This window comes from Loxodonta africana, chromosome 4 (assembly GCF_030014295.1).
Source record: "Loxodonta africana isolate mLoxAfr1 chromosome 4, mLoxAfr1.hap2, whole genome shotgun sequence".
Lineage (NCBI taxonomy): Eukaryota > Metazoa > Chordata > Mammalia > Proboscidea > Elephantidae > Loxodonta > Loxodonta africana.
Window position 1 is genome coordinate 134281419 of NC_087345.1, and position 71765 is coordinate 134353183.

Below are 71765 nucleotides of genomic sequence, written 5' to 3' on the forward strand. Positions count from 1 at the left end.
GTGGTGAAAGGCATTTGTACCTGGACAGGAGTCACTTCTGCCCTGAGTTCCTAGCTTAGGGGAGTTGGCAGGTTATCTTTTCCCCCAATTGTTAATTTGTTCCTTCCCCAAGGCCAGAAAATGGCCTTGTCGAAGGTGTTCCTCTTTTCCACTGACCCTGTCCTCTGCCAAGCATGATGTCCTTCTCCAGGGACTGATCCCTCCTGACAACATATCCAAAGTATGTAAGACGCATTCTTACCATCCTTGCCTCTAAGGAGCATTCTGGTTGCACTTCTTCCAAGGCAGATTTGTTCGTCCTTTTGGCAGTCCATGGTATATTCAACATTCTTCGCCAACACCACAATTCAAAGGCATCAACTCTTCTTCGGTCTTCCTTGTTCATTGCCCAGCTTTCACATGCATATAATGCAATTGAAACTATCATGGCTTGGGTCAGGTGCGCCTTAGTCTTCAGGGTGACATCTTTGCTCTTCAACACATTGAAGAGGTCCTTTGCAGCAGATTTATGCAATGCAATGCAACTTTTGGTTTCTCGACTGCTGCTTCCATGACTGTTGATTGTGGATCCAAGTAAAATGAAATCATTGACAACTTCAACCTTTTCTCCGTTTATCATGTTGTTGCTCATTGGGCTGGGGGCACGGTAAATTAGACACAAGTACTTAGCTTTTGCCAAGAGCACTGTTCTCTGATTCCAGAGGCATGATCAGACTGTGCTCCTTGTTTTCTCTCCCTGAGGAAACGGTGTCCTGGACACTAATGCCAGCCCTGCTGCGGCTGCTCCAGGGGCTGGTCCCAGAGGGGCTCCGGTTTCTGTCAAGTCAGGTCCGGGAACTCCTCGCCACTTCTAAGCCATCTCCCCCTCCCCCTGCTGCTCGGTCTGATAACCTAACTTTGCCTTTGATGTTCAGAGCTCCTAACTTGTCATATGTACAATCGATTCACTTGCTTTTTCAGGTTTTTGTTGTAAGAGGGGTGACTGGGAGTGTCTGACTACTCCGCCATCTTGGCCCCATCTCCTGCTGTAAGTGTTTGATAAAAGTGTCCTAGAATACCATTGTAAGCCCCCTGGAGTGTAAAAATTATGGTGTGGGGCTCATCTAGGGTGGCAGACCCAGACAGGCCTTGAGCCAGGCACTCTACCCAGGGAAGGCGTCCTAGGAAGTTCTTTCTAATTGTCCATGCTTAGAACACCATGGAGCATCCTGAAAGCTAACAGTGCTCCGTTGGCCACAGTGATTGGACCAGGGATTGGTGTCCTGCCAAGAGATGCCAATACGGCTTCTTCTTATTGGGTGGTACTAAACATTCTGTTTACTTCCTTTCTGCTAGGGGAGCTTGAATGTGAGTTGCACAGAGAGAAGCAGAGACACTGGGGGGAGGTGCTGTGTGCACAGCTGGGATGAGACATGGTCTGGGTTTCTGCTAAGCCTGTTGTACAACCCAGGCTAGGAAGTGCAGAAACTTAGAAGTCAAGGTGTGGCTGCTGAAGTGCTAAATATTCTTAAAAGAAATGCCATTATTTAAGGGTTTGTGTGCTGTCTTCCTACCATCTTGAAGAGCCTAACGATAGTGTGGAGTGAGAAAAATGCAAAAATTTCAGAGATATAACATTATTTTGAAGAAGTTTTGGCTTTCCCATAAAAATATTCACTATTCCTATTACTTTAACCTTTACCACCAGTTTTCCTCCCCCTTACCTGCCTCCTGTACCCCCCTCCACCCTGGGTCACTGTGAGTCAGAATCAACTTGACAGCCATGGGTTTTGGCCTCCCATAATGAATACAGACAGGGACAGAGCTGATTTCTTGGGTATTTGCTTAGAGACCTACATTTTATAAGATCTTAGGGTTGGAAGGGATGTAGGGATTCCTCAAGTCCCCAAGAGGGCAAGGATCGGCACTACGTCATCTCCAGCCTCTCCTGCAACCTCCTTCATATCCTGGGGTCCACTATTTCTGGGGAGCCCCTGGATGGCACAAACAGTTAAGTGCTCGGTTTTGAGCTGAAAGATTGGTGGTTGGAACTCACTCAGAGGCCTTGGAAGACAGGCCCAGTGATCTGCTTCTGAAAGGTTATAGCCTTGAAAACCCTGTAGAGCACAGGTCTACTGTGCACACATGGTGTCTCCACGAGTTCCAATTGACTTGATGGCAACTAACAACAACTCTTGGGAGCCTCACTTCTGTTGGACGGCCCTGGTTTTAAGATGTTTTCCTTGTATTTAGGCAAAATCTGTTCTCTGTAAGTTTCATTCATAGATTCTTTTTCTGGCCTCTGGGACAGCGTATACTCCTGGTCCACCGTACAGTTCCTTGGATATTTGAAAACGGAGATTTTGATTTCTCCCTTCAGGGTTAGAATTCTGTTCCTTCACTCTCCTCAAGGATGACATGGTTTTTAGGCCTCTCCCTGGTAAGATTTGCCCCTCTGCTCTCTTCAGTTTGTCCCATTCCTTCTTGAGGGGTGGTCCCAGAACAGAGCACCATGCTCACCTGGGGTCTGACCACCACAGCTGTGGTTATATTGTCTACATCTGGACACCCACCACTCTTTTAAGGTTGTGGTAAGCTAAATTTCCAGGTCCTCTTTTTCAAATAAGATAGTTTCTCCAGCCTGTGTTTATGTAATGGGTTCTTTCAATCAAAAGCTGTTCTAGTATGTTCCTGTTAAATTTCTTCCTAGGTTAATCCTGGAAGGCAGCACTGTGTGAAACATACAATAAGGTTTTAGAGAAAGGCAGACCTGGATTCAGATCTGTGTCCATCATATTAGCTGTGTGATCTTGGGGCAAATATTTAACTTCTCCGAACCTCGACTTCTCTAACTGTAGAACGAAATAAAACACTCGTAACCCACTTGTCTTTTTCCTATCTTCACTACAGATTGAAAAAACTAAATTCTCAAGTTCTCAGTCTCCCTTAAAGCTTAAGTGACCATGTGTCAGCTTCGCCTGGTCAATGATGCATAAATGAAGTGTGCTGGAGATTTCTGGAGAAGCTTCTTCATTTAGATGAAAGGGGTAGTTGTGGCTAGCACTTGCCCTTCTCCCCTGTCTCATGCTGTGAATGCAGATGAAATGGCTGGAGCTGCAGCATCTATCTAGTGATCACGGTGGACAAGCCAAGAGTACTACAGAGATATCATCCTTGACAGTGCAGAGCTGCTGAATCAACACCTGTGGCAGCATCCAGACATTATTATTGCTGTTGTTGGGTGACGTTGAGTTAATTTTTGACTCATATTGACCCTATGTGACGGAGAGTAGTGACCCATAGGGTTTTCTAGCTTGTAATCTTTACAGGAAGGAGCTCTGGTGGTGCAATGGTTAAAGCACTTGGCTGCTAACCAAAAGGTCGGTGGTTCGAACCACCAACTGCTCCATGGGAGAAAGATGCGGCAGTCTGCTTCCGTAAAGATTTACAGCCTTGAAAACCCTATGGGGCACTTCTACTCTGTCCTATAGTGTTGCTGTGAGTTGAAATGGACTAGACGGCAATGGATTTCGTTTTTGGTTTTGGAATCTTTACGAGAACAGATAGCCAAGTATTTCTCCTTTGAAGCTGCTGGGAGAGTTCAAACAGCCAACCTTTCAATTAACAGCTGAGTACTTTATCTGTTACACCACCAGGGCTCCTTATTATTACATGAGGGGAAATGCCCTATTGTTTAACCAGCCAAATATATGCTTAACTGATTCAACTGACTTGAAGTGTTGTGGTAAGGATCAGGGACTGTGCTAAATGTATATGGATTGGCTGGTTTAGTTACTTATTATTCATTCCTGTTACAATACATCCTTTGGTTATCACAGCTCATTACTCCAGTCCCTGAGATTTCTTTGAATTATAATCTCTGACTCAAATTACTGGAAGTTCTTTAGAGCTCTGTGAAACCTGTAATATTTAATAATATTCCTCATTATTTAAAACATTGGTGGACATGGCAAAGTAGGGCCCCATAGCCCACCAATAGAGACCTTTCTGTTAGTGTGGGGATGTTCACCCAGCTATGGATATACCTGGTTGAGCTGTAATTCCACCCATACATCTCTATCTTGTGCCCAAGAAGCTCATGAGATGTCCCACCCTTTCAGTGAAATAAAAATTTACTGTACCCTGATTAAAAAAACAGAAAACAACAAATGTTGACGAGGATGTGGGGAGAGTGGGACTCTTATTCATTGCTGGTGGGACTGTAAAATGGTACAACCACTACGGAAAATGGTTTGGTGCTTCCTCAAAAAACTAGAACTAGAGCTACCTTAGAACCCAGCAACCCCACTCCTAGGAATATACCCCAGAGAACTAAAACAACTGACAAGACCAGATTTATGCACTTAGTGGTTAAGAGCAGCAGCTGCTAACCAAAAGGATGGCAGTTCAAATCCACCAGGCACTCCTTGGAAACCCTATGGGGCAGTTCTACTCTGTCCAACAGGGTCGCTATGATTCAGAATGGACTTGATGGCAATGGGTTTTTTTTTTTGGTTTTTCATATGTTCATTGCAGCTTTATTCATAATAGCAAAACAATGGAAACAGTTGAAGTGTCCATCAACAGATGAATGGATATGCAAATTGTGGTACATACGCACAATGGAATACTGCACAAACATAAAGAACAATGATGAGTCCTCTAATCATATTATAATATGTATAGACCTGGAAGGCATACTGCTAAGCGAAATAAATGAAGCATACAAGGAAAAATATTGTATGATCCCTCTTTTATAAGACAAGAACAGAGAAATATAGAGAGACCAATATTCATTGGTGGTTACCAGGGAGGAGAAAGGGGGAGGGGTAATTACACTTTAGAACGTAGAGACTTGTTGCTTTTGGTGATGGGAAATGTGGCTCCCACTGTGGAAGTAGTGAGCACAGCACAACCATAATAAAGACAAGCATTTGAGCACAAATAGGAGGGTATAGACACAATTAAAGAGGATGCTGACAGAGTGTGATAAATTTAACTAGTGTCAATGAAAAATTTATTTGGAAATTTGTAAAAAAAAATTCACTGGGGGATATACAATTTTGCAACAATGGTAATAACAACTGAAAATATGTGTTTGGTTACATAGATACATAATAAGTATGCATAAATATGTACAGGAAGGCATATATGAATAACTGTAGGTATATGTATATATTTGTTTATGTGTGCTGCATATATTTTCAAGTATAAAACAAAGCACATGGGGGTACAGTAATGAATACTTCCTAGACAAACCAAACACCTTAGGGGATTGGTCTACTGGATTTGAGGGCTTAGAACTATAGTCTCATGGGGCAACTCAGTCAATGGGCATAATATAGTCCATGAAGACAATGTTCTATATCCTAGTTTGGTGAGTAGAGTCTGGGATCTTAAAAGCTTTCAAGCAGCCATCTAAGATACAACTATTGGTCTCTATTCATCCGGAGCTAGAGAAAGATGGAAAACAAAGACTCAAAGAAGAAACCAGTCTGCAGAACCAATAGTCTACCCAAACAATGACATCACCTACCTTGAGACTAGAAGAACTAGATGGTGCCTGGCTACCACCACTGACTGTTCTGACCAGGGCACAATAGATGGTCTTGAATAGAATGGGAGAAAAATGTTGAATAAAACTCAAATTCCTGAAAAAAGGTGTCATTGATTGAATTATGTCCTCCCCCAAAATATGTGTATTAACTTGCTTAGGCCATGATTCCCAGTGCTCTGTGGTTGTCCTCTCTTTTGTGATTGTAATTTTATGTTGAGAGGATTAGGGTGGGATTGTAACACCACCCTTACTCAGATCCAAAGTAAAGGGAATTTCCCTGGGGTGTGGCCTGCAGCAACATTTATCTCTCAAGAGATAAAGGAAAGAGAAGCCAGCAGAGAGTTGGGGACCTCATACAATCAAGAAAGCACCATCAGGTGCAGAGTGCATCCTTTGGACCTGGAGTCCCTGCGCCTGAGAAGCTCCTCGACCATGGGAAGATTGAAGACAAGGACCTTCTAGAGCCGACAGAGAGAGAAAGCCTTCCCCTGCAGCTGACACCTTAAATTTGGACTTTTAGCCTACTTTAACATGAGGAAATAAATTTCTCTTTGTTAAAGCCATCCACTTGTGGTATTTCTGTTATGGCAGCACTAGACGACTAACACAAAAGGCTAGACTTAGTGGACCGGTAGAGACTAGATGAACCCCCGAGACTATCACCCTGAGATACTCTTTAAACTTGGAATTCAAATCACTCCCAGAGGTTACCTTTCAGCCAAATGACAGATTGGTCCATAAAATAAATGTCACCCGTGAGTACCATGCTCCTCAAAATAATTTTCTAGATGAAACCAAATGGTTAACATTTACCCTAGACCACAGATGAGAGGGTTAGGGGGTACAGGGAAGCTAGATTAATAGAAACAACACAACCAAAATGAAAGTAATGAGAATACTGATATATTATGAAGAATGTAACCAATGCCACTGAACAACATGTAGAAATTGTTAAATGAGAACCTAATTTCCTGTGTAAACATTCACCAAAAACACAATAAAATATTTTTTAAAAATGTAAAAAAAAAAAGAAAATTCACTGTACCCATGGAGTGTCTTTATGCACTAGTGTAACCCTCTCCCTGCCCCAGCCCAACCACCAAAGGAAATGCCAGCATCATGGAGTAAGCACTGGGGTAGATGTGGAATCTTGGCTCAACCCTTGTGTCACGCACTCTGTTCTAGAGGACAAGGGATATGATGAGATAGGTGCTTGTGAGGAAGGTCTGGGCAGTTGATGGATTTTAAAGAGCACTTGCAGTCCTTGAAGGGTGCTGGGTGAAGTAATAACCTTTTACTGCACATCTAACCCGCTTACATACAAACGGAAGAAATGATGAAGTAAATGAGCTGAGCAGAAGATTCCAAAGGGCACGTCGAGAAGACAAAGTACAGTATTATAATGAACTGTGCAAAGGCCTGGACTTAGAAAACCAAAAGGGAAGAGCACGCTCGGCATTTCTCAAACTGAAAAAATTCAAGTTGCAATATTGAAGGATTTTTTGGGGAAAATATTAAATGATGCAGGAAGCATCAAAAGAAGATGGAAGGAATACACAGAGTCACTATACCAAAAAGAATTGGCCGACGTGTAACCATTTCACAGGTAGCATATGATCAGGAACCGATAGTACCAAAGGAAGAAGTCTAAGCTGCACCGAAGGCACTGGCGAAAAACAAGCCTCCAGAAACTGACAGAACACCAGTTGAGATGTTTCAACAAACTGATGCAACCCTGGAAGTGCTCACTCATCTACGCCAAGAAATTTGGAAGACAGCTATGTGGCTAATTGAGTGGAAGAGATCCATATTTATGCCTATTCAAAAAAAGCTGATCCAACTGAATACGGAAATTATCGAACAATGTCATTAATAGCAAGCACAAGTAAAGTTTTGCTGATAATCATTCAAAAGTGGCTGCAGCAGTACATCAATACGGAACTGCCAGAAATTCAAGTCAGGTTCAGAAGAGGACGGGGAACGAGGGATATCTTTATGCTGATGTCAGGTGGATCCTGGCTGAAAGCAGAGAATACCAGAAAGATGTTTACCTGTGTTTTACTGACTATGCAAAGGCATTCGATTGTGTGGATCATAAGAAATTACGGATAACATTGCAAAGAGTGGGAATTCTAGGACACTTAATTGTGCTCATGAGGAAACTGTACGTAGATCAAGAGGCAGTCAGTTCTTTGAACAGAACAAGGGGATTCTGTGTGGTTTCAAGTCAGGAAATGTGTGTGTCAGGGTTGTATACTCTCACTATACTTATTCTATATGTATGCTGAGCAAATAATCCAAGAAGCCGGACTATGTGAACAACAACATGGTATCCAGATTGGAGGAAGACTCGTTAACAACCTGCGTTATGCAGATGACACAACCTTGCTTGCTGAAAGTGAAGAGGACTTGAAGTACTTACTGATGAAGATCAAAGATCACAGCCTTCGGTATGGATTATACCTCAACATAAAGAAAACAAAAATCCTCACAACTGAACCAATAAGCAACATCATGATAAATGGAGAAAAGATTGAAGGTGTTAAGGATTTCATTTTACTTGGATCCACAATCAACACCCATGGAAGCGGCAGTCAAGAAACAAAACTATGCATTGCATTGGGCAAATCTGCTGCAAAAGACCTCTTTAAAGTGTTAAAAAACAAAGGTATCACCTTGAAGACTAAGGTGGGCCTGACCCGAACCATGGTGTTTTCAATTTGCCTCATATGCATTTGAAAGCTGGACGATGAATAAGGAAGACCAACAACTAACACCTTGAAATTACGATGTTGGTGAAGAATATTGAATATGCCTTGGACTGCCAAAAAAATGAACAAATCTGCCTTGGAAGAAGTACAACCGGAATGATCATTAGAAGCAAGGATGGCGAGACTACGCCTCACGTACTTTGGACATGCTATCCGGAGGGATTAGTGCCTGGAGAAGGACATCATGCTTGGTAAAGTAGAGGGTGAGTGAAAAAGAGGAAGACCCTCCACGAGACGGATTGACACAGTGGCTGCAACACTGTGCTCAAACATAGCAACGATTGTGAGCATGGCACGGGACCAAGCAATGTTTTGTTCTGTTGTACACAGGGTTGCTATGAGTGGGAACCGAGTTGACGGTGCTAACACAGCTAACCTGTTGCCGTCGAGCTGATTCTGACTCCTAGTGACCCTATAGGACAGAGAACTGCCCCATAGGGTTTCCAAGGACTGGCTAGTGGATTTGAACTACTGACCTTTTGGTTAGCATTCTAGCTCTTAACCACTATGCCACCACACAGCTATTCCTATTCAGATTGGATGCCTGGAGCTGCTTTTCACAGTTGAGCTAAGAGGCCAACATGCCTAGATGCTTGTTCTTTTCATGCTCAAGGAGACTTTTCCTGGACCCACAGCTATTATTGCTATTGGCAGAGTCTGTTGCTTTTCTGTGACCCAAAATTTTCTAAAGGTCTTGGTTCCGAAAGACCTTCAGGTCCTGCGAACTGCAGGCTGTACTGGTGTCCGCTTAGCTGCAGAGCTACCCTGAGACCTACCCTCCACATTAGGGAAGCTGGTTCAGCCTGGCTGAGGGCAGTGTGGATGAGTTGGCTTCTTTTGGAGAGTCTGCTAGCTCTCAATGACCTTTTCTGGTATGGGGCCCAATGCACAGGCCACAGAGGGTGGCTGAGTCCTTATTACATGTGCCTCCCCCTCCCCGTTACCTGCCAGCTGATTGGACAGGGGTAGATATTTGACTGAAACTGGGTCAGATTATTTCTCCTAAAACTTCTAAAAGGGCCAACAGAGGTTTTCTCTCTGAGAATTTAGGAGTTAAGGGGCAACCCTTTTCCCACCCTGTATGCAGACTGAGCAGCAGAGAAAATTGGCCTCTTTGGAAAGCAAAATACAGCATGTAGGAGTAAAGAGTTTCAGGGTTTCTAATCTATGGTTGCAGAAGCTTCCTAAGGCTCTGCTGTGTTTCTGCTCTTGGGTTTCACAAGATACTGTGATGGTTAAGGTTGTGTGTCAACTTGACTGGGCCACGATTCTCAGTGGTTTGGCAATTATGATGTAGTTTTGCAGCTATGCCATGACGTAATTGCCTCCATAATGACATCTGATACAATGTAATCACCTCTATGAAGAGATCTGCTATGAGAAGCCAATCAGTTGGAAGGGAGTTTCCTTGCAGGTGTGGTCTGCATCCAATATATATGGACTTTCTAGTTTTTTTTTAGTAAAGCTCACTGGCTTTTGCTCCCTCTGGATCCTCATCTGATCTGACCTCTGGTTCTTGGGGTTTGAGCTAGCAGCTTACCTGCCAGCCCTGGGATTTGTCAGCCTTCACAGCCTGTGAACCAGAGGCCTGCTGTCTGACCTGCTGATCTTGGGTTCCCCAGTCCCTACAGGAATGTTTGAGTCAGAAGCCTCAATCCTGACCCACAGATTTAGGACTTTCCATCCTCTACAACCCCATGAGCCATTTCCTTGATATAAATCTGTCTCACTCTATACGCATGCTTCACTGGATTTGTTTCTCTAGAGAACCCAGCCTAAGACATATACCACCTGTGTTCTTAATAGATTCCGCACTTTTGTAGCCTAAGTTGGTCTGTTATTTACGACAAACAGGAAGACAGGGTATAATGATGAGGTGTTGGTGGACTCTGAAGTAGTGGCTATCTGCTTCTTTTGCAACTAACTCCACCCACTCTTTGGCAAAGAAGCAGAGTGGAAAGAGCGTACATGGGCTGGCTTTTCCCACAGGTAGCTGCACTCACAAACAGGGTGGGCATTAGAAGTCACCAGGAATTGTGTCTTAGCTAAGACAGTCCATCCACTCTTAGCCTTCATTTTATAATGAATGGTTGACCTGTTATTTCCACAACTGGAAAAGCAGTTTGTCCTCAAATGTTCAAATTAAAAAAGGAACTTGGGGCCACAGAGTAGCCATGACACTCAAGGGTGCTAACCTACCCTGCCTGATTTTTTAATGTATTGGCATTCAGGGCCATTTTGATTTTTTTTCTTTTTTGATGTTATGCAAGAACCCAAATTGAATCAAGAGGTGGAAAATGAAAATAGGTTTCTTACGGCACTATGCTTCTCCTCACAGTGTTTACCTCAGGTCATAACTGCCTGCTTCACTCTGAATGGCCCACTAGATTACAGACGTTGGAAGCAGGAACTTGTCTCCGACACTGTGGTGACTTTGGAACCTATCTACTTGGTTCAGCTGAACTGTACTTCCCAGAATTCTCTTCTCTGTGTTTTCCAGTTAGGGGTGAGCACAAGAAGATTCTTGTGGGAGGCCTGGAGGGTAAAAACGAAGCCACATTTTGTAGCTCACACAAATTGTCCCTAATCTACCTCAGCTTCTCCATCTTAGCTATGTGTGTTTAGCTCCATTATGAAGGCCCCAGCCTCTGCATGACCCACACACCAAGGTCAAAGGTAACAAGAACAGACATGGGCTTGTCTATCCTCACTGGCCCCAGCTTGTTCTTGCTTCCCCCAGCTTTATATTCATCTTTCCTTCCTGACTGCCTGCCCTGTGGGCTTCAAGCCCGACCATCAGGCACAAAGATGATAGTCCTATAAACCTATAAAGACTGCTTTTTATAAGGTGCCAATGATTTTTAAGGTTAAATCCCTTTAGATATATCTGTCTCTCAGTAGTTCTGCTTCTCTGACTAAACCCTGACGGATACATATTTATTCATTCAACCAACAAATATTAATTGAGCATCTACTATGTACCAGGCAGTAGGTTCTAAGTACTGGGGATATCAAACAACTCGCTGTCGTCAAGTTGATTCTGACTCAGCAACTCTATAGGACTGAGTAGAACTGCCCCGTAGGGTTTCCAAGGAGTGGCTGGTGGATTCAAACTACTGATCTTTTGTTTTGCTGCTGAGATCTTAATCACTGTACCACCAGGGCTCTGCTGGGATTATAGCAGTGAGTAAAACAAAATCCTGCCCTCAAGGAACTCCGCTATACTGTTGTATCCCCAAGAAACAACTCATTGCTGAATGAAAGAGTCCAGAGACTGGGCTCCAGTTTTGTCTCTTCATTAACAAAGTGTGTCCTTGAATCAAAATCCCTGAATCTCTCCATGTCTCAATTTCATTAGTAAATTAGGGAGACCAGCCTCCTAAACTCTCTCGCATATAAAGGAAGTGTTAGAGCAAATAGCAATTGAAAGACAGCTGAAAACTAAATAGCTCTAAACAAAAATAGAGTATCATTCCTTGAGATGACCCTGACTTCTCCATTCTCTCACGTCAGCTTCCTGAGAGCAAACAGTGGAAGGAAAGTTAATATGGAATTACACATTCTGTACGGGTCATCCACATGTGTGTAAAAAGATTTAAGTCAGCAAGAAAAGCGGAAGGTTTTCCTTTTACTATGTAAGACCAAGGTCATTTCAAAAAATAAACAACAGTCTAGGATATTGTCGTAATCTTTTATTATGTATCAAATTGTCTTCAACATAAGTTACAACCTGATCAAACAAGATAGACATTTTTATCTATTTAATGCCAAAAAAATTCTCTTTATGTACAATATCTTTTGTCTAGAGTCTAGCATATATAGTACCTTTCATTGCAGGATTTCTGCTTAACATAACAAGCAAAAACAGACAGTAAAAAAACAAAACAAAAACAAATTGAAGCAAATCAAATCCCCAAATTCCTCAACTACAAATGCCAATATCAAATAAAGCATTACAAAGACAAACATGGAATAACTTTTTGTTTAGAAATGCGGAATGAATACTAAAGTTAGTGGCAAAAGATAAGCCTGCGCGGGCAAATGTTCCTGCTCAGGGGTAAGGGCGACCCTAGACCATGTCGCGGCTCCTGCGGATGGCACAGCACAGGATCATGCTGAAGATCATGCCGAAAATCTGCAAGACAGAAGGGACGTGGCAGACAGGGTGGCTTTGTTTGTCTGAAGGAAGGCGAGGGGGACGGGAAGCCCACGTCACTGAGCCCAAGACAAAAGACCACAAGGAGAATGGTGTCCACGAGGCCAAACAACATAGAGACTGCTAAAGCAGGAGAGATGCAGGCTAGATAATGGGAAGGACTGCTGGACTTGGGGGATTCTGAGTCAGCAGTCAGTTGCTCTTGGAAGCTGCATAAACACTGTCCCTGGAGAACTTTCAGGGTAAGACAAATAAGCCCAAAGCTAAATTTAATGCTCTAATTTCAGATACACCAATAGTCTATATTTCTGCCTCTTTTTTTTTGGGGGGGGGGAGGTGTTTTACATTCTACTTTAACAGGCATTGTTATGTCTTTTACTGAAAGTTGCTTCAAGCTATTTCTTGGATGTAGATATGGGAGTATAAATAACCAATAAAAAAAGGAGGCATTTCTTTCTTTTGAGGCAGTCTCACTAGGGACAGAGGAGAACTGGTGAAGATTCTAGGGTTTTTGGTGAGCCTGGCTGCCCCACCTGAGGGCTGTGTCCCCTATGGGTTTCTCATCACTCCATCATGGGGGGTTAAGGGGTGACACTGGGGAAACTGACTGGCCCTGGTTGGTTCCCAGAAGCTGATTAGCAAGACAGTGGGTTATTTAAAGCTTTCTGTCTACTCTTCTTTCTGACTGGCCACCTGTGGATGCCTTTCAGACTATAGGGGGAGAAGAAACAATGCCAAGTCGTGAAGCTTCTAGTCAACTGTTTTCTTGGAGAAAAGTAAAGCAGATGTAGGATGATAACATGTTCTGAAGATTTCCCCAGACTAGTTAACAGGTCTGGGCGATCTACCTCCTTGCTACTCAAAGTGTGGTCCATGGACCAGCATCTCTGGCATCACTTTACCTTAATGGATTCTGGAGACACACTGGAGTTCAAATCCCGGACTCCTCACTAATATGCTGAGAGACTTTGATCAACTTACTAACCCTCCCTGTCTCTCAGTTCCTGGTTTGTACAATGCAAATACTAATTGTACCTACATTGTAGGGACTGCAAGGATTCAGTTACTTGATGGGCATACTGCACTTACAACAGTCCCAGGCACAGAGCACGTGCTTAGTAAATGGTAACCACCAAGAGCACCATTCCCTCCTTGAAGGCTCCCTGCACTCACCATCACCACAGCGATCCCGATGCCCACCGCGCCAATGATGTGGAACTTGTTGGTGAAGACCTCCTGGATGGCATCGGGGCAGGACTAGGGAGGCAAAGCAAGAGTTGGTCACACACCATCCCAGCTCCAAGTGCACTCTCCCTCCCATAGTACCCTCTTCACACAGGGAGCACTGGTGGTCCCAGGGAATGGGTGGGGACAGGAGGCAGGGAGAAGATATGTCCTGGCTGCTGGATGGAAAGGGAAACCAAGAGAGATATGAGAGGTGGGTCCCTAAAACTTGAGCAAGAAACCAGGGAAGGAAGAGGGTTAAGCCTCTGCTTTAGGGTTTATTTCTGATCTGGTCGTAGGGTCACTTATTTCAGAGCCTGGACTTAGATCTAGCTATATAATCATGAGCCATTTACAAAGGCAAAGCAGTGTTAGGCCATCGCAGGAGCCAGGTCTCAGGAACAAAACTGTCCTCAACAGCTTGAGGGTTGGGGGACAAGAAGGTGGGGTAGCAGTAGGAAATCCTAGGTGTCAAAGCCCACTTGGAGCTAGAACGCTTTGCTCTTTCCCTGGTCTGGCCTTTGTTTTGCTGCCTAGGTTAGGGGAGAAATGAAATGGCTGCCCTGGGGGTCACAGGAGGAAGAGGTCTCTATGAAGTACCTGGACACCTCTTCTCCTAGAAGGAGATGGCCGATTTCCACCCTCATAGGATTTGCCCAGAGCAACTGGGCAGGAGTCTTATTCTTAAGTTTACCTGTATTGTGATGGTTGCGATTAGCTCCTTTTTGGGGCAAATGTCTACAATAAATTGTTCCGCACCGCCGTACAAACCACAGCAGTTCAACTGCAGAAAGAGAGGCAGGGATAAGGATGAGAAGAACAAATAAAAAGATGATTAAGAAATGGTCTGGCACAGCAGGTACCCCGTGTGCGGGTGTGTTCTGAAGAAAGGTCAGAAGAATGGTTGGAATCTTTGCAGACGAGACGACATACCGCATAGTGGATGGCTTTTAGCGTCTCCCGCTGGGGCTCTTCCTTTGCTTTCAGCTTTTCGTAGGTGTCCTTGTAAAATTTCTGGACTTCCTTAATCACCTACAATGAACCAGAGACAGCTTTTTCATATACTTCTTAATGAACAGATGCCATCTGCTCCATCTTGTTCATTCTCTTCAAGTGCTATCAACAATGTCTGGGCTCAGAGAAGATTTCAGTCACTGAGAAGACTGAAGCCACTAGTTCTTCCTCAGTGCCTCTGTGGCACCTCCCATCTCCTCTCACACCCTCCAGGAACTTGCTTCAGCAGGTTTCCTTTTTCTCTTGTACCTTTGGTTGGTCCCTCCAGTTCCACTTGGTTCCTTCCCTTCTACCTTCTACCTAACAACAAGATTGAATCTCTTCAATCTAAAGAAATTGCTCCTGACCTGGCTATTTCCTTAGCCTTCCTTTTTTTTTTTTAATAATATTTATTGTGTTTCCGGTGAAAGTTTACACAGCAAATTAGGTTCCCATGTAACAATTTCTACAGAAATTATTCAGCAACATTGGTCACAATGTGTTAACATTCTCATTAATTCCCTTTTGGATGTTTCGCTTCCAGTAATCTGGTTTCCCTGTCCTATTACCCCTTCATCTTTGCTTTAGAATAACTGTTGACCATTTGGTCTCATACAGATAAATTTTTAAAGGTGCACTGTACTCACTGGTAGTATTCTTTATTTTATGAGCCAATCTGTTATTTAGCTAGAAGGTGACCTCAGGGAGTAGTTTTGGTTCAGGGTTTATGGAGTATCTCATGGCAATATTCTTGGGGACTCCTCTAGTCTCTACCAGTCCAATAAGTCTGGACTTTTAAAGAATGAATTCCATTCCACATTTTTCTCCATTCTATCAGGATCCATCTCTTGTGGCCCTGATCAGAACAGTTGTTAGTGGTAGCCGGGTGCAATCTAGTTCTCCTGGTTTCAAGGTTGATGAGGCTGTGGTTTGTGTAGACTGTTAGTCCTGTAGACTAGTTTCTTCACTGAGTCTTTCATTTCCTTCTCTTTCTTTTGCTCTGAGAAGCTGTGTGATGTTTGGCAAATTACAAAACCTTTTTGGAGATCAGTTTCTGCATATATAGGTAGAGGGTATAACAATCTCTACCTCATCAATTATTGTGAGGATTAAATTAGATACTGCATGGTAAGTCTTTAGCATCTTACTCTACGCTTACTACAGAGTAAATTTGGAATAAAAGTGAACTATTAACTGCAATTATTACCCTCTTATACTTAGGTGCATTCCAGTTGAATGCACACCTGTTCCCATGACCTCCACATCCTATTAACTGACCAACATCCAGCAACTTCCATTTAGCATCTTTTGTAATTATCCCCTCCTGTTTCCACGGTAGCTGCAGCTTTTTTTTTTTTTCCTAAATTTTATTTATTTTGTTGTTGTCGTTGAGAATATACACAGTTCAACAGTTTCTACACGTACAATTCAGTGACATTGATTACATTCTTCAAGTTGTACGACCATTCTCACCCTCCTTTTCTGAGTTGAGTTGTTCCTCCCTCAGTAACATAAACTCACTGCTCCCTAAAGTTTCTATCTAATCTTTTGAGTTCCTGTTGTCAGTTTGATTCCATATAGATAGTTCTTAAAAGAGCATAATGATCAAGGCAGGCATTTTTATAGTTAAGCTAAACCATTGCTCGGTTTTAAGATGACTTCAGGGGATATTTTTGGTTTAAGGTTTAAAGGTTATCTCAGGACAAGAGTTTTAGGGGTTCATCCACCCTCCATGGCTCCAGAAAGTCTAGAGCCCATGAGATAGCTGCAGCTTTTAATGCTTAGATTATTAAATCTTTTTTTTTTTTTTAAACAGGGTTCCTGCATCCAGCATCTTTCCTCCTTTCTTTCCCTTCCTGCTAAACACTGTAAAATGGCCCTTTCTAAAACAATGCTCTCACGGCTCACACCTTGCCTCGAATCTCCTCAGTGGCTCCCCATAGAAGCCCAAACTCAGCTGTACTCAGATCCTTCCTTTGTCTTGAAGTTCCACCTCCTACCAGCTCTCCTCCTAAAATCCTATCTCTTATTCAACCTTTAGACCAACGCCCACTTCTCCATGAAGCCAGAAGAGATCTTCCTGTCCAGGCCTTTTCAAATTCCATGGTACTTTTGGATACAAATCACTTGTATGACACTTTTTAGATGCATGTCTTTCTACCACACTAGAAGAATGCACGTGCACACACATGCGCGCGCACACACACACAGGCCCAACAAATATTTCCTGAACATCTACTATGTGCCAGGCACCATTCAGGGGACTAGATATGCAGTGGTTGGCATAATACCCACAGAGTGGTAATTGCTCACGTTCCCTGCTCCCAGGAAGCATGTGTTCCGACGGCACATGGGAATGTGGCAAACAAGAGGCATGTTCGAGGGTTGAAAGCTGACCAAAGTGACTAGCCTGACCACCCTTCCACCCTCATCATCCCCCCACACCAAATCATTGCAGACCCAAGAGACCTATGGGAAAAACCTACCTCATCTTTGTGGGAATATCCCCAGATGGCCGCAGCTATTTCAATGCCAAATATCACCAAAAGGAAGCAAAAGAACTAGAAGGCAAAGAGAAGATAAGAGTGAGGAAAAATCTCAGCCAACCAACTGGAAAGTCGGATCCAGGATTTCAAAGGGGGCTGTTCAGCCAGATGGTATTTTGGAACAGGGAAGAATGGCAAATCTCTGGGGTACAAAGGAACAACCTAGAAGGGGCAAGGAAAGTTTACAGAATAGAAAGGGTTAAGCCAAGGCAAGGAAAGTGAAAGTTATAAGAGGAAAGGGTACCCATTCAGGAGGAAAGAACTGGGTGCAGCCAACCCCCCAAAATGGTATTTATAAGGTGTTAGTTAAGAGTAATAAAATACCATTGTTCACTCACAAAAACTGTAAGGATTTGGGGGAAAGAAAGGAAGTGAACACACCCTGTGGAGTGTGGGGAAAAGTGGAACAAATTTTGAAATAAGAGAGAAGGCAAAGGTACCTGTGGATTCAGGGTAAAAAAGCATACGTGGTCCTCAACAAAGGGAAAAACAAAGTCCTGGCATATAGTTGCCTAAGGGAAGCGATAAGAGAGGCTCCAGAAAGGCAGAGGAGTAATGCATTGCCACAGGGGAGGGGAACCAGGGTGGAGGACAAGATGGCTGCCTGGCTAAGGGACTGGGCAGAGCCTAGAGTGGAGAACACTGGGGAGACTGAGGATAGCCCATGTCCTTTACATACCCTCTTCACTCTATCCTGTCCCCTTCCACTCTCTCCCATCTATTCTATGTATCTGGGTCCGCTGAGATTGCGTTGGGGGAGGTGGGAGTCAGAGTGGCTGTCCAGATATCAAAAGAGATACTCACCAATCCCAGCATGCACTGGGATTCTTGGATGGCTCCACAGCAGCCCAAGAAACCCACCAGCATCATGAGGGCCCCAGCTCCAATCAGAATATAAACTCCTGAGGGAAGAGGGCAGAGGAAAAGGAAACGCACATGGAGACATTAGTTTGGGGACCCAGACATTTCCTGCAATTGCTCTTTCCCTCTAAGTGACTCTGTGCCTCCTCCCATTCTTGTTGCCGGGGTCTCAGGGAAGTGTCCTTCCTTAAAAAAATGGCCTCCTTCACCTCTGCTTTTAGTCCCCTTCCCACCAGTCTCTCCTTGGGGCCCCTGCCCCATCAAGCCTTTGCTCCTACCCCTCCCTCAGCTTTTCTGGAAGATCGCCATTACCACCCACTCTAGGACACAGAATATCCATGGAAACACCCAGATTCTACTCAGGACACAAACTGGTCCAGTCCAACAGCTGTTTCCAGCAAGATGAACCCAACTCATGCCAGTTACAATAGACCCTCCACACTTGGGCTCACTTCTTGGACTCTGCCAAGTTTTCCGCTGGCTTCTGCCTCACAGGAGAGGCTGCCAGGCAAGCTTTCCAGGAAGGGGCTGCACACTCAGACGTCAGGCTCTCGGGTGCGTGGGCTGGGTCTGCCTGGTTCCCAGAAGGGATGCCTCCTCACCCCACTACACACAGTTAGGTACGTGCAGCGACGCCCAAGGGCACTAACTGCTATGTGATCTTAGGTAAGATGCCTTATTGGTAAAATTAAAGAGGTCGGTTGCTAGAAAATTTCAGAAGATGCCTTACAGCATACCAAGTAAATCTTACAGTTGCAATTCAGCTCCTCTACCCTGGTGGCATAGTGTTTAAGTGCTACGGCTGCTAACCAAAGGGTTCGCAGTTCGAATTCACCAGGCACTCCTTGAAAACTCTACGGGGCAGTTCTACTCTGTCCTATAGGGTTGCCATGAGTCGGAATCAACTCAATGGCAGTGGGTTTGGTTTTCTTTCTTTCTTTTTTTTTTTTAGGTTAAGGGTGAAAAGGATCCTTCCTGCTAAAGGGAAGGTGAATGACACCATTACTAAGTCCTCAAACTTAATGACTGATTGGGGAGGAGGCAGTGAGAAGGGCAGTGACTTCCATACCCCTGCCTTTGGCCCAACACCATGCAAGGACCTGGGACAGGGGACCATGGCCAGCAGCCCTGGTCCTGTTCATTCCACCGTCCCTCCAAGGGAAGCCCAGAAGGGCCCACCTTGAGGGACCAATCCTTTGCCCTCATATCCTCCTCCCCAGCAAGTTCTGTGGGAAAATTGGCAGAGAAGTCCCAGGGCCTCCCTGTCTTGTAGTATGTTTTATCTGGCTTTGGGAGAGGCAACTGTCATGTTGAGAACACCAGCTCTGAAGGTTTGAAGGCCAGCTCTGTGACTCTGGGCAACAGTTTTCTCTTTGCAAAATGGGGATGGTAATAATGCCTAACTCACTCGAGGGGCATTGTGAGGATTAAATGGTATGATCCCCAAGTGCTAGCTATTGTTAATCTTGGCTAGTCCCTGGGTGGCACAAAGGCTAAATGCTCAACTACTAGCCGAAAGGTTTGAGGTTTGAGCCCACCCAGAGGTACCTCGGGAGACAGGCCTGGTGGTCTGCTTCCGAAAGGTCACAGCCTGAAAAACCCCATGGAGCACAGTTCTACTCTGCACACATGGAGTTGCCATAAGTCAGGATTCACTTGACAGCACCTAACAATAATTGTTAACCTTAGTAATACAAAGGAGAGGTGACAATTACTAACAGACACAGGGATGAATGTTTATATACTGGCTGTTCCCTCCCTACTGTCCTCAAACCACAGAGGCTTCCCTGAAGTAGGGACTGAAAATCAGAGCGTCCGTGATGTTGCCCCACAATGCAAAACAGGATACTGCAATGAGAACCTCTGCAGTGACACAGTGACCTCACTGTCTCCCATCTGTACCCTCGGTGTGGGGCCATGGCTCTGCCAGCTATCAGCCACGCAATCTGCTCGTAGCTGAGGGTCCTGGGCGACACAGAGCAGAACACACACAAGGGAGCATTTGTGCCTTGTCCCTCTTCCCCCACATCTGTTGTGATGTCAGGTCACGTGGGCTTCCTGGCAAACCCCTGTGTGGTATGTGAATATGGGCACTGTTCCCATGCACGCCTGGCCTAGACTAGGCAAGGTGACAAATACAGTCCAATCCCATCCCCCTTTGCAGTCACAGCCTGCGGGGCCAGGCTGGGCTTGGGAAGGCAGTGCAGCCCCTTGCACCGTGCGTGAGGAAGAAGGGGTGGCTGTCCTCACATCTTGGCTCTAACATGGGGACACTAGTGAGTGGAGGCAGGCAAAGGGGCCCAGTCTACCCCCAACTCATCAGGGCAAGACAATGCAGGATGAGGCCACTCCTCTGAGCCCTGTAGCAGGGCTGAATACACAGGAAGCACTGGGAGATCAAAGGGATTTATAAGCACATGAAATACAGTTGAGTGGGAATTGAGCAGACGTGTTTTCTCCAAACCCAGGTCCTGTTCATAAGTCTGGGTGGTCCTGGCAAAAGCCAGGGGAGCTGGGCCAGCAGCAATGGTGGGCTACTAAAGGAAAAGGCATTTTCCATGCAGAGAGAGAGAACATTCTCCTAATGGGTCTCTCAGCTAGTATTAAACACTTATTCTATGGCTCAGCAGAGTAAGATTTTAAGACAAAAGGTTTTGTTGCCTTTAACTATTGTGCAGACAGCTGCAGATCTGGAGGGCCCAGCGCCGCCCTCTCCGGCCGGTGCAAGACAAGCTCTCCCACAGCTGTTTATGGGGTTTTAGCAGCAGGCGTCCAGCTAAGGGTGGTTCACCTGAAAGCAGCCCCCCGGAAGTCATGGTGCTACTGCAGGGCTTGGGCTCTTTCTTAAAAGGGCTGTCCAGGGCCTCCTCTTGGAAAGGCCACTTGGGTTTTGCACCCCAACCTTGTTAGAAAGGCTGGTGGTGACAAATGATGAAGTGTTCCCTTTATAAACAAGTGAATGTTCACTTTCTGTCTGACTCATGGAAAAAGTTCTTCGTCATGGAGCCTTCTTGCGGATTACTGTATTAATTTGCTTAAGGGCTGTTTCTTCTGCTTTTTTCAGACTGACAATATAGGCCTGGTTAAAAACAACACAGACCGTGGTGTAGCAGTAGCATCTGCCAGGGTGTCCTTTACACAGACGTGGAATATTCGCCCTCACCTATCAAGCAGGGCTCTTGGTTCAGGGAGGGAGTAGATGCATTAGTCTCCTGTCACGCCCCCTCCTCGCCCCAGCTGCAAACAGCACCACCCGTTTACATGGAGGAAAACAAAACCTAGCAGAGCCCCTGGGCTCCACTTGCTCAGAACAATTTATAAAAACTCAGCCAGGGATTCCAAAGAGGCCTAACTCCGACTCCCAAGGGCTCTCCCTTGGTTCTTCTCCCTCCCATGGATGGCTGTTGTCATGAATAAGCACTGCAGTGGATCGTCATCTGCCAAGCAGGGTAATTCTCAGCCTCAGAGAGGTGTGGGTGTGGAAGCTATGCCAGTGTCAGGATGGGGAAAATGAGGCACAGAGCAACCAAACAAACTCGCCCAGCACCAGCGTGCTGAGGGCAAGTACTCTGTATTCTAGAAGTCACCTGGCACTTGTCATCGAAGGCGGATTGGTTGGAGCCTCCAGATGCCTTTGTTCAGTGGCCATGGTCTTCTGGAAGGACACCAAGGAGTTAAGAAGGGCTGTTGGCCAGGCACCAAGAAAATGCAGTTCGCCAACATGTTTGCAGCCTGGGATTAAGGATCCTGCTGACCGGCTGAATCTCCCAGGGCCTGAATCGGAGAGAAGGCCCATATAAGGCTGTCATCTGTTCTGGACTTACTATAAACTGTTCTAAACATTGGAAAAGTTTCTGTTTTCATTTGCTTCTCTGCCTGGTTATACAATCTTTCCCTACTTTGCAAGTTGTGGACCTGCTGGAGAAAAGATGCCGCTGGATTTTTCAGGTTTTCAGCTGCATGGCCAGGCCAGCCTGGAGGATGCCTGCAGACAGTTAATGCCCAGTGCGAGGGCAGTAACCCCATGATGTGGGGACAGTGCTGAGGTGTAGCTGGTTCATCTGGTCTCACAGCCCCAGGGGGAAGGGGACACAGAGGGAAGCCTCCTTGGCCCTTTGGCCACAGGCTACAAGGATTCCATTTCCTGAAACACTGGGTGAGGCGCAGGGCCCAGTCAGAACCAAACAGCTGCTCAGCTTGCTGATGTTCTAGTGTCGCCCTCTGTTTGTGGGCTCCCAGCCTCAAGGGACCCTATTCCTCTGGCAGAGCTAAGGAAGCTGCGGCCACTAACCCCTATCTAAGGATTGCTGTGTCTCTTTGGGATTGTGCCTTCAAGTCATCCTCCTGGTCACTTTAGCCAGGAACACTGGCCATCGGGGAACCTGCAATGACCTGGGGGACCCGAATTCCATGAGGTTCCCAGAGGCAGGCCCGGGCTCCTCCACCTGTATGCTCACTTACTCTCCTACCCTCTGTGAGCCTTTCCCACCTGTCCCCTGCTTGCTAGGGCCTCCGGGGCTGGGGGCTTCTCTCTGAAGACTGGTTTGGGTGAAGTCACAATGCCAAGAGAGTCTCTACCCACCCCAGCAAACGGGGAACGATCAGCTCGGTCAGTGGAGATATTTTCTTTTCCTACATAGGGAGTCCCCCTACAACCTAGCACAGATAATCTGAGAAGAGACTCGCACAGGCCTGGGTTCAAATCCTAGCCCTGTCTCTTGATGGGCATAAGCTCAGGCAAGTTATTTAATTTCTTGAGCCTTAGTTTCTTTCCCTATGAGACGGGCATCATTCCACCCACCTTGCAGAATTGCAAGGTCTAAACTCTACAACAGTGTGCGTAACACGAGCTTGACACACCAAGAAGGGGTTCAAGAATGTCAGTTGTGTCTTCCTAATTCCATTTTTTACCAATAAGATCCTTACCTCCCACAGCTAAAAATACAAAGAAGTAGCCAAAGAGTCCTAGATAAACAAAAAATAAAAACCTGGCTGTTAGGAACCATCAGAGTGTGTCGAGCCACACACCCCGCAGTGAACAATGGCCCCACAGAGCACCCCCTCTGGTAAACATGCAGAGAGGCTTGTGGGGTGCTTGTTTAGAAACTCTCTGGAAATGCACTCCATTTGCTTCCATATTGCTGCAGGCAGGTTTGCTCTCTTCCCAGAGGAAGTTCACAGCTTCCTCGTGATGTGGAGCGTGATGTGGAGCGTGACATACGGACATGGGTTGTTAAAGGTCTCCCCTCAGGACCCTGCGCCCCATACTTCTTATGCTAAACAGCTCTCCCTGCCCCCACTGCTCCAGCTCTACAGGGCGGCATTCCAACCCTGCCACAGACACACTCACACAGAAAAAGCTCTGTTGCTAAAACAAGTCAGAGCACTGTGGAAACCTGCTCCTGAAAAACAGCGCATGTAGTTCTTTTTTTTTTTTTTTAAAAACACACATTGTGCTTTTCTTACTGACAATAGGGAGGTTTACCCTGAAAAAAGCCCAGCTAGCAACAACAACAACAAAAGCAATAAAATCAGGAAAATGAACCACAAGACTCATGTGCTATGCAACCAAATGGCCTGTTGTTAAAGAGTCCCCCAGCCACGTTCAAGCCTGGCCTTAGGAAGGCATGAGATGGAAGATGGCACGGTTGGCCAGCCTTGTCTTCCTGCGGGCATGGGAGATAACCCTTTTCAGACTGTTTTTTCTGTCTTTTGTAAAAATAACTTCTTTAGTGGGTGGGAAGGAAATGACCAAACTTACACTTTGAGGCTGATGACATGCCAGCGTTACCCTAAAAATAGGGGGCTTCTTTTGTTTCTCGCAAATGAAATGTTTCCTACCCCCAGACAAGGCAGACGGTAAAGCCACGAATACTGTTAGTTTACTCGGAAACTGGGAAATTGCGTTTGACAGGCATCAGAACTCCGAGTCCTCTTAGGGAGGCTACGTATGTGGGTATGATGGAAAAAAGATGTCAAGGTACCTGTGTGTAGAAAGAAACCTGCTAAGTCTAAGCAAGTTCAGAGGATCCCCCCCCAAAGCAAACCAAACCCAAAAAAACCCACTGCCATTGAGTCAGTTCTGGCTCATAGCGACCCTACAGGACAGAGCAGAACTGCCCCATAGGGTTTCCAGGGTTGTAAATCTTTACAGAAGCAGACAGCTACATCTTTCTCCCAAGGAGCAGCTGGTGGATTTGAACCACCAACCTTCCAGTTAGCAGTCAAGTGCTTTAACTACTTTAACTACCAGGGCTCCAAAACCAAACCAAATGGTGTCAAGTTGGTTCCAACTCATGGTGACCCTATGTGCTGCAGAGAAGAACTATGCTCTATAGAGTTTTCATAGCTGTGACCTTTTGGAAGCAAATCGGTAGGTCTTTCTTCTGAGGTGCCTCTGAGTGGGCTCAAACCCCCAACTGTTTGGTTCGTAGCCAAGTGCTTAACCGTTTGTACCACTCAGAGGATTCCAGGTATGTTTAAACCGTAAGCCTTTCCCCTAAAGCAAAAGCAAGCAGTATAGAAAACAAAACTAAATACCCATGGCACCACTAGGATAGAAAGGGCTGGGTCTCTTCAAGTCTCTCCCATGGATGTGATTGTATTTTCCAGGAGGTGGGTCTTACTCTGGTCTCAGAGTTCCTTTCTGAACAGTGGGGAGAATAGTGACCTACCTTCTTCCTTGACATGGTGGACCCTTAGGACAAAGTCTTTTGAATTAGGGGAATAAGAAAGCCTTAGAAGACATGTAATGAGGAGACAGGATCAATGACAAGAACACAGGTTCTTAAACTCAATCAAGGGTGGCAGCAACTTGGGCAGAGCCAACCTCATGTCAGAGAATGGTCAACACGCCAGACTTAGCCAGCCTGAAAAGAAACCACATCACTCAAATGCAAATTTATGGGCATAACTACACAAAGGCATGGCTTGAAAGGCATGGGACTGGCCAACATGGCAAGAGCAACAGTCTTTCTCAAGCCCAAGTCCCTGCATCGACACTGAATCTCCACAGTTGCAGGAAGCACCAAGTCTTCCTCCCTCACCTGTGTAGAAGCTGGAATTATTACTTTCTTGCTCGAAGATGCTCTTGGTCTGAGAATCGAATCGGAGCCATAGTCCAATGGCAAGGACTGCGATCCCAGCAAGCTGCAAGACATATAGGACGTTGGCATTAATTCTGGCTGCCAGGGATAACAGACCCTGAGTGCTGAACGTCCAATTGACAAAAGAACCTGGGATCACCTTCGGTCTGAACCCGTTACCAACCACATGGTGGTAGAAGCAGCCAACGGGAGGAAAAAAATCACTCCATATGCTGAAAAAATCATCAAGTTGAGAATAAACAATTACCTACCACCAGTAGAATGGATACTTTAGGGACAAGAAAATAAAATACGGCAATGCAAATGAACCAATGATAGCTACATGTATCTTGCAATGCTAAAAAGCAAGCTCCACCAGAACATATATGATATGATTCCATATAGTTAATATGATTACTATACCATTTAGGGATACACATATTTGTGTACCTTTATAGGTACATAAAACCACAAAAAAACAAAACAAAACAAAATCTGTTGTTGTCAAGGTGATTCTGACTCATAGGGACCCTATAGGACAGAATGGAACTGCCCCATAGGATTTCTAAGGAGTGGCTGGTGGATTCGAACTGCCCACCTTTTGGTTAGCAGCCGTAGCTCTTAACCATGGGCAAAAGGGGCTCCTTTATAGGTACATAACCCCCCCCCAAAAACCAAAACCCACTGCTGTCAAGTCAATTCCGACTCATAGAGACCCTCTAGGACAGAGTAGAACTACCTCATAAGGTATCCAAGGAGCGCCTGGTAGATTCAAACTGCTGACCTTTTGGTTAGCAGCCATAGCTCTTAACCACTACACCACCAGGGTTTTATAGGTACATAGAAATGATAAATGAAAAACAAGAAAATGATGATCATGTCACGTGAATGGTGACCTCTGAGGGAGGAGGGACTGATGACCAGGGATGACTATGGGGGTAGGGAAGGTTCTAGGTGCTGGCAGTATTCTAGGTTTGACTTGGGTAGCGGTTACAATGGATATTCACTTCCCAATTATTCTTTAAACTCTTCATGTTTTATACACTGCTCTGCGTATAAAATCACACAGTAAAAAAAGAAACCCTCACACAAAGGACACATACATGTGCCGACGGAGGCAGCTGAGAGCTGAGATGTACTTCTCAAACCACGCTGATGGGTAGATGACGTATCAGAGCCTCCCCTGGCTTGCCTGCATTTGGCCCCTTCCCTCTTTACACAATGCGGCTTTACAAGCTGACCAACCCAACCCCTGGGAACATGCTTCCTCGTGAGTGATCCTTATAAACATCAGACAAGAAACCTCTAAAAGTAATCTTCTGATCTTAAAATTTCATGAACATTTCATTTCATAGGTGGGAAAGCTGAGATACTGAACCAAAACAGGCAGACTTTTCTCAATAAGTAGCAGACCCAAGGTGACGGAATCCTGGCCTGACCCTCTTGAACTGGATGCTTGGGAAGGACAGCCTCCAGCCAGGGCCCCACCCCACCTCCCCCACCCCGTCCCCAGAGCCAGCTGAGCTCCTTTGGTGCTCGTACCAGGGCTTGCCAGGGGAGTGAGTCACAGGCCTGCAGTGTAGTGGCTGGCTGGACTCGTGAGTGGGTGGGCTCCAGGCCAACGCCCAGGCCCCAGGTTTCTGAGGCCTACCCCCCTCAACAGAGGCGCCCTTATGCCAGAGACCAGTTCTTCGGGCAGCTTGGTTCTTTGCCCGAGGAGCTGGCGACAGCCTGTGGCTCTGGACAGGCCTCTCTTTCTTTCCTTCTTTTCTCCTCTCCTTTTCCCCATGACTTGGCAGTGGGTCTGGATGTTTTGGGTGGAGAGGGGAGCGGGGGACAATGGAAAGGGCAACCCGAGGCTTGCTGTGGAATCAAAACCTTGCTTATACACCCAGGTGGTCTATGCTGGTTGGGTTGTATCACATAGGCGTGTTTCCACAAGTAAGGAAGCAATGAGGGTCTGGAATTCCTGGCTTTGAGGCCTAGTGCTTCAGTTTTCTCAACTATAAAACAAGGGCAAGATTTGGCCCTTCCTTGTCTTTTGTTGGAAGCCCTGGTGGCATAGTGTTCGGCTGCCACTAGGTTTGTTTGGCTGCTAACCAAAAGGTCGGCAGTTCAAATGCACTAGGCGCTCCTTGGAAGCTCTACGGGGCAGTTCTATCCTGTCCTACAGGGTTGCTATGAGTCAGAATCGACTCGATGGCAATGGGTTTTTTGGTTTTGTCTTTTGTTGTTGTTATTGTTAATTGCCCTCGAGTTGGTCTTAACAGCAATTCCATGTACAACAGGACTGGACCATTGTGATCCATAGTGTTCTCCTTGGCTGACTTTTAGAAAGTAGATTGCCAGGCATTTCCTCCTAGTCTGTCTTAGCCCAGAAGCTAAGTTCAGGCACTGGCCTGGAATTGAACGTGGGTCTCTGACATGGAAGGTGAGAATTCTACCACTAAGTCACCACTGCCCCCTACTCCTTGCCTTTTAAGTATGGCTAAAGAATAAAAATGATTGTATTAGAAGACGTACTTCTGAAGACGGCTTTGTGAGAGTTTAACTTCATCAGCACTAAGGTCAACCAGTGTTCCGCTCCCACCCTCTGTGGGCAGCTTCCTACACCTTTCAGTCCTCATGTTAGGTGAGGTAACACCAAACATCAGTAAGACCCACACAATGTGAAGTGCCCCATGACTGGACAATCGAGAAACGATAAACTCATGGATGCCAGGAATGTGAAGGCATAGGAACGTGGGAGTTAATATGAACCTAAGAGCTTTGGGTTCAGGCACATGGGTCAGGTTTTCCTTCTCATTAATTAAAAGGCATGCAGGTAAGTGAGGGTCCCCTGGCCAATCCAAAAATAGTCTAGCAGCACCTCAGGGAGAAGAAGCATGAGTCCCTCCCACCCTGTGCCCGGCCAGGTTTGCTTGTTTCTTGTTCAGACTGTACGTTCCCCTGCTCTCCTACAGGGGATGGTGGGGCCCAGCTGGGGACATTGCAGGCTAGAAAACATGTGTGGCTTTGGCCCACATACACTGGGTACTGGACAAGCACTGGACTAAGTGGGTCCTGACTCCACTGGTGTGCAGGGCCTGGCCAGGCCTAGCTCACCTGGGGTCCTAGAGAATTAAAAGAAAAGAGGTGATACTTTCCCTCCCCTGCAACATACAGAGGCCCAATGAGAACCCTGGGATTTGGAAGACTGAGGCTACCTGGCCCCCTTTTGGACATGAATAGTTGACCTGAAAACTCTGTAGGATGGTGTTTCCAACACATGTGGAGGTAGACTGGTAGTTTTAAGTTTGGTTAGAAATTAGCTACAAATTTTCTCTTGGTCTGGTCCTCCTTCTTGCCAGCGTCTTGGTGATGCTGCTGTTGAAAAGCATGTATGGCCAGAGAGGCCAGCTTTCTTTCCTCTCTGTTCTAGGCTTGTGCTTAGAAAAGACTCATCCTTGAGTCATTTCATTTCTCATGTTGGGTAAAGTTACTCACAGACCCTTTACTCTGCCAGTGAAACTCCTAAACAAGCCACTATTAAAAGAATAAAAACAAACCCATCCATAATAACTATGCTACAATTAATGATGTAAAGCTTCCCTCTGTACAGAAACTTCTTCTGGGAAGGAACTGGGTTGCTCTGGAAATAATTCCATGCAAACGGTTAATGCACTCAGCTGCCAACCGAAAAATTGGAAGTTTAAGTCCACCCAGAGGTGCCTTGGAAGAAAGGTCTGGTGATAAAAAAAAAAAAGTCTTCTTTAAAGGTAAGGTCCCATTCCATTTAAGAGAAAGGCTTACTTTTAAGGATCCTGAGCCAATCTGTAGAAGTCTATCTGGTCTACAAGCACGAGTGACAAGAAAGATATTGGGCTGGAAAACTGGAACTAGAAGGTGAAAGGAAGGACTTCAGGTCTTACTCCAGCCAAGGACACAGCAACATTCAGGAGCCTAGAGCCCCAAATCTAATGTCATGTTGCTTGGTCGCCAAAGCCAGAACATATTGCTAAAATGAGGCAGGAAAAGCAGGCAGCTCTGGAGAAACAAACAAAAACAAAACAAAAAAGCTGCAATAGATTTCAGTCTCTTATGCTCACAATTCACCATAAGAGAGGAGGAAGGTTCAAGAAACCCAAACGGAAGGAAGGTCCAGAGGCAGGATTGGGAGCATTTGGTTTGCAAAATCTCAGAGGAATGAATGAAACCCTGCTGCCTTTTCTGACTGCATTACAAAGTTAATTGGCCTGAGGGGATGCTAAGTAAGCCATTATTTGTCCCGTTTTTTTGTAACACTATTGGAGAAATTGCTTTAGATGGCTGGGTCTCAAAGGCTTGGGGTCATGCGGCCATGAAACCAGTGCCATCTAGTAATGGCTTTCATGGTCGTTCAGGCAGCACTATCTAAGGAGCTGTTGAGTACCTCCTGGGACAACTTCTTACTGTTTGGTGAGGCACGGAGGGACCCTCCCTCCAACACCTCCCCCCTTCTAATAACAGGTTACAGAAATGCGGAGGGACCAGCAGCAAGCAACAAAGAGAGCTTTAACCTTTAAAGAAGGGTGCCAAGTCAATTACAAAGGGACTTCATAAAATAAAATAGGGCTTTGGGAGGCTGTCTTAGTTATCTAGTGCTGCTATAACAGGAATGCCACAAGTGGATGGCTTTAACAAACAGAAAATTTTCTCTCACAGCCTAGGAGGCTATAAGTCTGAATTCAGGGTGCCAGATCTAGGGGAAAGCTTTCTCTCTGTTGGTTCTGGGGGAAGGTCCTTGTCATCAATCTTCCCCTGGTCTAGGAGCTTCTCCATGCATTAGAACCCTGGGTCCAAAGGATGTGCTCTGCTCCCGGTGCTGCTTTCTTGGTGGCATGAGGTTCCCATGGTTCTCTGCTCACTTCTTTTATATCTCAAAAGAGATTGTCTTAAGACAAAACCTAATCTTGTAAATTGAATCCTGCACCATTAACATAACTGCCCCTAATCCCACCTCATTAACACCATAGAGATAGGATTTACAACACATAGGAAAATCACATCAGATGACAAAACAGTGGACAATCACACAATACTGGGAATCATGGCCTAGCCAAGTTGACAGACATTTTTGGGGGATACAATTCAATCTGTGACAGAGGCCAAGAAATTAACGGTTTGCTCCCAGGTTAATTAACTGACATGTGGCAATAACGTTGGCTGCACAAGTGTTTCACAGCTGCCTCACTCTTTTCAAGATCGGGTGGATGCAGTTGGGTGCTTAGATAATACCTTGCTCACCAACCCAAACCCAACCTGCTGCTGGAGAGTTGATTTCAATTCATGGTGACCCCACGTGTGCAGAGTAGACCTGCACTCCATAGAGTTTTCAAGGCTGTGACTTTTTGGAAGCAAATCATCAGGCCTTTCTTCCGAGGTGCCCCTGGTTGGGTTGGAACTGCCAAATCTTTTGGTTAGCAGTTGAGTGCTTAACTGTTTGTGCCACCCAGGGATTCAGCCTCGCTAAAGGAAGACAGCAACCTGCCCCAAATCACCAACCGTCCTGGTAGAAAGGCCAGAACCTCTACTCCCAGCCTGAGGTCCTGCCACCAGTTGACCCGGTTCCTCTTTTGTTTCCAACTAATGTTAATTGGAAACATTCTGGCTTTGCTGGGAAATGGTTTCATCCACTTGATAGTACAGGAAGAAAAAGGATCTCCCTGCCCCCCTTCCATTTTGTTGGAAATTTCTCCACCTCTTCACTCATGTTCATTTTCTTCTTAGAAGATAGGCCATGAGAAAACCATCAGACAAACCAAACTGAGGACATTCTACTTCTCAAAACTGTCAAAGTCATGAAAAAAAAAAAAAAGACAGATACTGTCACGGCCCAGAGGAGACTAAGAAGATATGACAACTAGCTGTCATGTGGTGTCCTGGGCAGGATCCTGGAACAGAAAGAGGATATTAGTGGAAAAACTGGCGAAATCCAAATAAAGCCTGGAATTTAGTTAACAGTGAGGCACCAGTGTGAGTTTCTTATTTGTGAAAAATGTAACATGACACGATGTTAACAACAGGGGAAACTGGGAGAGGGGTATATGGAAAGTATACTATCTCTGCAACTTTTCTGTAAATCTAAAACTATTCTAAAATAAAAACTGTATATATATAGGAAACCCTGGTGGTATAGTGGTTAAGAGCTATGGATGCTAACCAAAAGGTCGGCAGTTCGAATCTACCCTATAGGGTCGCTGTGAGTCCAAATCAACTTGAGGGCAATGGGTTTGTTTTTATATATGCATATAAAAGGAAAAAGAAGACAGGGACTTCTCTTTCTTCCAAAGCTTCCTGTCTCCCTCAAGAACTTGCTCTATTAATTAAGCTCTTTCCTGGCTCTGCATCTGTCTCTGCCACCTTTTCACTTTTGCCAACAAACCTTGCTGGGCAGCTCTCCCTATCCTAAAAAACCGAACAAAACAAACATAGAAACAAAACCCTCTCTCTCTTCAACCTTTTGGTTGCTCTGCATTTTCCCTTGCTCCCGGAGTTTGTAGTTCACCACCTAAGTCCTCACTAACCAGGACTGCTCAACTCTCTCCGATTCAGGGTGGCAGCTCTTCTCTGAAAGGCGGCAGACAGCCTGGGTCACTGGACAAGCTCTATAGCTTTTTTTTTCAGTCCTCACATTCTTTGATCTCTCAGCAACATTATACCATTGTACCCTGCCTCCCCTTGTCTGCTCCCCAAAGTGTCCCCAAAAAGCCATATACCTTCCTGCCTCTGCTCATGCCAAGTCTTTCCTGGAATGCCGCCCCCAACACCTAGACCTCTGCTTCCTTCCCAAGATTTTCCCAGTGTCCTCCCAAGGGAATGCAATCTCCCTTTCCCAGACTCCCAGACTTTTTGCTCTTCTCTCCAACATTCTCCCATTCTGCCCTTCCTCTGATCTGTGCACATAAACTCTTTGAGGTCAGGCCTATCTTTCAGTCATCTGTGTAACTCCCCTGCCCCATCCAGACTTTTAACAGTAACAGTCATCAGTAAATAATCCACTAAATGAATGAATCCTTCAATGGAAGAGAACTTCTGGAATCCACCCGAATTTCATCTCCCCCTGGACAAGACTCCTTTTCCACCCAGCTTTCCACCCAGGTCCCCCTACTAATACATCATACCCAGAGTCACAAAGTACAAGTATAATTACTTGCCCAGAGAAAATATGAGAAGAACCATGAGGGCTGGTTAGGGAGTATTTAGTGTATGCAAAAAATTCCCTTTCCGTATTTGATGAAAGTCACAATGAGATTTAGGGGCAAATCCACTTAGTCTTTTGGAAATGAAAGTTTATGAAAATCCTGAGCATTGTTCTCTTCATTCTTTAGTGGCAACTCTACCAGCACTTCCACCCCCCAAAAGTCCACCTAGACCCTCCACATTTTGATGAACACACAGGTAACCTAGTCCCTTGGGGCTGACACCAGAGGTTCAGGAGGCACAGAAACCCAGCACTGCCCCAAACTCAGACCCACACGGAACACGGTTTCCGGTTCTCCTTCTTTCTTACCACATTCTCCCACCACTGAAAGCTCAGTCTCGAAAGACACAAAAAGCTCAGGATTTCGGTTGAGTCACACCACAAACCTCACTACAGGGACAGGTCCAGAAATCTTACACTGAAATACACACCTACAGTGAAAAAAAAAAAATATTTCCAATTCCAAAGGAAGATTAGAAAAAAGAAAAGAAAAGAAATTCAAAGTGTGATGGAACTTGGGGCCTCTGGGTGCTTTCTGGCTCCTATGCCGAGTTTGCAAAACCAGTTTCAGCTAGAACATGAGAAGTATTTATGTACTGGTGGCCCTGTTGACAGAAACACTTGAAGAAGGTGTGTAGAAAGACGAGGCAGTGACAATACAGAAAAGAAAGGAGTAACAGGCTGAATAAAGGTTTCAGCGCGCGTGCGTGCGTGCATGTGTACGTGCTTGTGCGTTTGTGTGTGTGTGTTGTGTGTTCCGCTGCATCCCATCCCTCAGGTAGAAAGAACCACTTCTGCCTTTCAGACAAATCCCATTTCAAAGAAAACCCTTTCATGGCAAACACATTGGGTGGTCTTGTAATATGCCCCGCCAGGCCACAAATGTTTTAAAAGGACAAAATACTTGTTAATCTGTCTGTCTTAGGTAGCCTAGCAAGGAAGAGAGCAGGTCATTCTCCACAGGTGGTTTCTCTTTGAGGCTGGCCTTAGACTTGAAGTAGTCACACCTGCCATTTTGGGACGTGGTGGGAAGTGGTAAGTGGGTAGAGCCGGGAAGAAGGGGGTGCTTTCTTTCTTACTTCCCATTATTCTTCTGGAAGGGAAAGGACTACCTGGTTACTCTGCTCAGCCCATGATCAGAAAGATGTGGCAAGCTTTTCAGGAGAGGGCAGGTGGCATCGGAGAAAGAATGTGAACCAGGAGTTGAAACCCTGGCTCTGTCTCTTGTCAATCGCATGGCCATACGGTCTGGGGCCTGATTCTACATGGGGTGAATGTTGGAATGCCTTCTACACATACCTGCCTCAGCTCCTTCCCTGGGGACTCAAGTGCTCTGGGGTGATTTTCTTGCATACCTCTCTTTGAAAATGACTGGTCTAGAATGGAGGGTGTGGACTCTGGGCTCTAATTTTGGCACTGCCACTTCTGAGCTGTGTGAGCACTTTATTTAGCTTCTCTAAACCTCAGAGTTCTCAAGTGTAAAAAAAAAAAAAGATACCTGCCCTGCCTTTGACCTAAGTTGAAGGTGAGGATTAGATGAAGTGATGCATGGAAAACACTTTGAAAACTGTGACGTGCTATGCTTAGGCCAGGTTCTTATTTATTTTTTTATTGTGCTTTAAGGGAAAGTTTACAATTCAAGTCAGTTTCTCATAAAAAAACTTATACAAACATTGTTATATGACCCTAGCTGTCCTCCCCTACAATGTAACAGTACACTCCTCCTCTCCACCCTATTTCCCAAGTCCATTCAACGAGTTCCTGTCCCCGCCCCCACCCCCCCTTCTCATCTCACCTCCAGACAGGAGCTGCCCACATAGTCTCATGTGTCTACTTGAGCTAAAAAGCTCACTCCTCACCAGTATCATTTTATGTCCTGTAGTCCAGTCTAATCTTTGTAGAGTTGGTTTTGAGAATGGTTTTAGTTTGGGCTAACAGAGAGTCCTGGGGCCATGACTTCTGGGGTCCCTCCAGTCTCAGTCAGACCATTAGGTCTCAGGCCAGATTCTTCTGGGAAAAAAAATGATAGTGACAACGATAATAATGTACTCTGAGAAAGACACAAGACGACAGTTGGGTATTTACGGGCACTCTGTGGATGTCCCTGTGTGCCCTCCTATGATCTGAGCAGGTCTTGCCTAGATGGAAGCAGGTAATTTCAGACGCTGGGGCTCTATTGTCTGTTTCCATGAGAGTGTGAGCATTGTGTGATGGAGGGAGATGGATAAACTTATCCTCCTCACACCCATAAACTGCCTCCCAGAGAGCTCCAGCAAGATCAGATGGGAAGGGCAAAAGCAAAGTGGGGAAGTAAGGGTAAAGGAAGACTGTTCAGACTTTAGGCCTCTGTTCTTTCTTGGATCACAGACAGCTTCCATGGGTGAATTAGCTATGCTAGAAGGAGTTATTACAACAGCAGATAACAGAGGGAGGGATTTTCCTGGGTTGGGCTGTAAAGGAAACCTTGACCTCTTTACTTCCCTCCTTTAGTCAGATGTGTCACATCAGCCCTGGTTTTTTTTTTTAAAGTACTGGACTAGGTGTGTAGTTGTTGTTAGTTACCAAGGACTCACTTCTGACTCATGGTGACCCTATGTGTGCAGAGGAGAACTGTGCTCCATAGGGTTTTCTTGGCTGCGACCTTTCAGAAGCAGATCACCTGGCTTGTCTTCCAAGGTGCCTCTTGGTGAGCTTGAACCACCAACCTTTAGGTGTGCCACTCAGGGACTCCTGAACTAGGTATAATAATAGAAATATGCCCATAGGTGTAGTTGAACTAGGTATAATAATAATACCTACTAATAATAGTTGACCCCAGTACCCAGGAGGTCAGTAACAGGTTGAATTTCCCCTACTAGCCTTTTCCAGGCCCCAAAGCATCGGTCATGCAAAAAGCCACAGAGATGGAGATAAGGGACATGTTATCAGGAGGGACTCGTCCCTGGAGAAGGACATCATGCTTGGTAAAGTAGAGGGTTAGCAAAAAAAGGGAAGACCCTCAACAAGATGGATTGACACAATGGCTGCGACAATGGGCTCAAACATGGCAACAATTGTGAGGATGGTGCAGGACTGGTTAGTGTTTCATTCTGTTGCACAGAGGGTTGCTGCGAGTTGGAACTGACTGGAAGGCATTTAACTACAATAACATTCATGCAGGCTTCAACATTTAACAACAAGTCAGGCCACCCAGACCTGTGGGCTCTGGGCCTCACCCACCTCCATGGCAACCTCCGCTGCCAGTGAACTGCAAGTCAACGCTGGGCTGATTCACACTAGTCAGGAGGCTGGGCTAGACCCAACAGCAAGAACAAACAGGATCCCAGCCTCCACAGCCTCCTCTTCTAATCCTCTCCCTGCATCCTCCTCCCCCAGGTCCAAATTAAGGCTGGAGCTCTTGTCTTTGGAGGTGCAAACCCATTTGGGCAGGACTAGAGGTCTTATGAGTCCCTCCCTTATTCAATCCCTCCACACAGTAAAACAACAGACAAAACAACAATCTCCACTCTAATCAGCAGAAAAAATTGCCATGACTTGCTCTCATTAAGGATCACAAACAAGCTAGTAATTCATGGCAGAATTTAAAGATACCAACAAGAGCACAGCACTAACTTTATAGTTTCACTAGCGATAAGCTGGAAAACCCCAGAGGCCACAGCCCTAGAAATACAAGCAGATTATCCAATAGGCAAGGTAAGCATTGCTTACCAGATCATCTATACTGAAATTGTTCACCACAGATTAGTAAGTAAGCACAAGCCAGCCTGTGCTTACCGTGCTTACTGGGTCATCCACCCGTCAGGGATTGTAAATTTGAAAAGAGGCTTTGATTCTGTAGGAAGGTGCTGTGGGGTTGGGAGAGAGACAAATGCCAGCCATACTCAGAAGCAGAACGTTTGATGTGGTGAGAAAATGTGAAATTGTTCACTACAGATGACCTGGCCCTGCCTAGAGAACAAAAGGCACCCCTAGAAGGAGTATAACCATCTTGGGGACAGGTTGGGCAGACACAGCCCGGGGAGCCAGCTCTTCTCTGTGGATCCATTTTGCTTTTAGGGCTCAAATCTTCAGAAGTCTATATCCTCAAAGGTAACCTGGGGAACTTATCTCTAGGCCAGTGGTACTCAAAGAATTTGTTAGACATGCAAATTTGCAGACCTGATCCTGTTGTTCAGAATCCAGGCGATCCCACCCTAGATTTACCAAATTAGAAACTCGGGGGGGGGGGGGGTGGCGGCCGGCAATCAGGAGATTCTGGTACCTGCTCAAGCTGGAGAACCACTGCTCTGGGCTTCGTTTAAAAACTAACCCGTTAGAAAAGACATGGAAAAGTTCTCTCTTGGGGTTCTGACCCCAGAAAATAGAGAACAGCTTTCTAAATGACAAAGCTGAAAAGCATGAAGACATGGATTAGAGGTGTGAGCTTTCTCTGAGCTCAAGTTTCTTGTACATGCAAGGCCGAGCTCACAGCCTCTCAGAGAGCCTCACCCTGCCACCCTATACTAAGATCTATAGAAGATGGAGCCAAATGCCCTGACTGCCACTGTAAATGAAGCCATGGGGAGTGGGCCTGGGATGACTTTGGGCTAGCTGCCTGGTGACAGTTAAGGGTGAGGATACCAAGAGAGGTAAGCGGAAAGAAGCAGGAAGTAAGAAGAGATAATTCACTGGACCACTCTATATTGAACCTGCTGAGCCTGGAGAGTCATAGGAAAATATTCAAGTTGGAACCTGCATTTGACTCCCAAATGCACATTCATCATGCAGGCTTCAGCTCAGTGACCCTTCCTCCCATGAGGAGCCATAATGACTCAGGGGGTGTGCCTCACCCAGCCTCTGGAGCAGGGTCTGCTTGGTAAAAACTTCCCATCTGGTTTCTGTAGCCTGTCTTTCTCCCTAGGCCAGGCTGCTACTTATCATGTACAAGAGAGTGGTCTCTTCCCAAACGAATTCTTACTCTAGGAGAAAAAAAAACATTTTTGTAAAGAATATATGCAGAGGTAGATGGTCAAGTTGCAGGCTATCTAGTGTTAGGGTTACCTTGACTTTTGGCAGGCTTTTCTGTTATTAGCAACTCCTCTAGAGAGTGGGGAAGGGAAAATAAAATAATAACAGCAGCCATCATCTCCTGAGTACCCACTGGGGGTTAGACACTATAGGAAGTGCTTTACATACATCATCTCATTTAATCCTCTTGTCACCCTTATTTTTTTGATGAAACAGGCTTAGAGATGTTAAGCAACATACCCAAAAAGACACAGCTAGTAAGGGTCAGAGTTTAAACTGACAACTCAAAGGTCCTTTAAGAACTCAAAGCTCCTCTCCCCAATGCACTGTGTTTGCTTACTGCCCGAGTGGTGAGTGGGAAGAACAGGGTCCTCCAAGAACTTCTCTTGGGGGGCAGGGGAGTGGTCTGGACATGGTGGATTTGGCAAAATGCCTTGACTTCAACCTTAACCTGCGTGAGGGCGCCTGACCATGTATCTCTTGGCTTTGTTCTCTCTTTCTCTCCTTCCTTCCTTCCCTTCTCTGTTGAGGCCAAGGGAGGGTAGAGACTGCTGGGAGAGAACAGAGAAAAGTGGTGGTCTCTGCGACCCGATCCCAGGGGGATACACCCTTCAGGGCTATCTCTACCTTCCTCTCCTTTCCTCTCTGTGGTGTCCTGCTGGTAAGACAGATAGGGTTAACTGCTGGTGGAACAAAAAGAGGTGTTAAAAGGCTACCATCTAGAAGTTGGGAAAACAGAAATCACATCCTGTCAACATGACATAACATTGAAACAACCCGTGAATTACTATCTCCTTCTTAGTGTTTTCCTAGTCCCTTCCCCCTTTACAGGTTCTGCATGCGCAGAAAAACAAAGCATGACTGCTGTTTAACCTTCCTTAACCCCTCTGAAGATGGCGATGTAGTGTCAAAGATCAGTGCACCTGCACTATATCCCATAATAAGTGATGCCAAGGGCTGCCAAGAGGACTTCATCTTGAATATCAGCGGGGTTCCATCTTGGATTCCAGATGCCCCAGCAACCTAATTTAGTATGCACCGCCATTCTGAGAAGTACTCACCCCTTGAAAGAAACCTACTAAATATTCATTACTCTATTGTCCCCACCAAACCCATAAAAGCCCTAGCCTTGCCTCCACTTTAGGAGTCAGTTTTTTTTGGAGAGGCATTATTTGTCACAAGTAAGATAAACCTGTTAAAGCTGAATTCAAAATTGTCCCTTCTGTGTATTCTTACAAGAGAAAGACAAGGACCCATTGAGTCTAGAAGGCCTCTGTGCCCTCGGAGGTAACACTAGTATAGAAGAAATGGTGACTCGGGCTCTGCCCCTCTCTGGGACCTGGTCTTGGAGGTTCTAGTTGTCTAGAAAGTTCTAGGTAAGAGGAGTCAATGCTCTTTTGGGAGGCATGGGGAGCAAATGGAAGGAGAGGTGCTGAGGCCACTGTTTTCGGTCTGGAGCAAAGTGGGTTTTCTTCTTTCCATTCCTTTTGGTAAATTAAACTCCAAGTTGGGCTCCACAGGCGAGCCCCTACCAACTGGGCATCCTTACAGGACCATTTCCAGCAAAGAACAAAACCGGCCCTCTCTCCACCAACCTTTCCCAAAGGGGGAATCTCTGAGAGGAGTGTTTTGTAGATTGATGGAAAGACAGGCCTCCCGATTCATGTTCTGGAAGGAATGAAACTAGAAGACGAGAGGTAAAATTTCGGCTTTGAGCAATCCTGTGTGATGTGGTTTCACAGACGGAAGCAGTAAGATATCAATGAATGTGAAAGTTGAGGGCAACCTCAACCCCTGAAAAAATTTATGAGTAGTAGTAATATGGAAACCTTGGTGGCATAGTGGTTAAGTGCTACTGCCATTAACCAAAAGGTTGGCAGTTCAAATCCACCAAGTGCTCCTTGGAAACTCCATGGAGCAGTTCTACTCTGTCCTATAAGGCCGCTATGAGTCTGAAATGACTCGACGGCAGTGGGTTTTTTTTTTTAAGTAGTAATAACTACAGCAATGGTGCAGCAGCTAACATCTGAGCTCCATGAGCCAGGCACTCTGGTAACACTTTACTATCTCGTTATTCCTCATAACAACCCTAAGATGTTGTATGATTACCTTTATTATGCAGATGAGGAAAGTGAGGTTTAGGGAGAGTCACTCACGTGTTGCCTCTGCATAGGAAGCTGCATTTCTAACCAGCAATCCCCTCTGCCTCCAAGATTCTGATGCCAACGGTGGATCAGGGCCACATGGAGGGAAACCCGAGGCAGGCGCTTAATCCCTACAATTACTTTGTGTCACATATGAGCCCCTGCTACTATCCACTGCTCTCTTACAGCATCAGGGGAAGGCTTGGGCATGGATATTAAAATCAAGCAAGCAAACAAACAAACGAATCACAACCATCCATAAGAAGCCAGGTCCCTGGGGAAAAAACCTGAATGTTGCCAGTGGCCTTGGGCTGGGGGAGGAAACTTCTGCCTCTTGTGGCCATTTAGTGCCCTAAACACTGAGAAGATTATGGTACCCACCACCCAATCACTCATATAATTCAACATTAAAAAAAAAAAAATTGTGAAATAAGTGTAAAGAAGTTTTAAAAAAGTGCTTATTTACCCATGATTACTTGGACTTAACTGCGTTGCTGGTGCCCTAAGTAGAGTATGACCTTGTAGCCTCCCTTTTTGGGGATTCCAGTAAACCTAAGAGCATCCAGGATGGAGGGATGAAGGTGGCCCAAGGCAGCTATAGTCTGGGGGTGCCATCATCTAGCTATGCTCTGCTTTTTTGGGCAATTGTGTTTCAGTGTTCGACCCTGGCTTCAGGCTGGTACGAAGTGTTACATTAACAGGAGATATTGCCTTGTAAGGGATAACAGTGCTGAATATTGCGAGGCCAGGGTTATAACGTAAGGCCCTGCAATCCCTCCTCATGGGGACAGCCTCCCTTGCTGCCTTCCTTAGGGAACTGGGTTTGACTCTAATGATGTTGTTGGGGCTGCCTTGCACTCTGTGAGATAGTAACTACCATCCCTGTTTAGAGGACAGCTTCAGAGAGGTAAAATAACTTGCCCAGTCTCACACAGCAGGTATGGAGTGACAACGGATTCAAACCAAGGGCTATGGGCCCCTCCCAATCTGTCACATGCACAGCACATACCATGCAAGGCTCAACTACTCCCCTGCTCAGCTCACCCCTGGTGGAAGGGAGGTGCCTCTGTCCCCTCTCTGGGGTGTGGCATGGGATGAATGGCCCCGTAAGCTTTTTCTCAGCACTCTTCTATAGAAATTAGGTGGCTACCTGGTCTGAACAAGTTCAAGAGTTGAGAAATCCTTCCTTCCAAGGATAGAGTCAGCATGATTAAAAAACCAGAGCCCTTACTCTGTCTTAGAGAGGAGCAAAGGTTCAGCTAACATGGTGTGCTGGCTGATATAACCCGTTTGGGGCTGAAGGGGTAGGAGGCAGGCGCCCCCTCAAATCCATCCAAGGTAACCTCTTTCTAAACAAGAAATCTCATTTCAAGTTTCCACTGCCTGCTTGCCAGACATGTAGCACACACCGGCCAACCCATAAATCCCTTTTCTGCTGAAAGCAGGCATTCTGATCTTAACCAAAATCATCTGATGTGGGGGATTGTTTTGGAGATGTTTTGCTTTAAATTTCAAAACACCACACATTTGTTTTCCGTTGTGTATGTCTCACTAAGATGTCTGGCCATCACTCTCTCTCTCCTTCTCTCAAACACACACACACTTCAGCAGTGTAGATCAGTTAGCTCTTGTTCCATCTGGGAAGCCAGTTACCACTCGCCTGCTTGCCCAGAGTGGTGGGAGATACCTTCTTTCACAGAGCTTTCAAACAATGCCATGTGGTGTGTGGACTGACCGTGTAAGCAAAAGGCAGCCTGGCACTGTTCAGCTGAATGGCCATTCTCCCCATCATGGGACATTCAGAGCATCAAGCCAGCAAGGAGGGTAAGAGCCAAGATTCCCAACCTGCTGTATCTAATCCATCATCTGCCTATTATTCCTCTGCTGTGATCCCCACCTTCATTTCCGGTCTCTTAAATTATTAGACAGCAAGCACTCAGAGAAGCCCCTGGGTGGTGAAAATGGTTAACATACTCGCTTGGCTGCTAAGTGAAAGGTTGGAAGTTCAAGTCCATCCGGAAGTGCCTGGGAAGAAAAATCTACTAGGTGCCTACTTCCGAAAATCGGCCATTGAAAACCCTATGGAGCACAGTTCTACTCTGACACACATGGGGTTGCCATGAGTTGGAGTTGGCTCAGTGGCAGTTGGTTTACTGGTTTAAGCACTGAGATATTTACTACCTGTCCCATACTCCCCTCTGAGCACTCGTCTGAATTATCTCATTTCATTTTCACAAATGACCTTCGAGGTAGGTAATATTATCTTGCCTTTTTTTAGACCAGAAAACTTGGGCAAGGAAGGAGATTATCCGAGATCACATAGCAAATAAGTGCAGAGTTGGAACTTGAACCCAGAACCACCTGACTGCAAAGCCCACATTCTCAATCATTCTGCTAAACTGTCTTTTTGATCTGTTTCTTGGATCCCAGAGCCAGAGATTTTCCCTCTTGTCATTTCTGTCTTATAGCAGTGTTATTGTTAGTAGCTTTCAAGCAGATCTTAATCATGGCGACACCATGCACAACAGAGTGAAATGCCGCCCAGTCCTGCGCCATCTCCATAATTGGCTGTGGATCCATTGTTTGATTTTTGGAAGTAGATCACCAGGCCTTTCTTCCTAGTCCACCTTAGTCTAGAAGCTCTGCTGAAACCTGTTCAGCACCATAGCAACCCACAGGCCTCCACTGACAGGTGGCCACACACGAGGTGCACTGGCTGGAAATTGAACCTGGGTCTCTCGCATAGAAGGAAAGGGTTCTACCACTGAACTGCCACTACCTGCACCTGCCTACCTCCCCCTGCAACAGCAATGCTTGATCCTATTTCAAAAGTGGCATCTTTTATCCCTTTAGGCCCCTAGAGAGCCCAAGTGCAGGGGAAGAGGGCCCTATTTCTTCCCTGATAGGAAAAAAAAAAAAAAAATTTTTTTTTTTTTTAGGAAGGCACCTGCAATGACCACCTGGGCTGGAGGTGCCACCTGAACCTGGTCTCTCTCTGAGGGAGCTGCCGATACACAGGGTCTAGATGAACAGTCTTCACTCTTGCTGGCCACTGGCCTGAGAGCTTCATTCACGCCCTTGCTCTACTGGCCAGAAAGTCAGTGGACACAAGTGCTGTGCTGGGAAACAGATTGCCCAGAGTAACTTGCCATGTTTTCTTCCCATCCTAGCTTCACTATGGCTGCAAGTATGGCCAATGCAGACAGATGGGGCCATGGTCCATCAAGTGGCCCTTGTTCTTGCATCTCTTCAGCTATGGCCCCGAAGTGGGGGCCAGAGCCTCTTTCCTTTGCCCAAAGCACCATCCTGTCACCAAATGGCAAAGGTGATGATATCACAGGCTTCTGTGTGACAGTCGTGACAGCCCTGTGCAAGACTCTCAAGAGCCACCATGGGGTTCTGGGACGTGAGAATGATGCCAGCTTCCCATTACAAAGAAAGACTAAATGTCCTTCCCCAGCACTGGAAGAGAATCCAATTTCTATTTGAAATGAATTTTCTGGGGTCATAAAGGGTTATTTGTTATAGGGAATCAGGGCTATGATTTGAGTGGAGTGGGAGAAAGTTGAATACAGAAAGGTTTGCCGGGCTTGTGGACAGGAAGCTTTTAACCCACAGCCCCACATCACAAGAAAGGTGTTCACTGGGGGAGCAGGAAGGAGACATTTTAGTGGGATCTCTCCTCTCTGCAGAGCATGTTCCTCTAGAAGAACGGGGGTGGATGGAGGGATGTGGGTGGCTCCCTACTCCTAAGACACCCCTCAGAGGCAGGGCATCGATCTGAGGTGCACTGGAATTACATAGAGGTTAAAGGTGATTTCCATTCAAACCTGTAAATAATTTTCTTTTAGAAACATGCAACTTCTATTGATTTGAATGAAAAGCAATGAGTTCACACATAGGTATGAAAAGTTTTGCTATCACTTCATTTAAAGTTTTAATAAATCAATTTTATCATTTATCATGCTATGTATCATTGACTCAAATCAATGTAGATTTAAAAATAAATTAAAACTAAAATGCTACAGAGCATCAGATGTTTTGAATTCAATGAAACTGTTCAATTTACTTTTAACCCAAGTCAAGGATTTTCTCCTAGGACCCATGCGTTGTGTTATTTCTGTAGTTGGGCATTAACACAGCTCAGATCGGGGGTGTAAGCAGGGCCTCCCTCCTCTTAGAAGCTGAGAACTTCAGTGTGGAGGTGGGGGCTTCAGAGAAGTTATGGGCCAGTGGCCTGCCTTGGTCTGAGAGCTGTTTCCTGGAACTCTGAAGGTGCATTGGGTAAGCTTTGAAGGGCTACTTTCCAAATGGAGCCAGCGAGAGCTGTCATTTCAGCTCCCCTGCACAATGCTGGAGCCCTGGTGGCGCAGTGATTAAGAACTCGGCTGCTAACCAAAAGGTCAGCAGTTCTAATTTACCAGAAACTCCTTGGAAACCTCTGGGGCAGTTCTACTCTGTTGTATACGGTTACTCTGAGTCAGAATTGACTTGACAGCAACAGGTTTGGTTTTTGCACAATACTTGGCAAGAGGATTCAACAAGAAGGCTCCTTAAACTCAGATTTCTGATTCTCCTTCAAATCAATAGTCCCCAAACCTCTCTATCAAGGGATCGTCTCTGGACTCAAATTAATCCGGGCCCCTCTCCAAGTCAGACTGCATCCTGCTACTTAACCAGGCTGCTTATCATCTCCTCAGGAGTCCAAAGGCCCAGGTGATCCCCCACGAGACATTTCTCCCACATCAGCGTCCTCAGCCTTTTAGTCTCAATTTGGTGGGAAGGAGGAGGAGAGACAGAACTCTGCTGTTCCTGAACAAAGACAAATCACCCAAGCTATAAAAAATCTAACCCAAGAGGCACAACTTGGCTGGAAGCTCATAAAGTTAGATTCTTCATGTAGACTAGAAATACTGAACAACATTCATTAAATTAATTGAGAGTTCAAAGCCACTCTTTGGGGAATGATTAAGCTGAGCATCAGAGTGAGGCTAGGTGGGGAGGTGGTTGTCCAGTCTGGGCTGCCCTCAATCATCACAGAAATTTAGGGCTCTCTACCGTTTTTCTCAAAGTCTCCCTATGATTTCCCCAGGCAGTCCCTGGGGATCAGTGAGGCAGCCTGCTTCTCATGGCAGAAACATGGGATTTAGGACAGAGCAGTGGCTGCCTGGAATGTGATGGAGAAAGCCATCACTGGGAGGGGGTTCATAACCTAAGGTCCATGGACCTCTGGAAAAAAGGCAAAAAAGTGGATGTAACCTTCTTCTGGAGGTAGGTCCCACCGACTTTATGGGATTCCCTCAAAAGGTTACTATCCACTCATTTTGGATGATAGCATACAGTACTTAAAAACTACCCTCAACTAAGTTTTTTTTTTTTTGGAGGAGGGAGGAAACTATTGGATGGATGTAATTATTATAACATTATCTCATCTGGGGGCAGAATGCTGCTCTCCACAGCTGCATGCCATCACTTGATGGAAAATGAAAATGTCCCTGGACTAGTATTACTTTTTCCATGAATGAAAACAGTCAAGTGATCTGCAGTCAGACCTCAAAAACAAAAACAAAAATTGAAGAAAAAAAAAAATTAAGAGTAGTAGCTATTTGGTTTCCTGAATTCCTTCAGTCGTAAGAGGATTTCTCCTTGTAGTTGAGGGCAGGAGTCCCTGGATGGCACAAACAGTTAAGAACTCGACTACTACCCAAAAGGTTGGTGGCTTGAACCCAACCAGAGACGCCTCGGAAGACAGGCCTGGCAATCTGCTTCTGAAGGGTCACAGCCTTGAAAACCCAACAGAGCAGTTCTACTCTGTACACATGGTGTTGCCATGAGTCAGAACTGACTTGACGGCAACTAACAATAACAACTGAGGGCACAGGTCTGGCAAACTGTTAGCCAGACTTTCAAACCCTGCAACTATGAAGTCATTGCTCTTCTGTATGTAAGTGGTAACTCATAACTGTTTCTACAAGTTTTGGTAGAAAAGACCTGTGGTAAGTACAAATAAAGCCTCATGGAATTCAACCTGGGAAGATGAAGGAACACCAAACATAAATATGCAGATCTCTCAAACTTTGTCTCCACCCTCTTTTCCCCAACTCGACACAGGTCCATCTAGATCAAACTGCCAACAAAGCAGCAGCCGGACCATGGAAGCCAAGGTAACCTGGTGACCTTTACCCTTAAAGCCAGATGCACACAGGGAAGAACTGTCAAGGCTGGTATTCTTTAGAAGAAAAGGTGCTTTTGTAAATCCAAGGTATTATTAAGTTCCAAAGCATGTGACCAATTCCAGAAGACACACCTCCTTATAAAACTGAACCAAACAGGAAAACAAACAGAGGAGGCAAACACAAGGTGTGAGGACATGCAGTGTGAGGGCTGAAGCCGCAGGAAGACTAATTTAGAAGAGAAAGTGCTCTGGTGAGGACGCCCCTCCATTAGGCTGCTTATCAAAGCAGTTCGAAATCTGGGTCTTAACCAGCAGCCTCTTCTTCTAGGCACAAAATAGCAGGGCCTAGAATAGTGCTGTTGGCCACGTGTGTGTGTGTGTACATACACACACAGACTCCTTTCCCCCAAAGATGATGAGTCAGATCTATGTTGTAGACAGCCATGGTGGAAAAATTGGGGGAAAAAACCATTAAGATTCTGAGCAGGGGAGAAGTCCTACTTCCCTTAGCAGATACAGATACCTGGCCTCGCCTCACCTTTCCCCAGGCCTGCCAGCTTCAGTGCCTTCTCAGGCTGTCGGGATGCTAGAGATGGGAAGCCATTTTATGCAACAGCCCCACAACTCCTTGCTCAGCCCCAACATTGAAGTCAAAAAGCTTTTGGGTGAAGCAGCAAGTTGGCTGGCAGGGACTTTTGCCACTACCACCCTCCTGGCCCATTCTCTGCCCAGACCCAGAATCCTGATGTCTTAGGGTTCCTCTGCCATGTAGTTTTATTTTTAGAAGTGGGGCTGCCCCAAAATCAAATGTGTAGTAACATATGAAATGGAATCAGTGTTCTGACGCAGGGCTTGCAGAGATGGGGGTGGCATGAATGAGGTTGGCACGGGTGCAGGAAAAGAAGGAAAAAAAGGAAGCAATGCGGGCAGATTCAGAGTATGCTCCTGGTAGTCTGTGGTTTAAACTTTCACACCTCTGAGGGAATAGCTCCCACCCTCCCTAACTGCCTCAATTTATTTTCTACTAGTGAAATAACAATAGCTACTGTCAGCTGGAAATCTACTATGCTATTCTGCTCAGTGCATTACTGTGTAGACATTTTTTCATTTAACCCTCTCAGCAACGCTGCTGGGTAGACACTAGCCCCCCCATCTGGTGAGGGGGAAATCAATTCCAGAGCGAAGGCTTTAACCACTAGGCTGTACAGCCACAAACAGCGGAAGTTCATGGGCAATGAAAGTGTCTCTCAACAAAGAACCCCCAAGCAGAGAGACCACCCCTCCACAGGGTTAGAGGGAACTGTGAGGTAAGAGGGGCAAGAATTAGACTCCAGAGGGAAAGGTCAAAATGCTTATGAAATGAAGCCAAGTTCAGAGCACAGCCTTGGTGTCCACCGCACTCTTCTACCTCCTGACTCCCATTTTGGGTGGTGTGGGAAAGTCCTATTGCTGTAGGTGGCAGGGGTAGGGGGCAGGAGGGGTGATGGACGGCTTCATAGGCTAAGCTTGAAGGGACCTTTTAAGACCATTTGCTCCAACCCACTGTTTTATGGATGAGGAAACTGAGGTCTGGAGCACAAATATGACCTGCCCAAGGTTTCAAAGTGAGTTGGGGGCAGAGCTGGACCAACACCCAAGTCGCTGAACTCCAAGTCCAGGGCTCTGTTCATGTTTCCAAGTAGCCCCTGTTAGGGCCAGGAGACACCATTTTTTGGGAAAGAGGTACCACCTGCTATTTTCATCAGTGAGGGAGGGTATGGGGTGAAAGTGAGCAAAGGGACAGAGGGAAGTGCGGTAGGGACTGGCTTTTTCAATACAGCCAACTCTCTCCCTCCTCTGCCCTGAGCTCATGTCACTGCCTGACCACATCCAGGAAGCCCTCTAGGTGCAGGCCTAGGATTTGAGCAGATGGGCAGGGGTAGATGGGAAAGACATATTCCTGGCTCCGCCTTAGCCCAGGTCTCCTTGAAATAGTTGTGTTGTCTGTCACTCTGACATCAGAAGAAGTTTTCCCTCTGAGCTTTTTTAGGGTGGTGGGTGGGTAGGGAGGTCTGAAGGAAATGCAGAAACAACTGAAATGGAGCTGGGAGGTTTGGTTAGGGGGGCGGTGGAAGAACAGGCTGATTGCTAGTTTGGCTGTGGACATCAGAGGCCCTACTGGGCGAAGGCAGGTGGCCCAGGCTCAGCTGTCACCGAGTGTCCTGCTGGGATGAGGGCCAGGAAAGCGGTACCCACCTGACTACCCCACTGCCACCAAGGCTGGCTCCTACTCTGCCACACCGGGGTCCCCTGCTCACGAGGCACTGCTGGCCCCTGGCTCCACAACAACTTTTCAAGGCCCATATTAGGTCCCAAATGTCAAGTTTTTAAGTTCCTGGTCTCAAGACAGAAAGGGAAGTGATGACTTCATAATCATCCAAGTAGTTCCCTTAGATCATAGGAAAAAAAAAAAAAAAGATTCCCTTAAAACATATTTTTTAAACTTAAGGAACTCAAAAAAAAAAAAAAAAAAATATATATATATATATATATATATATATATATATATATTGACAGCTTGTCCTCACCCTTCTTCCACTTCCACCTAGCAGCCAAACCTGGCTGGGTCAGACAGCATGCTGCTGCGATAGAAAGCGTGTTGGACTTGGAACCAGCCTGACCTGCTTTCGAGTAGACTTCTGAATCCATCCTGCTTCTTGTGTGACCCTGGATAAGTCACTTAACCTCTCTGGGGACTAATTTCTCGAATCATCAGTAAAATGGGGATGATGTTTCCTGCTATGGCTGTATCATGGGTCACATGCAAGGTCTTGGAAAAGAAAGGACTTTGAAAACTGTAATACTCTGTACACAGTGGATCACAATATCCCTTTATCCCGTTATCTCCTGGGAGATGGGGCTTCACCTCTATAGACTGCAGTATGTGGCGGCGGAACAATAATTAACTCAGAAAATCATAGCAACTGCTCAGCTGCCTGCCCCAGTCCATTACCAGATCCCTTGGTGATTTTGTGATGGAGACCAAGAGGACAGAACTGAAGTAAAGGACTGAGAAGTTGCAGTCTTAGCTTGGTCTCTGACTAGCTGTGTGATCCCAGGTAAACTGCCCCCCACCCTGGTTCTCAGCGTTCTCCCTGTGAATAAGATGGGTGCAGTGGATGATCTCTAATGTCTTCCCCAACTCGAAACCCAAATGTTCCGAGACTGAATCATTGTTTCAGACTACATAGCTGACCAGCAGCACCTGGCCCAGGCAGGGCAGCTCTGAACACAAGTGGAGGGGCAAGCTGGGGATAGTACTGACAGACTGCAAGCCATTAGGCAAGAGACTAGGAGTCTCTGAGTGGTACAAATGGTTAACGTGCTTAGTTGCTAATTGAAAGGCTGGAGGTTCAAGTCCACCCCGAGTAGAAGAAAGGCCTGGGGATCTACTTCCAAAAAATAAGCCTTTCAAAACCCTACAGAGCACAGTTCTACTCTGACACACATAGGGTTGCCATGAGTCAGAGCTGACTTGACGGCAACTGGTTTTACGCAAGATACTGAGCAGATATAGGGGTGGCCCTGGAAGCCTTCCATCAGGCTCCTCCCTATGTCATGGGGCAGCTGGGGGTGTGTGGAGGCATACACAATGGTATCCCTCTACCCTCAAACCCTGATGCAACGCAGGCAGATAGCTGAGGACTGACTAACAGTTGTTAACAGACTAGCCTAGCCGGGGAGAGACTGTGCTAGCGAGGCGAGGAGAAAACTCCCCAAAGGACAAGGGTGGGGTGGGGTGCGGTGGGCCCAGCCAGCCTTCCAACATACTTTTCTGGTGCCAGGGTTTTGGTGAGAGAAGGCTGCCCAGCCTGGCAGCTGGCTGGGTCCTGGTGGGAACACCAGGAAGAGGGAGTGCCAACTGCAGTTAGGGTCTCCCTAAAGCAGATCAAGGGCTGGGTAGGGCCACACCTACATGCCATTCTCCCCAGGGTGTGTGTTGGGTGTGATGATTTGCAGGGGCAGGCCAGTTTCTGCAGGCTGGAAAATTGCTCTCCTACCACCTCTTCAGCTCTGGGGAGAGGATTAAATCTTAGATTCACCCCAAGGTTCCTGGGGACCCCTGTGACCAGCCCTAGGGGAACAAGCACACTTTTTGGGACAAGCCTGTGGTGGCAAGGTCTCCATCCATGTACCAGCTTTCTCTTCATGTACCCGTTTCCTCGGCCATCTCCCTTGAGTGGCACAAGGGCTCCCTTGCCAAAGCCCTTCCTGCTCTAGAGGGGCAAATGTTGTCCACCTGCATGCAGAGGAACTGGCCTCAGAACCAGGTCAGAAGGAGATCTATTCCTTGCTTCTGTCCTTGGGTAGTCCCTTAATCTTCTAAGGGAAGGTGTGGGGTGGACACTCTCCTTTTTTGTTGCCTTCCCATTTGCAGAAATGCTCTCTGTGGTTGGCTGTAGGTGTCCCTGGGACTTTCTGCCCAGGTGTGCTCCTCTCTGTGACCCTGCCTTGCTGCTTGGTGGGCTAAAGGGGAGGGGGAGAGGCCAGAGGGATTCCTGGGTGGGCAGCAGGAGGCCTGCACCTGAGCTCTCCCAGAAACGGAGAAACACAGGATTTAACCTGCTGGAGGTGAGGACAGGCATCAGGCATCGGGCCTCTCCTCTGCCCAACTCTCCCAGAGTTCTCTCCTGTTAAGATACTTATCGCCCTGGAGAAAAAACCAAGACAAACTAGTCTTTCAGGTAGCTTTGAGGGAGCTCGAGCTTTCTAACAGCGACTCAGAATCAAAGTCTGAGAGAACAGGCCTGCCAGGTTCCTCCTTGGGAGTGGAGGGGCTATAGGTCTCCACTTTGTTGCCCACCCAGGGGTAGTCGGAAAAAGACCTTATGCCCAACTCTCACTCCGAGAGTGAGCCTCGGAGGGCGGACCCCCCTGGCCGGCCGCCTTTCCCCTCCAGTGTAAACGTGTCAACAGCTCTTCGCTGAGCCTTCCCGGCGCCACCAAGTCCCTCAGAGCGCCCACATCGTCCCCTCCGGACGCCTATACCACTTGTGAAATCCCATCCCGGTCACGAACTGCACCCCCGTCGTCCTTGGCCGGGGCCTTGAGCTGCCGGAAGAGGGGTGCTCTTTTTCTACCTGTCATCTTCTCTTCCTGCCTTCGGAGGGGCTTGGGTGGGAGCAAACAAACTCCAGTCCAAATCCCTCGGCAAAGGAGAGGGCCAGGACCGTATCCAGAGTCCCAGCCCACTGAGACCCCCACCTTCTCCCAGCCTGCTCGCTTCGGATGAGTCCCTCACCAAAGTGCCCGCCCCGCCCGTCTCCGCACCCGGACGAAAGCCAGCTGGCGGCCACAGAGCCATTTCTATTCCCCCTCAGTGTCTGCCCAGCGCGGGCAGTGCCAGCCGTCGGCGCCCCCAGCCGCCTGGCACCCCCGGACGCGGACAGTGTACCCGTGCGCGCGGCCTCCGGCCCGGGAACAGGTGGTCCCGGGGAGGAGCGCACGGCAGTCGCGCTCACTTACCCAGAAGATGAAGTTAAATCCGAAGAGCAGGTATTTGATGCACTTGGTGCCTCCTTTGACCGGCATGGTGCAAGCTAGACTGGACTGGGGCGGACGGATGCGGGACTAGACCGGACCGGGCCAGGCAGACCACGCGTCGGACAGAGATGCTGTCTGCTGCGAGTCCTTCTCCGGGCTGCACTTTTAAAAAGTGCCACTCCTTAAGGCGCGCGACTGGGCGCGGTGCGCATGTGCAATGGTCCTCCCCCCCCCCCGCCGGGCCCCACCTGCCCCGCCCACCCACCTGCCCCGCCCACGCTATGCGGCCCGCCCCACCCAGGTTCAAACAGACTCCGGCCCTGGCGGCAGCTCGGAATCCGCCTTGCACTCTTTCCCCTCCTCCCTCCAGCCTGTCCCTGTCCCCACGACTTGGCCGTGCCCTGCTGTCTTCTCTTTCCTCCCGACTACCCTCGGGTTTTTCCATACCGCCATTCCCAGCCACTTTTACCAAGGAGTTACGGGGAGGCCTCTCCCTTCAGGGCCACCCTTTGTTGATTCTGGGCTTCCCGCCGAACCCTCTCCTTTGGGAGATCCTCCGCCGGTCGTTTGGGCTAAAGGCCCTTAGCCAAGGCCACCTGCCAGGTGAACGAGGGCTCTTTTCGCTTTGGCCAATTCGAAGGGCAGTTCCCTGGCTTTATTTCTCCCCTGAGCGGCTCCTTGCAACCCTTCACTCTTTGAGCATATTCTTTTTTTTTTTTTGACACGTCTTGCGGAGTAGGAGGAATTAGAGACTTGCTGTCCAGGTGAGACTACTAATCGGAGGCGTGTGGAAATAATTATCAAATACCAGTCACCGAATAGTAATATGGCTGAGGGTTGGGGCATTCCAGGAGCGCTTCCTGGATGTGTGGGTTAGATGCCCCAACCAAAACAACCCATTGCTATCCAGTTGATTCCGACTCATAGCAACCCTACAGAACAGACTAGAACTGTCCCACAGAGTTTCCAAGGAGTACCTGGTGGATTCGAACTGCTGACTTTTTGGTTAGAAGCCCTAGCTCTCAACCGCTAGGCCACTGAGGTTTCCTTAGATGCCCCAGAGGGAATCAAAGTTTGTAGCCAGTTCTTGCCGGGACTCTTCCACCCCATCCTCCACGTCTGGTCTTGTCCTGATTCTGCCATTGCTGCCGCTTTAGTGCTCCAGCTGTCCAGCACCGATGGCAGTCGAAGTTTCTCATCCTGGCATTCAAGGCCCTGTTCATAACACTTGAGGTCCACCCTGCCCTATCTACCATCGTACAGCCCAGCTCTGCACGTGGGGTGCTCTCTGGCTGGCTGGCCTCCCCTCCCACCTTCCATTGTAGAAATTCTATGGCTCCTTAAACACTCTTCTGATTCTCACGACTCGGTGAGGAAATTCCCCTTCTCTTGAAGTCCCAAAATTCTTGTATTTTTTCCCCCCAAAATGAAGTTTCCTTTGGTGTTCTTCTTTATTTGGAGAGTAAAACATACTGATTACAGAAACATCAGAAAATACCAACAAGCAAAAAGCACATAATTCAAGATTTCACCCACCAGAAACAGCCACTGTTAGCACTTTGTAATCTTACTTTGCTCTATTTATTATCATTTGAAAATTTGTCTCATCGATTAATTCATTGATAGATTCATTCATTCATTCATTCAAAAACCATTTTCAGAATCTATCTTATGAAGGATATTTTGTAAGGTGCAGGGGCTGAAGGAAATGAATGGGTCCTGTTTCTGCTCTCCTGGAGCTCAGAATCTGCTGGGGGAGGCAAATACCCAGTCAGACAATGGGATAAGGGTGACCCTGTGGCATCATAAAGATAGGTTTAGGGGCTAAGTGAGCTCATAGGAGGGACCTCTGACCCAGATTGGGAAGTGATGCTGTGGAACCACAGGGAAAGTTACAGGCAAGGGAGAAACCTGGGCTCTCAATTGGGGTAGGAGTGGGGGTAAGTGAAGGTGGAGACCTAGGTAGGAGTGAGGTGAGGAAGAGCCTCCAGGTCCTGGACCTTGCACTTGAGAGTGAGGGGGTAGGTCAGGGTTGAAGCTGGGAGTGGTTTGATCAGCTGTGGGTTTTAGGTAGATTCCTACCTGTATGTTAGGTAGGTGGGTAGTGGAGGGTAGGAGGGGCAAGGAGTAAACTCCTTAAGGATAAAGGACATTGTATCTCCAGACCTTCTGGAGATTGGACGGTAAGTCGGGAGGTGTATCAGGAGAGCTGCAAGGGGGTGATGTAAGGGGAGCAGTGGGAAATGAATGGTGAGCCAGGACAGAGTAGAGAGGCCCTCTGTCTTCAGTTGTGCAGGATCAAGTGGGGAGCCCTAAGGGCTGGTGAGCAGAGGATGGCAGATGACCCGGATGGATAGGGATAGCTGGTTGTTTGTGTGTGCTGTACTACAGGGGGCGGGGGCGGTGTGGGGAGATGCTGAAGCAGGAAGATCAGGTAGGAAGCTGCTGAACTGTCCTGGTGAGAGATGTGGAGGACTAAACTAAGGTGGGGTGATGGGATGAAGGCTGGAGAAGGTACGGCCAAACCTGATGGAGAGTCGATGTGGGAGGGGGAGAGGGTAAGGAAAAGAGGGCAGAGGCAGAATGGCAGAAGCCAGTTTATGGAGGGCTTCATTTCATTTTTCTTCTTTAAATGTTTATTGAGAACCTACTATGTGTCACATACTGTGCCAGATGCTGTGGCTACAGAGACGAATCTCCGGGTAGGGTGAGAGACCCATTAACAGACAAGGACAAGTACATGGGATCTTTTCTCTGAGAGGGATGTGGTCAGGAACAAGTGGGTACAGGCTCCACGTCTGCTGAGTCAGAGGAGGCTCCCCAGAGCAGAGGGCACTGATGCTGACTGTGAGGATGTAAGACAGAGGAGGGAATTCCAGGCAGAGGCAATTATTTGCACTGAGGCACAGAAACATGAAACCGCACACTGGCTGGCTGGCTGCTCAGGGAAACTACCAATAGCGGGACGTGGGAGATTAAAGGGAGGACAAGGAAGAAGCTGAGAAAAACGAGTTCCCTTAAATTGAGCCTACACCACTAGTGGCCAGCAGAGGAATTTCAGTAATGTTTTAATTGTTATTCAAGCTAATCCAGGGTCCACTGACCATTGTTCCCGCCCCGCAGTGTTCAAGGCCCTGAGGGGGAAATAGAAAAACAATGTCCCATTGTGCTGTTCTCTGCAGGAGCCCAACCTACCTAGGGAGACAGGTCAAGGAAAGAAAAGATTTTATCTCTACCATTCTCCAGGTGGGAGGAGTTCAGTAAATAAATCTATAAAAAAAACTATTTCTTAGGGGACTTGTGAGTATTAAATGAGTTAATCCACACGTGGGGCTTTCTACAGTGCCTGCCACAAAGGTGCTCAAGAAATGTTAGCTATTGTTCTTGTTGCTCAAGAAAAAACTGCTGTTGTTGTTTGTTAGGTGCTGTCAAGTGGGTTCTGAATCATAGTGACCCCGTGTACAACAGAATGAAACACTGCTGGTCCTGTGCCATCTTCATAACCGTTGCTATGTTGGAGCCCATTGTTGCAGCCACTGTGTCAGTCCCTCTCGTTGAGGGTCTTCCTCTTTTTCGCTCACCCTCTACTTTACCAAGCACGATCTCCTACAGGGACTGGACTGGTCCTTCCTGATAACATGTCCAAAGTATGTGAGATGAAGTCTCCCCATCCTAGCTTCCAAGGAGCATGCTGACCGTACTTCTTCCAAGACAGATTTGTTCGTTCTTCTGGCAGTTCATGGTATATTCAATTTTCTTCCCCAATACCATAATTCAAAGGCATCAGTTCTTCAGTGTTCATTGTTCATTGTCCAGCTTTTACATGCATATGAGGTGATTGAAAATACCGTAGCTTGGGTGAGGCACACCTTAGTCCTCAGAGTGACATCTTTGCTTTTTAACACTTCAAGGAGGTCTTTTGTAGCAGATTTGCCCAATGCAATATGTCATTTGATTTCTTGACTACTGCTTCCATGGGCTTTGATTGTTAATCCAAGTAAAATGATATCCCTGACGACTTCCATATTTTGTCTGTTTATGATGATGTTGCTTATTGGACCAACTGGGGGGATTTTTGTTTTCTTTATGTTGAGGTGTAATCCATAGTGAAGGCTGTAGTCTTTGACCTTCAGTAAATACTTCTAGTCCTCTTTGTTTTCAGCAAGCAAGGTTGTGTCCTCTGCATAATGCAGGTTGTTAATGAGTCTTCCTCCAATATTGATGTCAAGTTCTTCGTATTTGTAAGTTTAGCTTCTCAGATTATTTGCTTAACATACAGACTGAATAAGTATAGCAAAAGGATACAACCCCGATGTACACCTTTTCTGATTTTAAACCATGCAGTATCTCCCTTCTCTAGTCCAAAGTCTGTTTCTTGGTCAATGTACGGGTTTCGCATGAGCACAATTAGATATTCTGGAATTGCCATTCTTGGCAATGTTATCCATAATTTGTCACGATCCACACAGTTGAATGCCTTTCTGTAGTCAGTAAAACACAGGTAAAGAATGATATCTCTAGGTCCACGCTGTTAATTGCCTTCAAGTCAATTTTGATTCCTGGTGACCTCACATATGCAGAGTAGAATTATCCATAAGATTTTCAAGGCTGTGACCTTTTGGAAATAGATCACCAAGCCTGTCTTCCGAGATGCCTCTGGGTAGGTTTGAACTACCTACTTTCAGCTAGTAGTTGAGCACTTAACTGTTTGCACCACCCAGGCACTGCCAAGAAACAAGTGTTCTTGTTGTTGTGTGTCATACCAACTCTATTGGACAGAATAGAACTGCCCCATAGGATTTCCTAGGCTGAAATCTTTTTGGGAGCCGTTTGCTAGGTCTTTTCTCCCACGAAGTGGCTGGTGGGTTCAAACTGCTGACCTTGCAGTTATCAGCCAAGCGCTTAACCATTGTGCCACCAGGTCTCATAATGAAACAAGTAGAGGGTTTATAATTAAGTACCAAATTTCATATAATCCAGAGAGCCCTTATAATGTGGTAAGAATATTGGATTGAGAGTGGGAAGATCTCAGTTGTATTCTTGGCTTGAACACTTTGGTTTATTTTAGAAAAGTCACTCCTCTCTTTGGGTCTCAATCTCCTATCTGTCCTATGAGCATCTGAACTAGGAAATGTTGAAGGTCCCCTCCATTCTGACATTCCACTGTACAGGAAATCTCCAGACCAAAACGTGTTTGTTATAGGCACTTGGTGCTATGGGCAACCAGGAAAGAGAGATGGAAAATTAGGGCTTGCTTTTTTTTTTTTTTAGCTGGAAGAGGAAAATCTGGGTAAGCCCCTGAATCACCGATCACATGGAAGCAACAAGGCCTTCCAGGCTTTGTGGTCCTAGAGTGAGAAAACTTTTCTTTCCTTCTCTCAGGGCATCCTGTTTTTGGAAAATCCCAAACTCAGGCTGAGGATCCACTTTGGCTCTTTGCACCCCCTGGTGGTAAGATTTGAAGACACAGGGGCCAGACGTGATGACCAGCCACACCCATATCCCAGCAGTGGAAGATGGCCTTATGAGGCAATAGACAGGACCCACTCTCTCACAGGCCACCAAGGCCCTCCCAGCACTACACCCAGTGGCAGCATTTGACTCTCCTGACCAATCCTTCTTTCCTGCATGTCCCTCGTGATACGCCATCTTGGGTCACTGCCATCATTTCTAGAAAGTTATTTGATGCTTCTTCTTACTAAGCTCAAGTGCCACATCCTCGTGAAGCCTTGAACGCTTCAGTCTTTCTCTCCATGGATTCCCTTGTTTGGATCCGCCTCATGGGCCACTCACTGACCTTCATCATGTTCTTGTGTTTATATACTTTGGTGGTGAGCTTCTCCAAAGTTCATTCCCATTTGATTAATTTCTGTGTCCCCCATAGTACCTAGTCCCTTGCTGGCTCAGAGTAGGCCCTCTGTAGACGTTTGTGGAATAACTGCAAGGTGAGTGTCCTTCCTCAGGGGCTAGACCTCAGCCCTCTGCTCCTTTTGCTCAGCTTGCTCATTGAGCACTCATTTTCTCTCATGCTTCCCACCATTTTTTCTTTTTAGCTGACCTCTCCCTAAATTCAAGTCATGATATCTGAGAGTCCATTGGGCATTTCCAATTTAATGCCCTGCTGTTACTGTGGTGGGCTGACAATGGCGCCTCAGATATATCCATGTCCTGACCCTTGAAACCGATGAATATGTTACCTTACATGACAAAAGAGATTTTGCTGATGTGATTAAGTTAAGGATATTGAGATGGGGAGATTATCCTGAAAAGTCCAATGTAATCAGAAGGGTCCTTATAAGGAGGGTCAGAGTCAGAGAAGGAGATGTAGCAATGGATGCAGAGGAGTGATGTGGGGCCACATCCCAAGGAATGTTGGCAGCTTCTAGAAGCTGAGGAAGGCAGGGAAATGAATTCTCCCCTACAACTGTGAGAACAAATGCAGCCCTGCCACTCATTTTACACTTCTGACTAAAAGGTAATAAAATTGTGTTGTTTTAAGCCACTAAATTTGTAGTAATTTGCTAAAGAAGCAACATAGAAAACTAATACAATTATCTCAAAATAAATACTGAGATCAGAATCTGTAATCTCTGAGGGGTCTTCCTATACCTTAAGCTGACTTCCTTTCTGTTTAGCTCCCAATTTCACCTTACTCTCTTATCAGCACTGTTGTCTCCTTTCTCTCTCTCTTAGTTATCTAGTGCTGCTCTAACAGAAATACCACAAGTGGATAGCTTTAACAAATAGAAATTTATTTTCTCACAGTTTAGGAGGCTAGAAGTCCAAATTCAGGGTGCCAGTTCCAGGGGAAGACTTTCTCCCTCTGTTGGCTCTGGGGGAAAGTCCTTGTCATCAGTCTTCCCCTGATTCAGGAGCTTCCCAGTGCATGGACCCCGCATCCAAAGGACACACTCCACTTCCTGAGCTTCTTTCTTGGTGGTATGAGGTCCTTCTTCTCTCTGCTCGATTCTTTCTTTTATATCTCAAAAGAGGTTGACTCAAAATACAACCTAATCCTATAGATTGAGTCTTGCCTCATTAACATAACTGCCTCTAATCCTGCCTCATTAGTGTCATAAAGATCAGAATTTACAACACATAGGATAATCATATCAGATTACAAAATGGTGGACAACCACACAATACTGGGAATTGTGGCCTAGCCAAGTTGATACACAGTTTTTGGAGACACGATTCAATCTATAACACTCTCTCTGTAGTCTCACATCCGTTCAGTGAATATGACTCTGTTTCCTAGGATCCAAGTCATTGCTGGGAGACACCACAGAGTTCGTCTAATTTAAAGATGAGGAACCAAGCCTATGGTAGGATATAGTGATTTGGTGGCAAAGATCAGACCCCAGGTCTTTTGATTCCAAGCCCAGTGTTGGTTACTCATGTTTCATTCCTCATGCCACTACCCATGATGGGGGCTATTATGGATTGAATTATGTCTCCCCAAAATATGTGTTGTAATCCTAACCCCTATAATGGTGGATGTAATCCCATTTGGGAATAAGGTTTTCTCTGTTATGTTAATGAGACCATTATCAACGTAGGGTGTATCTTAAGTCAATCACTTTTGAGGTATAAAAGAGTAGATTAGGCACAAAAGTAAGCAAGGACAAACAGGGAACAATAGAGGCAATGCCACTCAAAGGTTGCCAAGGAACAGAAACTGAAAAGAGACGAGGACCTTTCCCCAGAGCCGACAGAGAGCAAAAACTTCCCCTAGAGCGAGCGCCCTGAATTTGGACTTCTAGTAAACTCTGTTTGTTAAAGCCATCCACTTGTGGTATTTCTGTTATAGTGGCACTAAGAAACTAAGAAGGGTCCTTGGGTTGTGCAAATGGCTAAGCACTTGACTACTAGCCAAAAGGTTGGTGGTTCAAGCCTACCCCGAGGTGCCCAGGAAGACAGGCCTGGAAATCTGCTTCTGAAAGGTTACAATCTTGAAAACCCTATGGAGCAGTTCTACTCTGCATACATAGGATTGAGGGTGATACATGGAGTCATGGAGATAGACTTAGCGGTTAAATGAGTTCTTAAGAGGGGCCTCTGACCCATGCAGCTAACAACTCCATGCAATTAACTACATAAACAAATAAACTAAGAATTTGGTAGTGGGAGTGGGATGCTACTCTAACAAATACCTAAAATATGGAAGTGGTTTTGGGTAGAGGCTGGAGGAATTTTGATGCGCTTCACAGGAAGGCCCTAGTTTACCTTGGAGAAACTGTTGGTAGAATTATGGACATTAAGCATGATTCTGATGGGGGTTCAGAAAGAATTAAAAGTTGTGATGAAAGCTTCTATTGTCATGAACAGAATATTGCTAGAAATGTGGACATTAAACGTGCTTCTGGTGGGGCTTTAAAAGGAAATTATGACCATGTGATTGAACACTGGAGGGAAGTGATACTTTTTATGCAGTGGCAAAGAACTTGTCTGAATTATGTTCAAACATTTGGTGGCAGGTAGAACTTTTAAGTGATGATCTTGGGTAGTTGGCTGAGGAGATTTCAAAGCAAGACCTAAAAGGGGCCTCTTGGTTTCTCCTTGCCACTTACAGTAAAATGCAAAAGGAAAGAGATGGACTTAAAAATGAATTGTGCAAAATAAAAACAGAACTTAGAGATTTGGAAAATTCTGTGATACAAACTATGGAAATGTGTCCCGGAAAAACTTTCACCAAGGGTGTGATCTTTTGTTAGAGAGGTTAAGCCTGTGACTAATTTTTCAACCACTGCAGCAGAAAGGACAGACACAATACAAAATGAAGGAAAGCTGCCTGCCTCCTGGGCCAGTGGTTACTTGTTTGCAAACATCTGTCGTCCTCCAAGAAAAGGAGGTCACCATCCTGGGAATAATTCAGAGATCAGCAGAACTGTTGGAGGGACCAAGGCAGGCAGGCCTGCCTCAGTTTCAAAGGGTGGAAAAATCACTTTCTAGGTTTCAAAGAAGGAGCCCTTGTGGAGCAGTGGTTAAGTGCTCAGCTGGCAACTGAAAGGTCAGTGGTTCAAACCCACTAGCCCCTCTGTGGGATAAGGATGTAGCAGTCTGCTTCCATAAAGATTACAGTCTTGGAAGCTCTCTCTGTAAACCAAACCAAAACCAAACCTGTTGCTGTGGAGTAGATTCTGACTCATAGCCATCTTATAGGCAGAGTAGAACTGCCCTCATAGGGTTTCCAAGAAGCAGCTGGTGGATTCGAACTGCCTACCTTTTGGTTACAGCTGAGTTCTTAACCACTGCACCACCAATACCCCAGAAACCCTATGGGGCAATTCATATGGGGCCCTATAGGGTCACTATGAGTCTGAATCGACTCGACAGCAATGGTTTTTTTTTTTTGTTTAGGTTTCAAAGAATCAGATCTCCACTACCTCGAGTATGGTGGTGCCATTCAGGTGCGCCAAAAGAATGGGGCTGCCATGCCCAGGGACCAGGAAAATGGAGCTGCCAGGGTCAGCGGGCTGGGGTTATTACTCAAGCTGACTAAGGGGAAGGGACTACTCAAAGCCAAGGGGCACAGCTGTTCTCCTGTCTTAGGCTGGGTTCTCTAGAGAAGCAATATGTATATATACGTAGAGAGAGAGATCAAGGAAATGGCTCACATGATTGTAGAGGCTGGAAAGTCCCAAATCTGTGGGTCAGGTTGGAGGCTTCTCCCTACTCATCATGTAGCCGCAGAGGCTGGCGAACCCAAGATTGGCAGGCAGGCTGCTAGCTCAGGTCCCAAGAACTGGAGGTCAGAGGGACAGGAGCCAGCTGCGGATCCAGAGTGAGCAAAAGCCAGCAAGCCTGGCCAGAAAGTCCACCTATATTGGATGCAAGCCACATCCTCAAGGAAACTCCCTTTCCACTGATCGCTACTCATAGCAGATTCTATCATGGAGGTGATCACATTATATCAGGTCTCATCATAGAGATGATGACATCATTATATGACTGCCAAACTATATCAAAACTACCAAATCACTGAGAATCATGCCACACAAGCATAACCATCCCAGCAGGCCTGAAAGGTGGGGCTGATGCTCAGGGCTGAGGAATCTCCACCCAGAATCTGGAGAGCATGGCAAATGCCCAGAGTCAGGAGGGCAGGGCCTTGCCTGGATGGTTCCAGAGAACAAATGATTCTTTTTTTTTATTATTGTACTTTAGATGAAGGTTTACGAAGAAACTAGCTTCTCATTAAACAATTAGTACACATATTGTTTTGTGACATTGGTTACCAACTCCACAACATGCCAACACTCTCATTTCTAGAACTTGGGTTCCCTATTACCAGCTTTTCTGTCCCCTCCTGCCCACTAGTCCTTGCCCCTGGGCTGGTGTGGCCCTTTAGTCTAGTTTTGTTTTATGGGCCTGTCTAATCTTTGGCTGAAGGTGAACCTTATCAGTGACTTCATTTCTCCAGTCTCTGTCAGGCCAGTAAATCTGGTCTTTTTTTGTGAGTTAGAATTTTGTTCCACGTTTTTCTCCAGTTTTGTCCAGGACCCTCTATTGTGATCCCTGTCAGAGCAGTCTGTGGCGGTAGCTGGACACCATCCGCTTGTGCTGGATTCAGTCTCGTGGAGGCCGTGATAGTTGTGGTCCATTAGTCCTTTGGATTAATCTTTCCCTTGTGTCTTTGGTTTTCTTCATTTTCTCTTGTTCCAGACAGGGCAAAATCAGTGGGGTATCTTAGATGGCCACTCACAAGCTTTTAAGACCCCAGACACTACTCGCCAAAGTAGAATGTAGACCATTTTCTTTATGAAGTGTGTTATGCCAATTGAGCTAGATGTTCCCTGAGTTCATGGTCCCCAGAGCCCTCAGCCCAGCAATTCAGTTTCTCAGGGAGTTTGGATGTGTCTAGAGAGCTTTCATGACCTTGCCTTAGACAAGTTGTGCTGGCTTCCCTGGTATTGTCTACCGTCTTACCCTTCACCAAAGTTAAAACCCACTGCCATCGAGTTGATTCCGACTCATAGTGACCCTATAGGACAGAGTAGAACTGCCCCATAGAGTTTCCGAGGAGTGCGTGGTATATTTGAACTTCCAACCTTTTGGTTAGCAGCTGTAGCACTTAACCACTACAGCACCGGGGTTTTCTCACCAAAGTTACCACTTATCTATTGTCTATTTAGTATTTTGCCATCCACACCTCTCTTCTCCCTTGTAACCATCAAAGATTGTTTCTTTTTGTGTGCAAATGTTTTCATGAGTTTTTATAGTAGTGGTCTCATACAATATTTGTCCTTTTGTGATTGACTTATTTAACTCAGCGTAATGCCCTCCAGATTCGTCTATGTTGTGAGATGCTTCTCAGATTTGTCACTGTTCTTTATTGCTGTGTAGTACTTCATTGTGTGCATGTACCATAGTTTATTTATCCATTCGTCTGTTGATGGGCATCTATGTTGTTTCCATTTTTTTGCTATTGTGAACAATGATGCAATGAACATGGGTGTGCATATGTCTGTTTGTGTGATGGCTTTTATTTCTCTAGGGTATATTCTTAAAAGTGGGATTGCTGGATCATGCGGTATTTCTATTTCTAGCTTTCTAAGGAAGTGCCATATCGTTTTCCAAAGCGGTTGTACCACTTTGCATTCCCATCAGCAGTGCATAAGAGTTCCAATCTCCCTGCAGCCTCTCCAACATTCGTTATTTTCTGTTTTTTTGATGAGATGGTATCTCATTGTGGTTTTGATTTGCATTGGTCTAATGGCTAATGATCTCGAGCAGTTCCTCATGCATCTGTTAGCCCCTTGAATGTCTTCTTTGGTGAAGTGTCTGTTCATTTCCTTTGCCCATTTTTTAATTGAATTATTTGCCTTTTTGTTGTAAAGGTGTTGGATTTTCCTTGAGATTTTAGAGATTAGGCCTTTGTCTTATTTGTCATAGCCAAATTTTTTTTCCCAGTCTGTGAGTTCTCTTTTTACTCTTTTGGTGAAGTCTCTTGATGAGCATAAGTAGAACAGATGGATTCTTTTCAAGCCTTGAGAGCTAATGTAATTTGTTCTGCTGATTTTGGACTTGCATGGTGCCTGGGAATCCTCCTTTCCTTCCAATTATTACCATTTATTTATTTTACTGTGCTTTAGGTGAAAGTTTACAGAGCAAATTAGTTTCTTACTTAATACACAAATTGTTTTGTGACATTGGTTGCCAACCACACAATGTATCAATACTCTTCTCTTCTTAACCTCAGATTCTGCATTTCCATTTGTCAAGTTTTCCTATCCCTTCCTGTCTTCTCGTCTTTACTTTTGGGCTGGTGTGCCCATTTAGTCTTGTATACACGGTTGAACTACGTATGCTATTGTTTGTTTTATAGGCCTGTCTAATTATTGGCTGAAGGGTGAACTTTAGGCGTGACTTCAGTGCTGAGTTAAAAGGGTGTCTGAGGGCCGTATTCTTGGGGTTTCTCCAATCTCTGTCAGACCAATAAGTCTGGTCTTTTTTTGTGAATTTGAATTTTGTTCTACATTTTTCTCCTGCTCTGTCTGGGACCCTCTATTGTGATCCTTGTCAGAGCAGTGGGTGGTGGTAGCTGGGCACCATTTAGTTGTGCTGGACTCAGTCTGGTGGTGGCTGTGGTAGTTGTGGTCCGTTAGTCCTTTGGACTAATCTTTCCCTTGTGTCTTTGGTTTTCTTCATTCTCTTTTGCTGCAGATGGGTGGGACCAGTAGATGTATCTTTAATGGCCACTCACAAACTTTTGAGACCCCAGATAATTACGATGTAGAACATTTTCTTTATATACTATGCTATGCCAATTGAGCTAGATATCCCTGGAGACCATGGTTTCCTCCCATTTGTAATGGAAATGTATACCTTGTGCCTGTTCCACCACTGTACGTTGTAGACAGATAACTGGTATTCTAGGTTTCACAGGTCCACTGAGGGAGAGGAATTTTGTCCCAGGATGGAACATACACAAAGTCTCACCCATGCTTGATTTATATTATCCAGAAAATGAGATTTTTGGATTTAGAATTGATGCTGGTATGGGATAAGACTTTCGGGATGATGTAATGGGATGAATTCATTCTGCATATGGGAAGGATATGAATTTTGGAGAGCCAACGAGTGGAGTGTTGTGGCTTGAACTGTGTCCCCTAAAAATTCAGATTCTAACTCCTATACCTGTGGAAGGAAACCCTGGTGGCTTAGTGGTTAAGTGCTATGGCTGCTAACCAAAGATCGGCAGTTTGAATTTACCAGGTGCTCCTTGGAAACTCTATGGAGCAGTTCTACTCTGTCCTACAGGGTCTCTATGAGTTGGAATTGACTCTATGGCAATGGGTTTTTGGTTTTCGCATACCTGTGGATGCAATCCCATTTGGGAATAGGATTTTCTTTGTTGTGTTAATAAGACCATTATCAGTGTAGGGTGTATTTTATTTTATTTTTTAAATTAATTTTTATTGCGCTTTAAGTGAAAGTTTACAAATCAGGTCAGTCTCTCATACAAAAATTTACATACACCTTGCTATACACTCCTAATTGCTCTCCCTCTAACGAGGTAGCACAGTTCTTTCCTCCACTCTCTCTCCTCGTGTCCATTCCAGTAGCTTCTGGCCCCCTCTGCCCTCTCATCTCCCCTCCAGACAGGAGATGACAACATAGTCTCATGTGTTTACTTGATCCAAGAAGCTCGTTCTTCACCAGTATCATTTTCCATCCCATATTCCAGTCAAACCTGTGTCTGAAGAGTTGGCTTTGGGAATAGTTCCTGTCATGGGCTTACAGAAGCACTGGGGACCATCGCCTCCGGGGTTCCTCCAGTCCCAGTCTGACCATCAAGTTTAGTCTTTTTTTACGAGAATTTGGGGTCTGCATACCACTGCTCTCCTGCTCCCTGAGGGGTTCTCTGTTGTGTTCCCTGTCAGGGCAGTCATCGGTTGTGGCTGGGCACCATCTAGCTCTTCTGGTCTCAGGCTGATGTAATCTCTGGTTTATGTGGTCCTTTCTGTCTCTTAGGCTTATAATTACCTTGTGTCTTTGGTGTTCTTCATTCTTCCTTGCTCCAGGTGGGCTGAGACTAATTGTTGCATCTTAGATGGCTGCTTGCTGGCGTTTAAGACCCCAGACGCCACTCTCCAAAGTGGGATTCAGAATGTTTTCTTAATAGATCGTATTTGCCAATTAGATGTCCCTGAAACCATGGCGTAGGGTGTATTTTAAACCAATCACTTTTGAGATATAAAAGAGCAGATTAGGCACAGAAGAAAGGAAGCACAGATGCAGATGGGGGAAGGTAGATGCCAGACCACATGAAGATCGGCAAAGAACCAAGGAACAGGAGCTGAAAAGAAACAAACACATTTCCCCAAGGCCAACAGAAAGACTTCCCCTAGAGCAGGTGCCCTGAATTTGGGCTATTAGCCTCCTAAACTTTGAGAAAATAAATTTCTGTTCATTGAAGCCACTCGTTTTAGTAGCACTAAGAAACTAAGACAGGGGTTATGTCTTTGCAACTATCATCAGCCCAAACAACTGTCTATCCTCTTTCCTGCCTCCCTGTCCTTCACCTGTTCAATCTGCACACATCATTGGGTTGATTGTTTTGCAATCTAATTGGGATTGGGTTGTTTTGGGATGCTCTACTTTCATCCACAGGGTTGAGCAGTATCTCCAAAATTCCTGTCCACTTAGAACCTTAGAATATGATCTTATTTGGAAATAGGGTCTTTTCAGATGTAGTTAGTTAGATTAAGATGACGTCTTGGCTTAGGGTGGACCCTAAATTCAATATGACTGGAAACCCTGGTGACGCAGTGGTTAAGAGCTAAGGAGGCTAACCAAAAGGTTGGTAGTTCGAATCCACCACGTGCTCCTTGGAAACCCTAGGGGCAGTTCTACTCTTTCCTTTAGGGTCGCTATCAGTCAGAATTGACTCGATGGCAATGAATATGGTTTGTTTTTTTGGTGTCTTTATAAGAAGAAGAGAGGACACACTGACAGATACAGACACAGGAAAGAAAGCCATACGACATCAGAAGCAGAGATTGGAATGATGCAGCTATAAGCCAAGTAACACAGCACTCATCGCCTTCTAGCAGAATGGAGAGCATTCTTAGTATGTGTATTGTTTATCTCCTGCCTCTCCCTCTAGAATGCAAGCTGCACGAGAGCAGGAGTTTTGAATCCTGTTCTCTGATGTGTCCTCAGTGCCCTGAACAGTGCCCAAAACAAAGTAGATGCACAAACCTATTTGTTGAATGTTGAAAAGCTAATGTCCCAATTCTAAGATCATAATAAAGACCTTCTGCTCTCTAGTTTTCATCAATATTTCCCATTTGGTGCTCTCTCTTGAGATACCATGTGCATTCCCATATCTGTGCCTGGGTTCCCCACCTCTTCTTTCTTCTCCCCTGCCTTGGCTCCAGCTCCGGGCCCTCCTCAAATCTTCAGTCCCTGAATAAAGCCTTCCCATCATTGAGGATTTCATTATACTTGGATCGACAGTCAACACCCATGGAAGCAGCAGTCGAGAAATAAACCATGCATTACATTGGGCAAATCTGCTGCAAAAGACCTCTCTAAATTGTTAAAAAGCAAAGATGTCACCTTGAAGACTAAGGTGCACCTGACCCAAGCTATGGTGTTTTCAGTTGCCTCATATGCATGTGAAAGCTGGATGATGAATAAGGAAGACTGAAGAATTGACATCTTTGAATTGTGGTGTTGGTCAAGAATATTGAGTATACCATGAACTGCCAAAAGAATGAACAAATCCGTCTTGGAAGAAGTACAACCAGAATGCTCCTTAGAAGCAAGGATGGCGAGACTATGTCTCACATACTTTGGACATGTTATCAGGAGGGACCAGTCCCTGGAGAAGGACATCATGCTTGGTAAAGTAGAGGGTCTGTGAAAAAGAGGAAAACCCTCAAGCAGATAGATTGACACAGTGGCTGCAACAATGGACTCAAGCATAACAACGATTGTGCTGACAGTGCAGGACCAGGGCAGTGTTTTGTTTTGTTGTACATAGGGTCACTGTCTTGGTCATCTAGAGTTGCTATAACAGAAATACCAGAAGTGGATGGCTTTAACAAAGAGAAGTTTATTCTCTCACAGTCCAGTAGGCTAAACACCCAAATTCAGGGCGACAGCTCCAAGGGAAATCTTTCTCTTTCTGTCGGCTCTGAAGGAAGGTCCTTGTGATGCATCGGTCTTCCCTTGGTCTGGGCGGATCTCAGCACAGGAACCTCAGGTCCAAAGGATGCAGTTTGCTCCCGGTGCTGCTTTCTTGGTGACATGAGGTTACCATGTCTCTCTGTTTGCTTCCCTCTTTTGTGTCTCAAAACAGATTGGCTTAAGACACTACCTAATCTTGTAGACCTCTTCAGTATAATTGCCACTAACCCATCTTATTATATCATAGTGATAGGATTTACAACATAAAGGGAAATCACATCAGAAGACAAAATAGTAGACAATCATACAAGGAATCAAGACCTAGCCAAGTTGACAGATATTTTGAGGGGAAACAATTCAATCCGTGACATTCCACCATTTGGCCCCCCAAAATTCATGTTCTTGCCACATGTAAAACATATTCACCCCATCATATTACAGCAAAAGCCTTAAATCAAATTCAAAAATTCCTCCTCACTGTGTAATCTAGAATACAAGTTATCTACTTCCAAATGTACAATGGCAGATCAGGTACAAGCTACACATTTCCATTACAAATGGGAGAAATTGAAGGGAAAGAGAGAGTAACAGGCACCAAGCAAGTCAGCAGAACACATTACATTAACCCTCAAGGCTTTGAAAATAATCCTTTGTTCTCTGAGACAATTTACACAATGGCCCTGCCCTCCAGACTCTAGGTATTGGCCACACTTCCCAGATTCTGAGTGGAGGCCCCTCAGCTCTGGGTTTCAGCTCCTCCTTCCAGGCTCACTGGGGTAGCAACTCTGCTCCCTCAGCTTTAGACACACCATTCTCCTAGTCCATCTGAGCGGCGTCTCCACCCTTAGAAATACCAGAGGTCATGGCCATGCCTTTTGAGACTGAGGCAGCTCGGCTTCTTGTGTTCCCTGTCTCTTCAGATTCTGCTTCCTGGTTTGTTGGCCTCTCAGCTCTTGGGCCTCACACCTGCATCTTTCCTGCTGGGGCAAGTGCTCCAAAGCTCTGTAGCTCCACTGGTAAGTGCCTGGAGGCACCCCTCTCTACCAGTAATCTTTGTCCAGAAGGTACTCAGCTCTCTTGCTCCGTGGAAATCATGACATATCCAAGCTGACAGATATTTTTGGAGGACATGACTCAATTCATGACAGCCGCTATGAGTTGGAACTGACCTGACAGCACCTAACAAAAACGTCTTTGAGGTCTGTCTAGCCCTTGCCTTTCCTAGCATCCTTCGTCATCCCGATTGTGATGGTTAATTTTACGTGTCAGCTTGGCTAGGCTATGGTTCCCAGTGGCTTTACCAAACACTAGTTGTTGCTCCATCATGTAATCTAATGCAATGTAATGTACTGAAATCACCTTCCATAATACACTCTAATATACTATAATCAATCAGTTGGTTGAAAGGGGAGTTCCTTCAATTGATTGGGATCTGCTTTCAGACTATAAATAGATATTTTGGCAGAGCTTTCTCCCTCTCCACTTTGCACTCTCCCTGTTGTCTGACCTACAAATTTTGGACTTTCCAGCCTCCACAATTGTGTGAGCCAGTCCCTTGAAGTATCTCTCTCTCCCTCTCTCTCTTTCTATATATCTCACTCGTTCTGTTTCTGTAGAGAACACTAAGGCAGCAGACTACTCTGATCCTTCCTCTCGGCACTCCTGTGGCAATTTCTTTCTGAACCACCCATTAGACTCTTATTAGATATTGTCCTGGATGGTAATTTCAGGTTTCATACATCTTTGTTTTTTCCTTAATCTTCTCCATCTAAGTTACCAACACTTGTACTTACAGTAAATACTTTCCAAACATTGAATGAAAAAAATAAATCCAAAGAACTAACCCTTGGTGGGGCACATATGATGTGCTGGCTGCTGTTCTAAGTGCTATGTATAACCTCATTTAATCCTTCAACAACCCTATGAGGGTGGTAGCCTTGTTATAGCCATTTTACAAATGGGGAAACTGTGGCACAAGGGGGTTAATTAACTTACTAGGAAGCAGCAGAGCCAGGATTTGAACCCACGTGGCCTGGTTCCAGAGCTCAGGTTGTAACCCACATCTTCATGAGGTAAGTGGATGTGTTATTTCACTACTCTTGGTCTTTTTGCCCTTTGATTGTGGAGTGGGTGAAGGGGCCACAGGTGACGCCCAGGGGTTGTGCATCTTGAAGGTGCCCCCAGCAAGTTGACCCTCTGAGGCTTATGGGCTGACGACATGTGATGAGTTTGCACCTTGGCCCTGCCTTTGCTAGTGTCAGCCTGTTTCTTTCTGAGCCTCCCTTTCCACAGCTGCAGAGCAGGGACACGTACTGCTCTTTCTCCAGCACACAGGGTGGGGATGGGTGGGATGTGTGTCCTTGTGGGCCTGCCCTTTGCACAGAGCTAAGTGATATCAGGAAACCCTGGTGGCGTAGCGGCTAAGTGCTACAGCTGCTAACCAAAAGGTCTGGAGTTTGAATCTACCAGGTGCTCCTTGGAAACTCTGTTGGGCAGTTCTACTCTGTTCTGTAGGGTTGCTATGAGTTGGAATTGACTCAATAGTGATGGGTTTGGTTTTTTGGTTTGAGGTGATATCAGCCCTTGGGTAGCAGCTGCAGCTTCTCTTTACTGTTTGGCTTTTCTGGGTGGCAGTTATGGATTCACGAAGAGGATCAGAAACTCTGGAGGGTGTGTGTGTTAAACTTACATAATTATAAAATAAAATAATTTTTATCCAATCTGACAATACATTTTTTAATGGATTTTTTTCTTATTGTTGAATTTTAAGAATTCTTTGTACATTTTGGATACAAGTCCTTTATCAGGTATGTATTTTGTAATTATTTCCTCCCCGTCTGTCTTTTCAGTCTCTTAGCAATATCTTTTTTTAAGCATTTTAGTGTATTTTGTTATTGTAGTTGTTAAGAATATACCAGCAAAACATATACCAATTCGACAGTTTCTACATGTACAATTCAGTCACACGGATTACATTCTTTGAGTTGTACAACCATTCTCACCCTTCTTTTCTGAGTTGTTCCTCCCCCATTAACATAAACTTACTGCCCCCTAACTCTAATCTTTCGAGTTACTGTTGTCAATTTGATCCCATATAGATTGATAGTTCTTAAAAGAGCATAATACTCAAGGCAGACATTTTTTTACTAGTTAAGCTAAACTATTATTTGGTTTAAAGAAGGCTTTGGGGGATATTTTTGGCTTAAGGTTTAAAGATTATCTCAGGGCAATAGTTTCAGGGGTTTATCCAGTCTCCATGACTTCAGAAGGTCTGGATTCCATGAGAATTTGAAATTCTATTCTGCATTTTTCCCCTTTTGATCTGGATTCTTCTGTGGAACCTTTGATCAAAATGTTCAGTAATGGTAGCCAGGCACCATCTAGTTCTTCTGGTCTCATGGCAAAGGAGGCAGTTGTTCATGGAGGCAATTAGTCACAGATTTCATTTCCGCCTCCTGTTCCTGACTCTCCTTCCTCTGTTGCTCCAGGTGAATAGAGACCAATTGTTGTTCTTGGATGGCCACTAGTAAGCTTTTAAGACCCCAGGTACTATGCAATGAACTAGGAGGTAGAATAGAAGCACTAAATGCGTTATTAGGCCAATTAACTGGGATGTCCCATAAAATTTGAATATTTTAAAAAGCAATCTCTGAAATAAAAAATGAAATAAAATAAATGAACCTAACTGTGCATCCAGTTAGTGCTTCCTGCACTTCTCTTCCTGTCCAGTGAGGCAAGGGCTGTCCCTCAGCCTGGATCCCTCTCCCCTAGAACCCTCATGGTCAGTTCTCCCCTTCCTCAGGCCTCTGACAATTAGGAAAATTTAAGTATGGACTAAGTACTAGATGATATTAAGGAAATATTATTAGTTTTATGAGGTGTGATGATAGCATTGTGGTTATGTTTCTGAAAAACCTTAATAATATTATATATATATTAAATGTGCATATGCGTGTGGTGTTTCCTGCATATGAGAATGGAGAAGCAATAAGAAAGTAGCATGAAGGTGTGGAATTAGAAGTCACCCATCCAAGCCCCAATGTATACTCACCTGGAAGCAGTGACAACTTGGGCAAGTCTTTTACTTCTCTGAGACTCAGTTTCTTCGGCCATAAAATGGGCTTAATAAAAACTCCAACCTCACTATTGTTAAGAAGGTCAAATGAGATCTTGGGTGTAGAAGTGCTTTGTAAACTGTAATGACGCTTCCAAGACTGGCTTTTTATTTTAATCTCAGAGGATGGGGGCAGTGGTCTGGATTGTTATAAACTGCTACGTGGCCCTGAGCTTTGGAATCCTGGGGAGTTTTTGGTATGATGAACATTGCTTGTTCTCTGAAGAGTAGGCTCTCTGTTTTCTGAGTGTCTTTGCCCAGCTGGCTG

The 71765-nt window shown here is 45.8% G+C and overlaps 1 protein-coding gene across 1 annotated transcript; it reads right to left on the reverse strand.

The window, feature by feature from the left end:
- Positions 1-11984: 11984 nt before the first annotated feature.
- On the reverse strand, positions 11985-51419 carry CD9 (CD9 molecule). The gene is made up of 8 exons (XM_064284715.1): positions 51226-51419; positions 25134-25236; positions 18031-18128; positions 17167-17241; positions 14621-14719; positions 14382-14471; positions 13637-13720; positions 11985-12442 (listed from the first exon to the last, which is right to left on the reverse strand). Exons 1-8 carry the CDS (start codon positions 51289-51291, stop codon positions 12377-12379), a joined length of 681 nt encoding a protein of 226 aa, XP_064140785.1. The 5' UTR covers positions 51292-51419; the 3' UTR covers positions 11985-12376.
- Between the last annotated feature and the right edge of the window lie 20346 nt (positions 51420-71765).

Coding starts and splice junctions, on each gene's coding strand:
- CD9 (XM_064284715.1), bottom strand. CDS start 51,291: ATGCCGGTCAAAGGAGGCACCAAGTGCATCAAATACCTGCTCTTCGGA. Junction 14,720..17,166: donor GATATTCCCACAAAGATGAG/GTAGGTTTTTCC, acceptor GGTTCATTGTAG/GTGATTAAGGAAGTCCAGAA. Junction 13,721..14,381: donor TCGCAACCATCACAATACAG/GTAAACTTAAGA, acceptor TTGCCTCCCTAG/TCCTGCCCCGATGCCATCCA.